The sequence below is a fragment of the Neofelis nebulosa genome, chromosome X (assembly GCF_028018385.1).
Source record: "Neofelis nebulosa isolate mNeoNeb1 chromosome X, mNeoNeb1.pri, whole genome shotgun sequence".
NCBI classification, from domain to species: Eukaryota; Metazoa; Chordata; class Mammalia; order Carnivora; family Felidae; genus Neofelis; species Neofelis nebulosa.
In genome coordinates this window covers 23,621,340-23,693,428 of record NC_080800.1, presented here as the reverse complement: position 1 = coordinate 23,693,428, position 72,089 = coordinate 23,621,340, and the positions used below count along the sequence as shown (strand labels likewise).

At 35.7% G+C, this 72,089-nt stretch overlaps 1 protein-coding gene across 1 annotated transcript; it reads right to left on the bottom strand.

The window, feature by feature from the left end:
• Nucleotides 1-50,276: 50,276 nt before the first annotated feature.
• LOC131502778 (melanoma-associated antigen B10-like) lies at nucleotides 50,277-52,645 on the bottom strand. The gene is made up of 2 exons (XM_058713752.1): nucleotides 52,499-52,645; nucleotides 50,277-51,865 (listed from the first exon to the last, which is right to left on the bottom strand). The coding sequence occupies exon 2, from the start codon at nucleotides 51,802-51,804 to the stop codon at nucleotides 50,851-50,853; it is 954 nt and encodes a 317-aa protein (XP_058569735.1). The 5' UTR covers nucleotides 51,805-51,865; nucleotides 52,499-52,645; the 3' UTR covers nucleotides 50,277-50,850.
• Nucleotides 52,646-72,089: the final 19,444 nt, after the last annotated feature.

Here is a 72,089-nt window from a genome sequence, read left to right as displayed (position 1 = left end):
TTTTTCCATTTAATTTAGTTTTTCTGTTATTGTTGACTTTTGTTTATTCTTTCACAATTCACGGATCTGTGTATTTAAAACTATCCCCAAGTGAGTGTGCCCATTGTTCAGATGTAATTACTTCTGTGGGGAATGATTCCCAACTGAGTGTTTAGCATTATTTCTTTGCCAGTTCAGGTCACATATTTATCTGAAATTAGATATAAAATATTATAAATATTTAAATATTATAAAAAATTATATTAAGTCTTCAGCATGGAAGGAAGATCTCTGTATGTGTGACTAGGAAAACTTCATTATCGTTGGGGTTATCCTGGTACTGTTGTTTTTCACTATTAATTGATACCAATATTGCACAAACCATAAATATATACATAAACTTTTCAGTAGGGTTTAAACATGAAACACTTTGGTCTTTCTCTTTAGAATAAGTCCCCTAAAAGGAACTGCTCATTTCTGTTATTCCATCCCTGCAAAGATTGCTAAAGCCTAATCGGAGTGTTACAACCCACTTGGCTTTTGACTGTATATCTTAGCTTTACCTCACAAAGTTACCAGATTTTATGGAGAGTAGACGATGTCTATATTCCCAAGGTAACAGGATAACTTCTTGGAAAGACAAGAGATATTGAAAGTTCAAGATCCTAATCTATAATAGTGTTCCTCTAAAGCAGTGTTTAGCAAATTTGCCTCACCATAAGATTTACCTTGGATATTATTATTAAAAATTATTTGAAATGCAAGGTCTGAGCTACTCTCCTGGAGATCCCTAAAGATTTTGGTTCAGTAGGTTCTGGATGGGCCCCTAAACGTGTTTTTTTTTTATTATGAAATTTATTGTCAAATTGGTTTCCATACAACACCCCGTGCTCATCCCAACAGGTGCCCTCCTCAATACCCATCACCCACCCACCCCTTCCTCCCACCCCCCATAAACCCTCAGTTTGTTCTCAGTTTTTAGGAGTCTCTTATGTTTTGGCTCCCTCCCTCTCTAACCTAAACATGTTTTTAACAAGCTCCTCAGATGATTCTCATGAGAACCCGCCTTTGAGAAACACTGCTCTAAATTAATGCATTTCAGTTTAACTAGTATGGAACATGCAGGCATCTTTTTACTGCCACCAGTGAGCTATGGTCCTGGGAGGTGGCTTGTGCACAAAGTCTACAAAATATCTAACTGCAAAGAAATAGCTAGAATCCTTATATTGCTGCTTAGGTTTGTGCATCATGACAGACTCAGGTTTTAGTAGTTTTCAACTCTTCATATTACAATCACCTGGGAAGCTTAAAAATACCAGTGCAGAAGGCCAAGCCCTAGAGGGCATGTAACAGGACCTAGGTTTTGTTTTATTTTATTTTATTTTATTTTATTTTATTTTATTTTATTTTATTTTATTTTTTAAGGCTTCCTCTGTGGTTCTAAAATTAAAACAGATTTGAGAAATACTAAGGTTGAGTTGTGTAACAGGCCATTGCAATTTTAGCAAATATTACTTTCTTAAAGAGAATGGGGTTAGCAGGATCTGTCTGTCCCATAAGATCTGAAAGAGAATAGATCAGATTTCTGTGAACCTTTGTAAAACCTTTGGGCATTAAGAGACTCCATTTTATGACTGAGATAACATCCCGTTTTAAAACAGGAACAGCAATGAATCATTGAACTAAGTAAGGACATACAAGTGAGCACCTGACTTCTATGTGCATTTTAAACAAAAGTTGGACAGTCTGCAAAAGAGACTCTCCTAGCAACTAACATGATATACCTAGAAAACCAATGAACTGTAATTTGTACTATTATCTCCCAATCATAATTCTTAGTAGACAACTGATGTGAGGGATCTTATACTTTTTCTTTTTCCCAACAAAAACCCCTAACGTTTTTCCTCTGACAGGACATAGTTTGGGTTGCCTCCCTAATCTGTGCTACCCCAATTGCAATTCTAAGACCCCAAATGAATGCTTATGTTTTCAGTTCTCTTTTCTCAGTTGACATTTCAATCCCATCCTTCTCTCGATGTTATGTACATTTTTATTTGTGTTGCATGGGGGTGGATGGGGTGGTTTGGACTTAATTTCTTCTTGGTCACCTTTGACTATAATTTTCCCTTTGCTAATATTTTTGTTCTCTATGCTCAGCCTTAAAATTTGCTTTTCTGTGTGTCTAGGCATCTAAATTAAATGTTTAGACTCATTCCTCACTTCTCTCAATAAAACTTTATTACACTGAAACAGACTATACTAAGAGGAGGTCAAAGGACTGGTCTGATGCCTAACGACATAGAAAAATCTTTAACTGAATGGTCTTAAAACAGATATTCTCTAGCATTATTCATGTATCTCAACTCTTCTTTGATCTTGAGAGTGGAAGACCAAGCAAGCATAGGAAACCAAACCTGGAATTTCCCTGTTCCTTTAAATATAATGAAGATTAACTCAAAACACCATTCCATAGTATGTAGAAGGTCTAACTTCTATTTCAGTGAAACAGCTCAAGTTCAATGTTCTCATGTTCAGTTCTGACCCTAAACTCCATTTCCCTACATTGGTCCAGGTGATGATGATCTAAAGTCACACTAGATGCACCCAAAGGATACAGAAATACTGATTTGAAGGAGCACATGAACCTTTATAGCAGCATTTATCAACAATAGCCAAATTATGGAAGGAGCCCAAATGTCCATCAACTGATGAATGGATAAAAAAGGTGTGGTATATATATACAATGGAATATTACTCAGTCATCAAAAAGAATGAAATCTTGCCATTTGCAATGATATAGATGGAGCAAGAGTGTATTATATTAAGTGAAATAAATCAGAGAAAGACAAATACCATATTATTTTACTCATATGTGGGATTTAAGAAACAAAACAGATGAACATAGGAGAAGGGGAAAAATAGAGGGAAGCAATCCATGAGAGACTCTTAACTGTAGAGAACAAACTGACGGTTGCTGGAGGGGAGGTGGGCAGAGAATGGGCTAAATGGGTGAATGGTATTAAGGAGGCACTTGCCATGTTAAGCACTGGGTGTTATATGTAAGTGATGAATCACTAAATTCTACTCCTGAAGCCAGTGTTACACTATATATTAACGAACTAGAATTAAAGTAAAAATAAAAAAATAAAGTTATTCAGGCTTTCCCTATTCTTCACCATGTTTGCTTAGATATAGAACCTAGTTTATTTCCTTCATCCACACAAAAGACTGTTATGTATCAAAATTTATTGAAATGTGGGGCATATAGGGGATTTCCAGAGATGCAATGTAAAATTAAAAGCAAATAATGGAATATCTGTTCTTTGGAAATTTTCTCCATTATTTATACAACTCAAGCTTCAGCCTCCCAACATTTTGTTTTCAATAGAATACTGTACACATTGGCCCTGTGGTGAATAAGTTGTAACCATATATACTTTATAAAATCTCTATCATCTGTCTATCTAAATTGAAAAAATGTGCTCTGTAGAAAGTTTACTTTAAAATTTTAAAACTCTTAAGGAGGACACTTGTTATGATGAGCCCTGTATGTTACCTAACTAGAATTTAAATAATAATTTTAAAAAAGAAAAGAAATAAATTTTAAAACTCCAAACACTTTCTAAAATCTACAGATTCTAAAGACTAGAATGCCTTTTGTCTACTGAATACTTGGGTGTGTATATATATATATATATATATATATATATATATATATTATTCGAGAATGTTATACAAAAATTCATGTATATGAACAATATGAGAAAAAATTCTTCAGTGTTAAAAAATGTACAAAAATTGCATAGACAAAATTAAGTACAGACCACAAGATGGGAGAGTTCACACAGTGGAAACTCAAAGAGAGAATAAACATGAAAAGGTATGCAAACTCACTAGTTACTGAGGAAATGTGAAATAAACTCCAATAAGATGAAAAAAGCACAGTGAAATACTATTTCAATGCCCATTATGCTTAGAAAAAAATAATATTACTAAGTTCCATCAAAGATGTGAAAAGCATAATTGAGTTGACATTAACTTCTCTTTAAACTAAGGACCTCAAAAATCTCTCCATTGATTAATTCCAAGTCAGAGTAAGGAGACTCCTGGATTCAGTAGGCTCTATAAACTTTATTTACTACATAGAAATGATCATATTTCATAATTGTCTTGGGTTTTTGTCCTCTTAATTATTGTCAGTCTTCCTCTCAAGAATATAAACTCCCTGAAGTTAAGAATTGTATCTATTTTGATCACAAAGGTGTTCCTATCACTTAGCAGAGAAACTTTAGCAGACAAAACACTTATCAGAGAAAATGTTACTGATCAATAATATTTTTAATACATAAGTGACTTGTGTGTGTGTTATTTTTTAAATTTTATTTGCTTAAATTCAACTTAAATACAGTGTACTGTTGGTTTCAGGAGTAGAACCCAGTGATTCATCTCTTACATATGACACTCAGTGCTCATCCCACCCATTGCCCTTCTTAATGCCCATCACCCATTTGGCCCATCCCCCACCCACTTCCCCTCTAGCAACCCTAATTTTGTTTTCTGTATTTAAGAGTCTCTTAAAGTTTGCCTGCCTCTCCATTTTTATCTTATTTTTCCTTCCCTTCCCCTATGTACATCTGTTTTGTTTGTTAAATTCTACATACGAATGAAATCATATGTTATTTGTCTTTCTCTGACTGACTTATTTCACTTTAGCATAATACACTCTAGTTCCATCCATGTTGTGAATGACAAGATTTCATTCTTTTTCATCCCCAAATAGTATTCCACTGTATCCGTATGTTTGTGTGTGTGTGTGTGTGTGTGTGTGTGTGTGTGTGTGTATGCCACATCTTCTTTATCCATTCATCAGTTGTTGGACCTTTGGGGTCTTTCCATACTTTGGCTATTGTTCATAGTGCTGCTATAAACATTGGGTGCATGTGCCCGTTCGAATCAGCATTTTTGTATCCTTAGGATATTTACCTAGTGGTACAATTGCTGGGTTGTAGGATAGTTCTATTTTTTTATTTTTTAAGGAAACTCCATGTTGTTTTCTAGAGTGGCTATGCTAGTTTACACATTTTTAATACATAAATAATTAATAATTTTGACCTGAGTGTATTATTTGAAGGGAAAAGAGAATATGTTGAGGTCTGAGGAAATAGCATTACATTTATCTTTTAACAGGTAGACTACAGTTTTTAACCAACAATTTTGCTCAATACAGTTCAGTTCAATTAGTCAAATCTCTGATTTTTTCAACACCATAACTTTTTAACTGTTTGAGTAACCACATATCTCACTCCTAAAAATTCTTTCTGACCTCATATAAGAAACCACCAACTTTAGGTCTCCCAGTAAAAATGTGTTTTGCATTCATTGGCAACCAGGAGTCTTCCCTCCACCCCCATGACTTGTTAGCCTCATTTGGAGACAAAATGAAAAAGAGCATCTAACACGTGTACCTTGTATACATTACTCTTGCTAACTTGATTAGCTAATCTGGACACCCACTAAGTGTTGTATTCTTGGCCTTATTACCCTTGTGATCCCTTCAAGCTTTACTCCTGCACCATGCCTGAAAAGAAAAGATGAGTCTTCAGAAAGTATTCTCTTTAAGGCCTTTGCTATTAGCTGTGTTTTTACATCACTACATCCCAGGAGCAGTACCTGGGTCATTTCAAGTGTTTAATAAATGTTTTTTGAATGAATGAATGCATTAATTTAACACATCAAGAACTGAGTAGTCTCTGAAGCATTCCAAGACCAAGTCATACTTGGATATAGTTGTTTCTCTAGCACCTTTCTTTTTTTTTTATTTTTTTTTATTTTTTTTTCAACGTTTTTTATTTATTTTTGGGACAGAGAGAGACAGAGCATGAATGGGGGAGGGGCAGAGAGAGAGGGAGACACAGAATCGGAAACAGGCTCCAGGCTCCGAGCCATCAGCCCAGAGCCTGACGCGGGGCTCGAACTCACGGACGGAGAGATCATGACCTGGCTGAAGTCGGACGCTTAACCGACTGCGCCACCCAGGCGCCCCATCTAGCACCTTTCTTTTTATACTTAAAATAACATATACCAATCCAAAGTCCCATCAGGGTCATGTCATGTCATTGTAAAACGACAATTTAATGTTTAATTTATAGTTTCTTTTTCTTAGAGTCAATTAACACCATCTAGAATACCTGGTTGTCTTTCATCAGGGCTTTGCAGCTTCCCTCTTGGAATTTGTTAAACTAATATTTTGAATGGTGAATTTTGATGGTTTTCTTTTCTCACAGGCGATTTATTCATGTTTTGCATTTGATTAGGAGTCTCATTTTGAATGATTTTCCCCTTCTTTTTCTCTGTATCTTTCTAGAGTGTTTGCAGTTGCCATCTCAGAGCCTCATCAGCAAGCTTCCATTATATTGATGATTTCAGTGTTCCTGCCTCAACAGAAATGGTGGGTAACACAGATCTAGTCACAGAACCAAAGAAAATGTTGCCACTTTCTAGTGTTAAATTTGTATACATATAACTTGAAGTTTTTATTTCAGTTTATTTTATTTTATTTTATTTTGAGGGAAAGAGAGTACTGGCATGAGTGGGGGAGAGGGGCAGAGGGGGAGAGAGAGAATCTTAAGCAGGCACAGAGTTTGACATGGGGCTCAATCCCATGACCTGGGATCATGATCTGAGCTGAAATCAAGAGTCAGACATTCAACTGACTGAGCCACCCAGGCGACCCACATAAAACTTTCAAAGCCTTAGACTCACAGCTTACTACCTAACATAAAATATCTCCAGCATGCAGAAAATTGGAAAGAATTTTACATTGAGTATTTACATACCCAGTACCAACATTTGACAGTTAACATTTGCTACACTTGTTTTATCACCCATCTCTTTATTCATACTTCTACCCATCCATCAAGTTATCTTATTTTTCGTAGGCATTTATATCATAAATTACACATATCAGTATACTTCAGTCCTAAACATTTTAGCATACAAATTATAAGCTAGAGTTCACTATTTATTTACAGGTTTTTTTTAATTGAAGTAAAATTTACTTACAATGATATGTACACACTTTAAGCATGCAGTTTGATGAGTTTTAACAGATAACTTAAACTCCTATCACAATACAGCATTATCATCACCCGAGAAATGTTTCCATATGCCCCTTTCCAGTCATTCTCCACCTGTATCCCTCCTTTCATAGGTAACCACCATTGTGACTTTTTTCTACCATAAATTAGTTTGTATCTGCTTGTTCCAGCACTTCCTTTGAATTCTATCCTATGCTATGTACTCTTGTGTAAGGCTTCTTTCACTCAGCATCATGTTTTTGACAGTCATCCACGTTAGTCTGTGCAAGAAACTTAGTACTTTGTAATACTAAATAGTATTTCATTATATGATTTTACCACACTTTATTCGATCTCTTATTGATAGAACTTTGATCAGCACTTGAGCTATGTTTCTAGTTTTGGCTTTTATGAATAGAGCTCTATATATATTCTTGTGTAAGGCTTTGTGTAAACATATATGCTTGCATATAACTTAGGTAAAAATCTAGGAGTATAGTTCTTGGTTGCAGCATAATATATCTTTAGTTTCATATAAAACTGCCTGACCTTTTAACCCAATGTACTAGTATAATTTTATGACCCTACCCAACAATATATGAGAGTTCCAATTGTTCCATATCTTTGACAAATTAGTTGTGATCAGTATTAATGTAAAGAGTCTGGTGGGTTTAGCGGTACCACATTGTCATGTTAATTTCATTTCCCAGATGACAAATGATTTTGAGCTTTTTTCATTTGCTTTTTGGTCATTCCTGGGATAAATACTATTTGTTAGGAATTCTTTTTTTAAGGAGTTGATTTCAACTTGGTAATATATTTCTGCTGATTCCCATAACAATATTCATTAAGGATATACATATATATACATATATATACATATATATATATGTATATATATGTATATATGGCCTTTGTTAGGTTATTATTCATCTAGGTAGAGCATATTTTGACACAATTATCTCATGAAATATGAATGCATAATCACCAGTGCTTGCCTCCAAGCCTATAGACTAGCAGGTACATGGCTTAAATATTTCTGTTTTGTCTTTGGTTCATGAAGATACTTATTTTAAGCCTGCTATTTTTTTCTTTCTATTATTGTATTATCTATTTTTCTATGCATTTGGAGTATTGCAGATGCATTAAATATTTTCTTTCTGTGATGTCTTGACCAGAATTGACATCTTTACCATTGTATCATCAGTTTTTCACCCTACTTTTTCTTGATCTGTTTCTTATAAGATTTAAGGGTTCTTTTAATGGCAGGGCACAGCACAAAGACACTTGGATAATTCTAATCGGCAGAACTTTTTGTTACTTAGAGTTGTAAATGAGAGAAGACTGTCAGGCAGGGCTACACAGAGCATTGCCCCAAGGGACAGGGTAACAACAGCAAAGTGGAGCTGTAGGGGGTAGTTTATGTCTAGCAAGTGGGTGAGGTTAGTGAGATTTCTCAGGCTGCCTATGGATTGGCTAATTTGAATAATTTCACAGTTTCTGGGGTATAGGGGTTTCCCCTAGTTGTCAGGTACCTTGGCTATAAGGTGACTGGGGCCTGTACATAGTGATCTAAAGTTCGAGAACCAAAAAGAGAAGTGGTTGGTGTGTGGCTTTAGTCAGCTGCTCAGGAAGGAAGGAGAACTGACTGGCCTCTAGCCAGGGCCCCAAAACTGACTATAGTTACCATTAAAAAACAAAACCAAAACTGTATTAACAGGCAAATTAGATATGCATATGCCAGTACACCATTCTTGGTTGATTTCCTAAACCCTTTTATGACATAATTTGAAGACTAAGTGTGCAAGTCAATGAACTTAGATTTGAGATATAAAATAAAAACTGAAAGTAGGCAAATTGGACTCCCTCAATATTTAAAACTTCTGTCCATCAAAGGACACAATCAGTACAGTGAAAAGTCAACCTGCAGAAGAGGAGAAAATATTTGCAAATTATGTCTGCTAAGGGGTTAATACTCAGAATGTATAATGAGCTGTAAGTCAAGAACAAAAAACAAACAACCTGATTAAAAATGGCAAAGGAGTTGAATAAACATTTCTCTAAAAGAAGGTATGCAAATAGCCAACAAACACATGAAACCATGCTCAACATCACTAATTATTAGGCAAATGCAAAACAAAATCACAATGAGATATCATTTCATACCTATAAGTAAGTAAGTAAATAAGTAAATAAGTAAATAAATAAATAAATAAATAAAAATTGTTGAAGATGTGGAGAAATTATAATCTTTGTACACTGTTGGTAGGAATATAAAATGGTGTATCTGCTATGGAAAGTAGTAAATAATAAAGTAATAAAAATAATACTGTTATATGATAAGCAGTCCTACTTCTGGGTATATACCCCAAATAATTGAAAGGTATATCTCAATACCCATGTTCATAGAGACACAGTAGCCAAAAGGTGAAAGCAACTCAAATGTCCCTTGATGGATGAATGGATAAACGATGGAAGAATTATTTAGACTTAAAAAGTAAGGAAATTCTGATACATGCTACAATGTGGAAGAATTTTGAGGAATTATGATAAGTGAAGTAAGCCAGTCCAAAAAGACAAATACTGTATGATTTTTTTTATATAAATATCTAGTGTAGTCAAATTTATAGAGACAAAAAGTAGAATGGGAGTCGCTGGGGTAAGGGGTAAATTGTTATTTGCTGTGTATGTAGTTTCACTTTTTCAAGATGAAAAGAGTCCTGGAGGTCTGTTGCACAGCAATGTACATATAGTTAACACTGCTGTAGAGTATACTTAAGATGGTTAAGATGATACATTTTATTTTACCAGAATTTAAAAATTATTTAAAACCTGGCATCATCTTTATTGTCAGGAATGAATTATCATTAAGATAGTTATATGGTAACTATTATATATTATATACAACTATACCATTACTGGTTATACAACATACTATAAAAGAATGAATTTGATAAAACGTTAATAGTTGTATTAAATATTTGTGCTCCTGTTATTGGGAGTTATTAAGGAAAAATCTTAATTAAAGGTTAAATAATTTTAAAGCATAATGTAAAGATAAAATTAGCTGCTCCTTTACTGTAAGCATTCTCTGATACCAGTGATTCTGAAAAAAAAAAAAAATCCTCGTAAAAAATTATCCAGTGAAACAGCTCTGAAGACTGTTGCCAATTAAATGTTAAGTGTCTTCCTAAATTTATTTTGTTTAGGATTGGAATAATCTTTGGGAAGGAAGTGAGATATTTATTATTTTTAGAAAGTTCTAATGTGAAAATGCATGCTTGTTATATTGCAGAAAAAGCATACTCCCTGGTAAAAGGCTTGTTTTACTAAAAGCCTTCTGTCATCAGTAAGAAATGACAATATGTATATGGGAAATTAAAAGAAAGCAGAAGAGAAATGTTAAGGTGATATTCATAAATCTCAGTCTTAAAAAGAAGTCCAACATTTCCTCTCAGCCATAAAAAAGAATGAATTCTTGCCATTTGCAACAATACGGATGAATCCAGAGAGTATAATGCTAAGCAAAATAAGTCAGTCAGAGAAAGACAGATACCATATGATTTCACTCATATGTGGAATTTAAGAAATAAAACAAATGAACAAAGAAATAAAGAGACAAACAAAAAAACAGACTGAACTATAGAGAACAAACTGAATGTTACCAGAGGGGAGGTGGGTGGGAATGCATGAAATACGTGAAGGAGATTCAGAGTACACTTACCATGATAAACACTGAGTGATGTATAGAATTGTTGAATCATTATATTACACAACTGAAACTAATATAGCACTGTATGTTAATTATACTGGAATTAAATGTTTTAAAAAATACCAACATTCCTAAAAGGTTAACTAGTTTTCAAAATCACATTGAGATTGGTAACTTTTAAATGGCTTTTGTTCTACCTCAGTTTAAATTGTGATGGTTGCATATGTAATAACACAATTTCTTTACACATGGCCAGTGCTGTTACCTTGGTCCTACTCCGTTTGCTTATATCTTCCTCTCGAGACAAGGGGGTTTTGATTAAATTTGGTATCCATGGAATTCTTACTTACATTTTTGCCAAATTTGGATAAAGAATTATTATGTAAATAGAGAATAAAAACATTTGTAAATATCAATATTATAAAATATATTAGGTAATTTAAAGAATGAGTTGATTCAGTGAAAAAAAGAAAACATAGCCATTCGAATATATTTACCAATAAAATTCTAGAACAGTGGTTCGCATCTGGGGTCAATTTTGCTCCCAGAGGACGTTGAGAAATGTCTGGAGACATTTTTGGCTGTCATAACTGGCATCTAGTGGGCAGAAACTAGGTTGTTGCTAAACATCCTACAGTGCACAAGACAGTCTCCCAACAACAAATAATTATCCAGCCCAAATAGTGCCTTGTTCTAGAGGAGCTTCCCATTACCATGTTAAAAGACCAACATTTGTAGTTCACATTAAAGCTACTATAACATAACTTGGAAACTAACTTCGGAGCCTATGGAGCTGCTTGTGGATGAGTTCAACCTGTAGACTCAAAATAAGAAATAATGTACAATTTCTTTCACTGGCGAAATCACAAGGAGGCCCAGTTTGTGATCTGGACCATTACCAACACAGTGGACCTGCCAGAACAAGTCATTATGAACCCATGTTTAGCTCACTGAGTCTTCCAGAGATGTCCTTCCAATGTCATACTCAACAGCCAAATGCAGCAGATTTCAGAGAACTGACTCAAATATTTAAAAGCCTTTGAAGATGGTGCCATCTGCTTGGTAGCCAGCAAGATAAGTATCTCTCTCTGGAGATCCATGATGGCTGCCTGAGTATTTATAGGCTTGCCATAAAGATCTGTGGGTTTTCCCTCCAGAAGACCAAGTCTCCTAGCCTGGTCATTATAGCCAGTGGAAACTGTGGATGAGATATTTTCATCTTCATACATCATTGCTATTAAAAAAAAAAGCCCTTGGTTCTGGAACAGGGCTTACTCATGACTATTCTCACAGCGTTCTGTGGATCAGGCCTGGAGGTAGCAACATTTCAACAGATATACAGTCAACCTGTGACTCTATGCAGAATAGAGAGACTGTTTTATGCTACCATGTCAAGACCATGGCAGTGTGCTCATGCCTGGGCTTCGGTCACCTCCCCCTTGTGAAGTCTAGCAGTAACAACCTACTTTGTTGGGTGCAGCCCAGCATCAGCCAGGATGCAGCGCAGCATCAGCTGTATGCACTGAAAGAAAAGTGAGGGGCTTTGACATGGAAAGACAGTGACCTGTGGTTTTTAAAGTTTTTTTGTTTATTTGTTTTGTTTTGTTTTTTGAGAGAAAAAGAGGTGGGGAGGACCAGAGAGAAAGGGAGAGAGAGAATCCCAAGCAGGCTCAGCACTGTCAGCACAGAGCCTGACACGGAGCTCAATCTCACAAACCAGGAGATGATGACCTGAGCTGAAATCAAGACTTGGACGTTTAACTGACTGAGCCACCCAGGTGCCCTAGTGACCTGTACTTTTTAAAGAGCTTGACTTCCATTTACTAAGCATGTGGAATTATTGTAGCAAGATATATAGAATGGAAATGAATGTGTCATGTGTTTTGAATCTTCCATTAAATAATATGTCTTTTCCAGGAAAGAGCAATTAAATGATTTCTCTATGTCAACATGCACCTCTTTGGCACATAGTTAATCCTGAGACTATCTCCTAAACCTGAATTTTTAGACCCTAAAACATTCATTTGTTTACCAAAGAACTGTGTATTTAAACACGAACCATTTCCATGATCTTGGGAAGGTCAAGATCAGCTCTCTGGGTTTCAGTTTTATCATGTCTAAAGTGGGGAAAAGGAAGGAAGATAAGAATCCTGTGCTCTTATTATGTATTTTTTTTTTACTTATCTCACTGTAATTCCCATAGCAAATGATAGTGATTTTTAAGCATATTTTATTATGTAGATTATAAACTCTCAAAGAACTGGGATTGACATCTGGTAATTTTTGCTTTCTTCAACATCTGTCACAGTGTCTGGCACAAATATGGCAAAGCCAAGTAAACAACATCACCTCACAATGAGACTTCCAGGATATTTGCATAATTATCAAAAGCTTTAAAAAAACCAAAGAGTGAATGAAATGAAAAGTGGAATTTCCATCTTAGCCAAGTGTTGGTTTAAGAGTAGGCAGAGCAGGACATAGGAGAGCTAGCCTGGAATGACTGCACGTTGCTGCAAATGTTTTGTTTCCTCATTTCAGTGATTTACTTCCTTGGATCTGTGACTCCAATATTGATTCCTATTCTTCTTCCATTGCTTCTCCAGTTCTGGATATGTCTGTTAAACACTGAACATTTTTAATAATCGTCCCTGCACCCACTGTTCTACGTATGACATCCTATTCAGTTGTTGTTTCATCCTTACCATTATTCTGTCTGGATCTGTCCTGGAGCTACACACTAAATCCAGCTATCTGCAGGCACCTTAAAAATAACATATATGAATACTGTACTGTTCTCTCCCCAACAAAATTTTTGTTTCCTTCTAGATAATTTTATGTCTTATTTAGTTGTACCACCAGCCACCTAATTATTCCAGGTAGATATCAGAGATTCATCTTTAAATCTCTTTTTCTTTCAACCCTGACATCAAATTTGTTATAATAGTCTTTCAGTATTACTCTCTAAGTATTTTTGCTAAGCTCCCTTCTATTAATTCTCATAACAACATCATCATTTCAAGTTTTAACCTAACACCTCAGTAATAGAACAACTTCCTAAGTATGCTTGTTGGGCCAGTAATCAGTCAGCAGTGGCTCCCCAGTCAAACTGTTTAAACCTTCCCTGCAAAATGCCGCCAACATGATTCATTGAAAAAGCAATACTTCAAATATTAGAATGATTAAAATGCTTCCATGGGTCCTAGTTACTCGCAGAATGGATTCCACATTTTCTAAAAGACTTATACAAGGATCTCTGTGACCTGACTTTATTTCCTATAGCTGATCATTTCCTGCCTCAAATTTCAAGCTGCAGTAACCCAGAATGGCACTTGTTTCCTTCATATACTACATATTTTTGCTTTTCAAAAACTTTTCCTATAATTCACTAATGGCCAAGACTATCTTCTGATTTCTAGCAAGTCTCTTTCCTGTTTCCATTCCCATAGCCAATTTGTACTCATACCATGAGTGTCCAATAATACCATGTAAACATTTTTATTATTAGATTTACTATATTTTTATTATTTATCTTTCTATCATCAGTGCTTATTGGAATGAAATATAATTTCTATTCAGTGCTTCTTGATTACATAAATATTTAATAAATGGAAGGAAGGAAGGAAGGAAGGAAGGAAGGAAGGAAGGAAGGAAGGAAGGAAGGAAGTTTTTTCATAGGCCATTTTGACATTTAAAAATGTTTTTCATTCTGGAATTCTACCATTTGGAAGAGGTTGGAAGATATTCTAACAATGGATTGATATTTCACTTTTTGTACCACAAATATCTCATGCCTTGATATTCCAGATTTCCTCATCCATCAAACCAGATAGTTTGATACAAGCATCATATATGGCACTTCTCTCTCCACTTTTAATAATTTGTAATTCAAAGTGCTGAGTTCTAAGATCAGGACTTTCCCAACTATTGATTTCCTCTGGTCTCTTGATCGAAAAGGAGTAATGCCTTTTATGGCAGGTAGATTTGCTTCTTAAATTTATTGTCTAGCTGTATTCTACTTTAACTTATAAATTGGGCACCATGCTTTCAAAAAGAGATTTTTCTAGTCCTCACAGCTCATAGCGAGGTCTTCTGTTATTCAAGAAGTAATGCAGCGGTCCTCAACAGCCAGAGAGAGGAAAAGTTTAACACTCCGAGCTTCTATTTCATGTTCCAAGCTTCCATTGTTACAAAATATGCAGTCTCACAGCTTATTTATTGCCAACTACATCCTTTATTATGCATTCTTCTATCTTCATAGATGAGTATAAGTAAAACAGCAGGGAAAAAGAATGTAAAACAGTATGACAAAGATAATTTAAATGGAAAAATGAAATAAGGAATTCTGAGAGTAGAAATGAGACATAAATATCATTTCAATATTTTGATGAATCCAATTATACATTCTATTTTTATACTAGGTATATTAAAATATAATATAAACCTGCTTTAAATCTATAAAAGCAATAAAATTTAAACATCAAGGTTAACAATCTCATTATATACTATATTTACCTATCCTCAAGATTGCTTCATAGATGACCAAAGGAAATGAATTCCTATCAACCATGAAAATTTCTGGTCTTCAGCCACTTCTGAGAGATTCCACAGTCTAGTAACTATTTATTTGAGACACCCAAGAAATTAAGTTTCACTAACTGAAGAAACTACACTTTCTCCTTCTCTGAATTTCTGCTGCATAATTTCCATTAAACTTGTTTTAAAGATTTTTTTTTATTTGAGTATATTTGACACACAATGTTATATTAGTTTCAGGTATACAACATAGTGATTCACCTTCTCTATATATTATGCTATGCTCACCACATGTGTACCTACCTTCTGTCTCCATTAAACTTATTATTCAAATGATTTCTCATTTATCCGTATTTCAAAAGACTATAATATAATGCTGATAATTAAAAATCCTGAGTATTGCAAACTCTTCTACTTAAATTTTTTTATAGCAGCCTTTAGAAATAAATTCATTAAGACGGTTTGTTTTGTTTTGACTAGTTAACAGTTCCACAGAGAAGGTAGAAGTAGCGATGAAATTACAAGATAAAGAGCATAATGGGTATGCTCTTAAATTAGGTAATGAAAATTTCTTGTGAAAATTTCTTAAATTAGGTAATGGTGAACTCTACCACATTTAATGATCTTACTGACCATCTGGTTTTTGAGAATTAAGGGGAATCAGAAATTAATACACTCTTCTGATTTGAAATTAAGTATTCTTTACAACAGTCAAGAATGAAATCTTTTAGTTCACATCACCATCTTGTCTCAATACTTGTTGTTTTTATGAAGACATGCATTCTCCTTTGTCTCTAAACATAATAAAACCCACTTGTACTCTAGAAATCAATTTGGATCTCAACATTCCAAATGAAGTGAAGTGGTTTCTTCTTACATAAAGCCTGCATCTCTATCATTTGCCATTCATCCATCTATCCATTTATTAATGTAGTTAACATGTGAGTATTATTTGGCCCCTTCCGTATAACAGGCAATGGACAGGAGAGGGCAAATTTTTGTTTCAAAGGGCCAGATAGTAAATACCTAGGCTCTGCAAGTCATGTAATGTTCGTCACAGCTATGTCACAGCTACTCAACTTTGTCATTGTAGTATAAAATCAGCCAAAGATAATATACCAGTGAATGGGAATGGCTGTGTGCCAGTAAAATTTTACTACCCAAGGCAGGTGGTGGGGTGGATTTGTCCAATGGGAGATAGTTTGCTGAGCCCTGGATGATATGAAATACACTTAATGATATATAGTAAGCAAATATAATGCTAGTAATCAAACTGATAAAAGGAAAATTTTAGAGAATAAGGAAAATGCAAAGCTTTTAGAAGTTAGTTAAAATTCCTAGACATCTGGTGGGTGCCTCGGTGGCTCAATCTGTTAAGTGTCTGACTCTTGATTTCAGTTCAGGTCATGATCCTGGGGTTGTGGGACCCAGCCCTGCACTGGGCTTCATGGTGAGTGTGGAGCCTGCTTAAGATTCTCTCTCTCTCTCTCTCTCTCTCTCTCTCTCTCTCTCTCTCTCCCCCACTCTAACCTTTCCACCTCCTTGCTCTCTCTCTAAAATAAAAAAAAAAAATCCTAGACATCTGGATATAGGGCTATTAAGACAATATATTAATATTTCAGCCAGAATCAAAGACAGGGAGAGAGATGGAAAAAGGGAGGAAGGGAGGGAGAAGGGAAGAAGGTAGAGACAGAGATAGGGATAGTTGGTTAATATAAGAATATCATGGTTTTCTTCAAAACTTCAAATTTGCATATTATTTACTTTATTAAGAACAAAATGTTATTTATCTTTGTCTTAGAAAAAATTAACATACAATACAGTATTCAGTAATAAGTATTATTTAGCCAAAATAGTACTTCTCAGAAAGAATATATATGTGTGTATACGTGTATATGTGTGTGTGTATATATAGTTATAGTTATATTTATATATGAATGATTGGAAAAGTAATTGACCATCTAAAATAATTTTTAAAATGGTAATTTTGTGAGGGGAAGAATGTGTTAACTAACTTTATTGTGGTCATCATATTGAAATATGTAAATTAAAAAGATATATATATATATATATGTGTATATATATATATATATATATATATAAAATCATTACATTATAGAACTTAAGCTTACACAATGTTATATGTAAATTATATCTCAATAAAGCTGGAAAATGTAATTTTGGAGGTAGTATTTTCTGTATGAGAAATAGTTTGTTCTTAAATCACTTTTTATATGAGGGTTTTCAGGAATACTTTTTAGATCAAAAGCCTCCGACTGTATATCAGAAAATAAATACATAAAATTTTATTTGAAATAGTTTTTAAAAATATTCAAGTAACTCCAAAACCTTTACAGATGAACAACACAGAATTATAAGGTTTGATGCATATTTAAACATTGTGATAATATAATATGCTTATTGGGAATAGAAAAGAGCAAAGTTAAAATATCCTTCATTTTTTCTATCATCATTGTGAACAAATGTTGGTCATCAGTGAACTACTTAAAAATATGAAAGTGATGTTATGAAACATCACATACTGTAGAATTTCCAAAGAGCATCTCTTGTTGAATGTGAAAATTAATTAGAAACAGTCAGGTCATGCTTACTAAATACCTGAAGAATCTCATTTGGGAAAATCATCAACTTCAAACTTAAATACTAGGGTTAGGTTTTAGGGGTAAGATTGGAATGGTCATTTTTCCATTCTTCCAGTAATTGTTAATATTTGCTAGCTATCCTTCTTAGGTAATATTTCCTCAACACATAATTTCCTTTTACTTTATTAAATACAATATATAAAGTGTCTAAAATATATTAGGCATGCAGTCCACTTTAGTTATATTTAAATAGGATAATCTCGTTTTCCTTATTGTGTTTCATTTGAATTCTTTGTTTTCCACAATTATGGCATATTTTTTTATTTAAAAGTTGCTTCAGAACATCAATGGAAACACACACCAACTCTATTGGCCATGTACTTTTTGAACACTCTTTAAAACTGATATGATGTGTTTAGATTATGCCACCTTTATCTGTAAAACATTTTGTTTTGAAGTATATGGGGGATTTCTATAATAACATATATATCATGACATATATGAAGAAAAATTCATGCTCACAACTTATAAAATGATCCACTGTGCTATGGCTTAAATTTAATAAGTTATATATTTTAAAGCAGCAAATAATACCTTTTAGAAAATTTTTTCAGGAATATGTTGAGGAGGAAAAGGAATTTACCTATAAGTAAGTACATAAGAAACAAAGCTGACCATGGAGTACTTAATCTTGGTCATGTGCTAAGCTAGAGACTAGAGGCACAGCAATGGAGTAGAAAGCTGTGAGCATCCATGCTCTTGTGGAGTTCACAGGCTACTACTAGAGCAGGTAGTTTTTTAAATAGATAATTATGCAAATAATTAAATAGCTGCAATTGTGATAAATGCTTTTAAATGCAGAGTGTTATGAGCAAGTAAAACTAAGAGATTTGTCTTTTTCTAGAGATGAAGGAGAATTTTAGAATTTATACTGGTGGGTGTAAGAGAACAGTATGAGGTTAAGATGAAATTGTTCAGAGACAAGGAAACTCTGCATATCTCCTCCATGCAAATTCTCTTTGAGATGACCAGCTTGTATAGGAACTCATCTGTCCTACTCTGTGAGCTTCTGATTCAAAACTTTAGTAATGTACTCTATGCATTATATTATATTCCATGCCAAAAAAAAGAAAAGAAAAGAAAGAAAAGAAAAGAAAAGGAAAAGAAAGGAAAGGAAAAGAAAAGAAAAGAAAAGAAAAAAGAAAAAGAAAAAGAAAAAGAAAAAAAATCATTCAGTTTTTGGTTATAGATGTTGCCATTCTTTAACTTTTAGTGTGGTGCAGAGTTCTCTGCAATTTTACTTACCTCCCCAAGTTTATTGTGAGCTTCTGAATTTGATTCACTACAATATACCTATGCACTCAGAAAGTGTTCTTAGAACATCTGAAAATGAATAAGTCTTGTCCTAATTTGGTGGAGTTGACAGTTAAATGCAATTACCCTTACTGCTTCCCACTTTCTTCTTTCCATTAATCACCATTTGGTTTCTTGAAGTTGTGAACCTTAAAACAAAACACAATGTAACTAAAAGGCACACTATTCTAAACCTCAGAGTGATAAAATGTATAATTGGATTATTTGATGGAAGCATGATATTGCTTAATGGAATAGTCCTTTTTTTTTTTTTTTTTTTTTTACTGGAATTCAAATCAGAAATGATTCTTCCTAGCATTTTAGGCTTTAGTCCACTGGTATGGACCAAGATAACTTTAATGTTCTCCTCACCTTGACTAAGCTTTCCACAGCCTTCTTCTTTATTATAGGCCCCTGATTTCCTTTTTGTAGAGCTTTTACTTGAGGAAACTTGCAATCATAATTTTTTTTTCTCTGCTTCTTTGAGATGTATATCTTTTATAACCCAGGAATGTCTTTCTTAAGGACCTGGGAACCTTCCCTTTGAAATGTAATCATCAAAAAAGCACCCCTGTGTCCCAGACTCTCTGTGACAGTTGGAAACTAACATAGATAACCACCAGTTAGCAAATACAGATTGCCTAATCACATTGACCCACTTCCTTCAACTGTCCTCCAGGTTGGTTTTTTTTTAGTTGCTCACTCCAGTCTTTAAAATCTTGCCTTTTGTTTCAGTGTAGCTGAGTTCAGTCTCTCTCCCCTATTGCAATAGTCTCTCTCTCATATTACAATAGTCTTGAATACACACACACACACACACACACACACACACACACACACACACACACATATATCCTATTCAACTACTCTCATGCGCTTTTCCTTTTACAGCACAGTGAATGCTATTTCTCCCTAATTTTACATGGAATAGGATCAGATATCACAGCTATGCCAAAGACCACAGTTAGGGTTAAACCAAACATGTCAGAGGGATGCAATAATTTTTTAGAGGGAAATTGCACAGACTTTATAATTAGTCTATTCTTAGAAAGCCCAGTAAGGTTTATACCATCAGAACTATGAAATAGAGATATATCCTAGTGCAAATTGCATGAAGTGAGCCCAAAGGGCTTCTGACACTCAGAAGAGGAAACCAACTGCTTAACTATTATCCTAATTCATTGAGAAAGAAGTAGAAATTGATGTTCAAAACCTATAACACATCTGTTACAGGCACATATATAATATATATGTGCATATTAAATTGTATACAGTTTAAATTCTAGAATTTGTCATCAGTCATCTCAAGAAAACTTTATTCTTATTTTATTTATGGTTATTCTGAATTTCTTAACCTCTCTAGATGTTGTGGTAGGTACATGATTGATCATTAAAAGTAAAAATATACTTCAGTATAGATAACATTTCCCACCTCCACTTCCCCCCACATGTGAGCTATCACTCTTTCTACTACATATTTCACTTTCATTGTGGTTCATACGTTGAGTCTCTGGCAACAGAATTTTCTACAGTGATTGAAATGCTCCAGTAAAGTAACCTCTAGCCACATTTGGTTGTTGAGCACTCAGAATCTGACAAGTTTGACCAAGGAGCTGAATTTTTAACTTTATTCTGTGACAAATTTAATTTCAATGTGAACAGTTACATGTGGCTAGTAACTACCATATTGAACAGTGCACCAGATCATATCAATCATAAATCTATATCTCATTGCCAATGGGTGAGAGCTTGCTAGAAGGTTATTCGTACAAAGTTTTTTACAAGATTTTCATGGTGGAAAATGAGATCCATGCCTACCTAGGTCAGAGTTTCTCAATCTCTGTGCTATTAACACTTTGAATCAGATAATTCTTTGTTGTATGTACACTGTATGGGGAGTGTCTTGTGCATACAGAGGATGTTTAGCAACAAGCCTGGCCTCTACTGCTAAATGGCAGAAGCACCTCTACTCTAGTTATGACCACCAAAAGTATCTTCAGATGATGTACATTGCCCAATGACTTCTGGGGCTTTGAGGAGCATCCAGATAAGTACTGTCTTTAAGCCTGATCATTCCTGATGGAATTCTGGCCACTTCTTCAGGCAATCTGCCTCCAAGATCACCTGGCTCAATTAAGGAGGCTCATTGACATGTCCCTTGGGCTGGATATCTGAATATATGGCTGTGAAATAAAAGATGGAGAGAAAATAGTACAGGAAAAAAAGGAAGAGAACTAATTCTATTACAGACACAAAAAGATTAATTTTTAAATTATATACTTTGAGTTCTCACACTTTTGCCTTTGCAAAATGACCTCACCAGTATTTCCTAGTGTTTGATTACTTGAAATTACCTAATGTGTTTGATTACTTGAAACTTAAAGAGTTTTTAACTTCATATTATTTTAAGAAGTATTTAAGAAGTATTTAAATAGCATTCTTAAATCTCACCTCTGCGAAACAAGAATAGAAATAAAGATCTCTTTTAAATCTATCAAGGGTCAAAATTATACTTCCTAACTCAAATGAAAGCATATTAGCTCAGTACAGGTGAAGAGGTGACGTATATGGCAGCAACTAGCGAAGAGAAAGAGGACATCATGTATGGATACAGATATCCTAGAAGCAGTAGGTACATATAAACAGTCTTAGAAAGAAGAGTCTGGACCCAGAAGATGTGAGTTCTAGTTTCTAGTTCAGCATATTCAAACTGTGTGAACTTCAGCAGTAATATTGCTTCATCCTGAATGTTCTCGTTTAATTGTACTGAGGCATACCTATCCAGGTACTTCATCTTTGATTTAGCATTGAGAATAGAATGAAATGCTATCAGTGATTGTTTGTGGCAGTATTGTGAACACAGCTAGATAAATATCTCTTTATAATCTTGCCCATGTGGTCTGGACTATAGTAACTTATATTTATGATGAAGGCCTACAACAATATAATAACTACTTTCCAGAATACATAGTACGTATTAATTTTTAGTTCGATATTTCTCACTTATCTGAATATTTCTACTCTAGTTTACCAAATCAGAATTGAGTGCATAGACTGCCATTTATCAATGTGCTAGTGTCTTTATTTTTATTTTAAACTAAAATATAAAGTATCTTCAGTAGTTTTTCTTAATACAGCATTTGACAGTTTTTTTAAAACAAATCAGCATGTGTTTACTAGTCACTCAAACAAATATTTCGTTGCATTTATTCCCACTGAATGTACCAAGAGGCCTCTGTAGTCTGTTAGGGGCTCATCTTAGATGTATAGCTACATATGATAATAAGGAGAATTTAATTCAATTTAACAATTACCAAAATGCCTTTTATTTGCAAGTGATTATTAATAAAACAGTATAAAACATGCCACAATTCTATTTAAAAACTTTAAATTCTTTTTTTTTTTTTGAGAGAGAGAGAGATAGAGAGAGAGAACAGGGGAGAGGGGCAGAGAGAATCTTAAGCAGGCTCCACACTCAGCATGGCACCCAAAGTGGGGCTTGATCTCATGACCCTGAGATCATTAACTGAGCCGAAATCAAGCATCAGATGCTCAACTGACAGAACCATCCAGGTGCCCTGACTTTTAAATTATTTATATAATATTCATAAATATGTTTTATATTTGAAATTAGTTGTTCCTCCATTTCTGGAACAAAATATGAGGGAGTAAAATACCTGTAACTTAAGCCAAAAGAAGGTTTTTATTCTATGGCAAGTTGAGGGATACCATTTTGAAAATTGTAATGCTCTTAAATAGAAACAAGAACGCTCAATATGTTAAGAGGCTTGATTGTAGTGATCATTTCACTATATTATGTGCATCAAAACAACATGTTGTATACCTTAAATATACACATTTTTTATTTAAACAAACTCAAAAGACTAAGAATACTGATTCTTGGAGAGGGGGTAAAGATTGTGAAAAATATGATGAGTTGAAATAAAATCAAGAATTCAAGTTTTGAGGGAGGAGGTAAGGATTTGTACATTATAGAGCAAATTGTTAAAGTAGTAAAACATGCTATTTGAAATAAAAGACATTTCTTGAATCTTTAAAGGGAAGACTACTTTTAAGAAAATGTGGAAAAATGTTTATATAAATATCATTTCAAAAATAGTACTAATTTTTTCATTGATAATGTTGGCCTCATATATAAGGTGGGAATCACCATGAATCATTTTTTGAAATGAGTGGACATTTACTGAGCCAAAGAGTTGGCCTAATTATTTTCCCCATTTATTTCAATAGAAAATTTTGGCTTCGTTAAGTACACTGCTATGATGCACATAGACTACTGAGGCTGTTAATAAACGTTGTAAGAAAATAAATTATTTCCCACAATGTTAACATTTATTAGTGTTACAAGAATTTAGACATCCTTATATGTAAATATTTTGAAAATTAGATTATTCATATTCAATAAAGTACTTCTATAATGGGATATAATCCCCAAACTCCGGGTTTTATTTAATTAAGATTAATTTTATTTCAGTGCTGTTAGAAGACCCAAATATTTGTATCAATAGATGTTGATCAGCTGCAGGACGTCATTGCATATGTTGTAGGGACAGAAAATAGCCCTAAGATACAAATTTGCTTGAATTCTAGCCATTTTATTGAAGAGCTATAATCATAATGGTAAGGGGACTTGTCAGAGTTGGAGGGGGGATCAATTGGGAGTTTGTGCTTTTCAGTGACTAAAAGCCCAAAGGAAATCTTCAAATTCCAATCAAACAAATGACACAGATTCTATTTTGTTCCCCTCTTGTGGATGGAGGAGGAATTGTAGGATAAATAAATGACTGAGTTGCCACTTTCTGTCAGAGACTTTAGAGGTACTTTACATGCACTGCTTTATTTCAAGTTTATGTAGCAGGTGTGACCTGCTTCTTAAACTTCAAATCAAATCAAATCAAATGCTCAAGTCCCCAAATGTTTGTGTCAGCAGGAACTTAATTTCTGTTTCTTGAGTTGAGCAGCCCTTCTAATAAGTCTGTATCTTCAACTCCTTTACCCCTTTTTACATGGCACATATGACCTTGTGCTTGGTGGCCGTTCCTGCCAGTAAATTTTATCTAGAACAATCACAGAACATCACTGAGTTTCTCATAATGTTTGACCTTGAAAAGGAGGTTGAAAAAGTTTCAACCCTTTCCTCTTATGCAGCTCATTGGCTCTAAGGCACATTCATTTATCTCCTCCCCAATAAACAGGATCTACAACTAAAGAATATTGAGAGGAACCTTCTTTACTAGGCTAATTATACCGCAGCTATGTGTATCTCCGAAGGGTATGGGTGCCTTCTTTCTTCACGTTTGTATAACTGAGATGGGACATATAAGAAGAGAGGGGCAGTGAAGATGAAGACAAAGAAGAGAAGAAGAAAAAGGACAGAGAACTCAAAGATGAATTGTTTTATAGAAGAATTCTGAAGTTTTTTTTTTTTTAAATAAAGAATTGGGTACACTTTAAATGTAATATCCCTGCGAGGTCATTCAAGTTTTCTCCTACTTTCCAGTATTATTAAGGCTACTTAAAAAGGTATACAGTGAGGAAAACTGTTATGTCCCATGGCATTAGGTACTGTGTCATTTTAGTAACAATATGAGTGATATCTAGTGAATTCTTCTCAAAATCATTTTATTTCTACGTCTCTAAAGTATATGCTGTTTTTGTTTGTATGTTATCAATTTAAAAATAGATGACAAATGATGTACAAGAGAGAGATAAAGGAAATGGAAATTTATTTTTTCTGTAATAATGGAAATACACAGAGCCACATCATAGCTAGAGCAAGAGTGAGATACTATATGAAAGTTTAGAAAACAAATATTGCAAGAAAATGTGTATCAGTCATAATTAGAAAAAAAAAATGCCCTTCTATTAAGGAGAAATTAGAGACCAATCCAGCAATTGGAATGGCTGATACAGTAAAGATGAGGAGGCAGAAAATTTAGAATTACTACCCCGGAGGGACCATAGTCAATTACACCATGCTCACTTGACTGATTTCCAAAAGAACACTTGGTCAAATGATTTGGAGGCTATTTGACAAATGCAAAGTCTCTTCACAGGAATACCCAGATTAGTGTTTTATTGAGTAACTGGGAAAAGGTATACCAGGGAATGTGAATCTTGGGGAGACATCTTAGTATTCTATCACAATGCCTACAGCCTAAAGGTCAAAATTTTTTTCTCCTAGAGGAACTCTTACAAATATGCCCAAAAAGAAATGCAGAAAAATCTGTATAAAAATGAACAAAATGAAAACAATCTTAATGTAAATATCAACAAAGTAATGGATATATAACATGTGTTCTTTTTATAAAATGTGAAAGGTGAAATTAAGCCACATGATCCAATATGGATGAGTCTCAGAAATACAATGTTGAAATAATTCCCAGTTATAGCAGAATTTTTGAAGTATGGTATCATATACAATGGATACTATCTGCAAAACATATCATATATGTGTTAAGTATACCAAAGCAAATAACTCCTATGAGTCACTAATAAAAACCTAATACAAGTAAAATGTGGACAGGAATTTCACAGAACAGGAAACTTGAATATGACATAAAAACATATTCTCACTAGAAATTTATTTACTTTTTGTAAAGTTTACTTATTTATTTTGAGAGAAAGAGAGACAGTGAGCACGTTCAGGGCAGGGGCAGAGAGAGAGAGATTCCCAAGCGGGCTCTGAGCCCGATGCGAGGCTCAAACTCACAAACCATGAGATCGTGACCTGAGCCGAAGTCAGATGCTTAACTGACTGAGCCACCAAGGCATCCATATATTCTCACTAAAAAATTTAGAAAATGAAAATTAATACAACTAAATACTACTTCACTCCTCTCTGCGGGCCCAAAACTATAAAATATGGAAGTCCTAGTATTGGTTAAGAACATTAATGAGTATGTATATCGATACAACTATTTTGGTTCAACATTTGAAAATCAGTGTAATCCACCATCTGAACAGGCTAAAGAATAAATATCATATCATCCTATAAAATGACACATAAAAAGGATATGGTAAAATCCAACATCTATTCTTGACAAAAACTCTCAGCAGCCTGAAAATAAAGTGGAACTTCTTCAATTTGATAAAGAACATCTACACAGAACCTACAGCTAACATCATATTTATCATTGAAAGACAGTGTTTCCGCCCTCCTCATATCAGGAACAAGACAAGGATGCCCACTCTCACCAGTTTTATTCACCTTGTTACTGGGGATTCTGGTCACTGAAATAAGGCATGGCGATCATAATGATGATGAAAGACAAAAATGAAAGGTGTAAGATTGGTTGGAAAGGAAGAAATAAAGCTGTCACTATTTGCAGATGACATGCTTGTCTATATAGAAAATACCAAAGAATCTAAAAGAAAAAAAAAAAACGTAGAACTAATAAATGAGATTGACAATGTTGTAGGATACAAAATTAACACAAAAATCAATTGCATATCTATATATTAACCATGATGATGTGGAAAATTAAATTAAAAACACAATACCATTTATAATTACAAAGAAAATGAAATATTTAGGTAAAATTCTAACAAATATGTGTGCTGAAAATTCCTGTGAGAAGTCTGCATCCATCCTGGTCAACAGCCTCTAGATGCCAGGACAGACAAAACACCAGTTTCATTGTCACCTCTCTGATCTGTCCTTGTCACAGTCTTCTTCCCTCTGAGAATGTTACCGACCCCTGAATCTCTCTTCTCATTTCCTTTTAGTTATTTTCTCTCATTTTCCTTTTTGATGGTAGAGGTGGGCTATCGGTGAGCACCTGTATACAATAGGGCTCACATTTGCGTTTACCTAGAATTTGAAGGGATTTCTGATGCTCAAGAGACTCACGTTTTCATCCTTTTTTTTTTTCCTGCTCAGCCTGCTAGATAAAAATATGTCTTGACTGTTGTCCACAAATCTCCAGTATTTTCTCCACTTCATTTTTCAAAAAGAGCAACAGATAGTTAATACTCTTCCATCTGGGCTTCGTGGCTCCTGGCTTCCCAGTACAGCCTCACTTCCTCTACCCCTCCTCCTGCCTTTCTCAACTGTCCTAAGGAAGGAAGTGTGTGTCTCCTTTTGCTTCCTGTGCATGCTTTAAAGGATTGAGATGTAGTGTGTTCATGAAAATCTAGCAGACTCAGCTGAATGAAGGGAAGAGTATTTGTTTCATAATGGCCACAATCCCCTTGATAGGTGTTTGAATATTTCTTAGTGTAGTGTGTGTGTGTACTGTGTGTGTGTGTGTGTGTGTGTGTGTGTGTAACTTTATGAAACCTGTTCTCTTTTTGAGTTTTAGCAGTAACCACTTGTAATAGGTGCTGCTACAGTTTTTATTTAGCATGATGGTGGCCAAGTGATCAGCATAGAAGACATTGAGGTGGTTCAGATGAGACAGAGTGGAGCAATGATCATTGTCTTTGCAAACACTTGCAATACCTTACAAAATACTGATGAGATAAATCAAGGAAGACTATAATAAATGGGGATACATTCTGTTTTCATGGACTGGAAGACTCAATGTAGTAAAGATGTCAATTCTCCCCAAATGGATCTATAGTTTTAATGTAATGACTATAAAAATCCCAGCAAGGTTTTTGTGTAAACTTAGAAAATCTTATTCTAAAATTTATGTGAGTAGGAGAAATCCTTAGAATAGCTAAAAAAAATGTAAAAGAATAAAGTGAGAAAAATCTTTCTACTTAATATTAAGGCCTACTATATAACTATAGTAATCAAGACACTACTGTATTAGAAGAGGAAAGGAATAGAAAATGCAGATGTAGGCCTAAATAATATGCCCAAATGGTTTTTACAAAGGTACAAAGTAATTCAATGGAGGAACCATGATCTTTTCAAAGACAAAACAACAACAAAGAATCTTGACCTAAACATTACACCTTATAGAAAAATTAACTTAAAAACATTACATACTTAAATATTTAATGAAAACTATAAAACTTTTTGTAAAAAAAGAGAGAGAAATAGAAAATCTTTGGAATGTAGGGCTAGACAAATAGTTTTCAGACTTTAGACCAAAACCATGAGACCTAAAAGGAAAGGTTGATAAATTGGATGTTATCAATCTTTGCTCTGTGAAAGAGCCTATTAAGAGAATGAAAAGACAAGCTATCCAACAAAGGATTATATCTGGAATATATAAGAACTGTCAAATTTTAACAGTAAAAAACAATTGATCCAATAAGAAAATAGGCAAAACATATGAAGTGACATTTCACTGAGGAGGGTATATGAATGACATATTATCACATAAAAGATATTCCACCTCATTAACTATTAAGGGAATAAAAGTTAAAACCACAATGAGATCACTACATAAATCTCAGAATGGCTAAAATAAAAAATAATAACACCACCAAATGCTGACGAGCATGTAGACAAACTAGATCACTCACACATTACTGGGGTAGATGTAAAATGTTGCATGCATTCTGGAAAACAGTTTGACAGTTTCTTATAAAACTAAACATGCAATTACTATACAACCCAGCAACTACACTCTTGGAAATATATCCCAGAGGAATGAAAACTTATGTTTACACCAAAACCTGTACACTAATTATCTGCTCATAGAGACTTTATTTGTAATAGCCAAAACCAGATGTCCTTTAATGGGTGAACGGTTAAACAAACTGGCAATCCATAATATAGAATATTATTAAGCATAAAAAGAATTAAATATTGATACGTAAAACAAGTGGATGATCTCCAGGGAATTAAGCTGATTGACAAAAACCAATTCCCAAAAGATTACAAACTCTGTGATTCCATTTATATGACATTCATGTGATGACAAAAGTATAGAAATGAAAATAAGACTGTTGTTTTCCATGAGGCGTGGAAAGAGGGTGGTAGCTATAAAGGATGACACAAGGAATCCTTGTGGTGGTGAGATTATTCAGTATTTTGACTGTATTAATCTCAATATCCTGTTCGACGGAGAGTAAGTAATGTTCTACAAATGCTACCATTGGGAAAAACTCGGTAAAAGATACACAGGATCTCTCTGTATTGTTTTTTAGCTGCATGTGAACCTGTAATTATCTCAAAATAAAAATTTTTAATTTAAAAAATTAATGTAATTAATGCTTCAAATTCCAGGCTATAGAGACAGACCATCGGGTTCAAATCCTGTGTGTATTTCGTGTCATCTTCTTAGGTAAGTTTATTTTCCCTGTACCTTAATTTTCTCATCTTTAAAATGGTAGTAATAGAATTCATCTCAAGAGGAGTTACTTATACTCCTTCAATAAATTAATGCTTTTAAAGTACATAGAACAGTGATTCTCACAGATTTATGTTCAAAAACTGTTGGTTTTATTATGACTATTGTAGTTATATGTATATACATGCTTATGAAAAATTTTCAAATTCGCTTGGGATGGGTACATACCAATGCAATATAAGGGCTACCTTTGGAGGCAGAAATGAGAATGAGATGAAAGGTGAAACTTTAGTTGTGCATATTTTATATATTTAAAAAATAATAGATGTAAAACAAATATGGCAGCTATCCAGTAGAAAAATGTGTTTTTGTTATTCTTTATCTTGATACAAGGTTATGTGGTTGACATATTTAAATTTTATTTGTAAAACAGGTGAAAATATTTTATCTTTGTCTTATGTATTTTATATTATATATTTTAAACTATTTAATATATTTTGTATTTGTTTTATTTATTTATTTTTAATATAATTTATTTTTAAATTGGCTAACATATAGTGTGTAAAGTGTGCTCTTAACCAAGAGCACGGGGTAGATTCCCGTGGTTCATTGCCCACATACAACACCCAGTGCTCATCCCAACAAGTGCCCTCCTCAATGCCCATCACCCATTTTCCCCTCTCTCCCACCCCCACAGCCACCCTCAGTTTGTTCTCTGTATTTAAGACTCTCTTCTGGGGGCACTTGGGTGGCTCAGTTGGTTGAGCGTCAGACTTTGGATCAGGTCATGATCTCACGGTTCGTAAGTTTGAGCCCCACATCAGGCTCTGTGCTGACAGCTCAGAGACTGGAGTCTGCTTCAGATTCTGTATCCCGATCTCTCTCTTCCCCTCCTCCACTCATGCTCTGTCTCTCTCTGTCTCTCAAAAGTGAATAAAGATTTAAAAAAAAAAAATTTTATAAAGGCTCTCTTCTGGTTTGCCTCCCTCCGTCTCTATTTGTAACTATTTTTTCCCCTTCCCTTCCCCCATGGTCTTCTGTTAAGTTTCTCAAGATCCACATATGAGTGAAAACATATGATATCTGTCTTTCTCTGACTGACTTATTTCACTCAGCATAATGCCTTCCAGTTCCATTCATGTTGCTGCAAGTGACATGATTTCATTCTTTCTCATTGCCAAGTAGTATTCGATTGTATATTTTATATTTGTTTTAGAATGACATAATGTGGGGCGCCTGGGTGGCTCAGTAGGTTGAGCGTGCAACTTCGGCTCAGGTTATGATCTCACGGTTAGTGAATATGAGCCCCGTATCGGGCTCTTTGCTGACAGGTGGGAGCCTGGAGCCTGCTTTGGATTCTGTGTTCTCCTCTCTCTCTGCCCCTCCCCTGCTTGTGCTTCCTTTCTCTCTCTGTCTCTCTCTGTCTCTCTCTCTCTCTCTTTCTCTCTCTCTCTCTCAAACACTAAAAAAATTAATTAGAAAAGAGAAAGACAATGTAATTGGGAAATAACACATTTTTGATGAACTCATCACATAATTAAGTCTTCAGCATTTTCTAGAAATAAGCTCTTTTCAGTGCACTGTTGATTTTTGATTACCTTATAACATGGAGTACACTAATCCATTTTTTAATTATTATTCTCAAATTAGTTAACATACAGTGTAGTCTTGGCTTCAGGAGTAGAACCCAGTGATTCATCTCTTACATATGATGCCCAGCGCTCATCCCACGTGCCCTCCTTAATGCCCATCACCCATTTAATCCACCCCCCCCCATCCCCTATCCCCATCAACACAGTTTGTTCTCTGTATTTAAGAGTCTCTTATTATCTTAGTTTTCCTTCCCTTCCCCTATGTTCAGGTTAAGCTTCTCAAATTCCACATATGAGTGAAAGCATATTATATCTATCTGAGTACACAAACCTAATTTTACTTTTTATTGGTGACCAAAGAAAATATTATAAGATTGATTTATTTTATTGTGCTATAAATCAATAATATTCCCTGACATTATTAAATTTTTCAGAGTTTACATTACATTCTGAATTCTCCCAATTGTAATGTTTTGTTGACATAGTTGTTGACATCTCTGGTTTCTCCATTCTTACTCTCAGTTGGAGGCTTCTTTCATTTCTCTTTCATCGATACCTATAATGTTTTCCTTATTATAGAAGGATAGTTCGATAGAAAATAAATAGATCAACAATCCAGTTTAATATTTTTAGACATCATTCTAGGTGAATGGCCTCATTTTCCCTGCGTATATCTTCCCCACCCTGGAAAAGTATTTCACAGGATTAGTTACACTTTTTCTCTCACCTTGTAGACATTGATGCCACTAACCACCATGTTTAGGACCCTGATCAACATTATTAAAATTTGTTGCAAATCTGAGTTACCGTGTCCCATTTATTAAAATATATTTTTGTCTTTGATGTTTATTTTTTCAGATAATTGGATTAGAATTCAAACCTTAAATGAATGATAATATACTCATATTAGCTCATATCTAGTATGTTAATATATTAGTGATATCACTGTCCTTTTTGATACAATTCTTTATTGTTCAAACAATATTTATGGAGTGTCTCATATAGGCTGGGCAATTTCTGCATAATGAATGCACAGAGTAATTGGCGGAAATCCTGAAATTCAAACGGGTATCATTTTGGACATTAAATATTGTAAGCTTTGCTTATTTTAAGCTGATAACTAAAGAAATGGGAAATTACAGGTATATTTATTGTTTGACTTAAAATGCTATAATTGTTACTGCATATCTCCTTAAAGATAAGGAAGTAAATTTTAGGTAATTATGTTCTGTTTAATGCAGAATACTATGAAGAAAGACTATGTGACAACACTCTATTTAAGATCAAATCTATTTAATATCTCTTGTCTGGGGTGCCTGGGTGGCTCAGTTGGATAAGTGTCCAACTTCGGCTCAGGTCATGATTTCACAGTTTGTGGGTTCAAGCCCTTATGTCGGGCTCTGTGCTGTCCACTCAGAACCTGTAGCCTGCTTTGGATTCTGTCTCTCTCTCTCTCTCTGCCCCTCCCCCACTTGTGCGCACTCTCTCTCTCTCTCAAAATAAATAAACATTTAAAAAAAGATCTTGTCTTAGTTACAAGAATCTCTCCTTTTGTTTATTAATAAGTAGTAAAAAGAAGCAAGATTTATAAATGTAACTGTATCCACAGAAATACTGCTTGTTTATTACGTTATTAAACATTTCTTGTAGAATTGTAAATGATCACTTAGCATATAAAATAACCCACTGGACTTGTATTAATTTGATCCAAAACTATTTCTATTTCTGTCTAAATCTGTCTATTCTATCTCTCAACTTCTGCTATTCAAAAAGCCACATTTCCCTGAGTCTTTTGTTCCATTTGCAATCTTGGACTACAAGTAAATAAAGCATGCAACAAATAGATTTCTATTCAAAACCAATGTGAAGATTTGTTCTTACACACTGTCTTAGTCAGTGTGGGCTGCTTTAACAAAAATACCATCAACTGAGTTTCTTAAACAACAAACATTTGTTTCTCACAGTCCTAGGGAATAGAAGTCTGAGTTTGAGGTGCAAGCATCGTCAGGGTCTGGTGAAGGCCCTCTTCCAAGTTGCAGACTCCTGACTTCTCCTTTTATCATCACATGGTAGAAAGAGAGCTAGAGAGTTCACTGTGATCGCTTTCAAGGGGACTAGACCTGTTCATGAATGTTCCACCCTCCCAACCTAATTATCTACTGAAGGGCTCCACCTCTTAATACCATTACATTGGAGGTTAGGATTTCAACACATGAATTTTAGGGGAATGCAAACGTGAAGTGCACTGTACATCCACAGTAGTGGGGGAAACACATGCTAAACATATTTTATTAGGATATGCTAAATATTATAATAGAGGGATTTAAATAGTCACTTAAGTTAACAAAAGTAGTGCAGTTAATCAGACCTCCAAGAGGTATGGAAACTTACCTGGAGGAAGTGATTCTTGAGTTAGGTCTCAAAAGCTGATAATGAATTAGTCAGGAAAAAGGTCACAGAAGGGTTTGTAAGAAGACAAATCTTGGGAGAAATGATACAGAGGTATGTAGTTGCTGGGTGTCAAGGTCTAAAAATTGTTCAGTGTTTATATTGTACGAAATGAGTTCTGAGAAGTAGTAAGAAATACAGCTGGAAAACAAAATAAGAGATTTCAGGTTCCCTAAGACTTTTGTATGTCATGGCAAGTACTTTACTTTTATATTAACGAAGAAGAAGCGACATTGGAGTTTTTTAATAAAGTATAAAAGTGGAATGGTTAATTTGAATTCTGTGTAAATCATTTGGAAAGTGGGCTGGGGAATGGATTTGAAGACCACCATACTAGAAGAAGAGATCATTGTAAGAACTAAATGCAAGCCAGAGTTAAGGAGGCCCCAACTAGAACAATAGTATTTAAAGATGCAGGGGTGGATTCCATAAATACTTGGGCAATTATATTGACAGAACTTGGTGATTAAATGAAGGTTTTTTTTTTTTTTAATTTTTTTTTTCCCAACGGTTTTTATTTATTTTTGGGACAGAGAGAGACAGACAGAACATGAACGGGGGAGGGGCAGAGAGAGGGAGACACAGAATCGGAAACAGGCTCCAGGCTCCGAGCCATCAGCCCAGAGCCCGACGCGGGGCTCAAACTCACGGACCGCGAGATCGTGACCTGGCTGAAGTCGGACGCTTAACCGACTGCGCCACCCAGGCGCCCCAAATGAAGGTATTTTTTAATGTTTATTTATTTATTTTTTGGAGAGAGAGAGAGAGTGAGAGAGAAATAGAGCACAAGTGGGGAAGGGGCACAGAGAGAGGGAGAGACAGAATACAAAGCAGGCTCCAGGCTCTGAGCTGTCAGCACAGAGCCTGATGTGGGGCTAGAGCTCATAAGCCGTGAGATCTTGGCCTCAGCCGAAGTTGGACGCTTAACCAACTGAGCCACCCAGGCACCCCAGAACTTGGTGATTAGTAAAGAGTAAGAGAGAGAAGTTACATTGGTTATTCATTGCCAAATAGCAAACTGCCCCCAAAACTTAGTGACTAGAAACAACAATATACATTTATTATTCCACACAGTTTCGGTGGCTCAGGATTCTGGAGCAGCTTACCTTGGTGGTTCTGGCTCAGGTCTTCCCATGTGGTTGCAGTCATGATGTCAGCTAGTGCCGCACGTCCTCTGGCCTGACTGTTGTTGAAGGATCTGCTTCTAAGATAGCTCACTCACATGGTTGTTTGCAGGAGGCCTAGTCCTTCCTGGCCAATGCAGAAAGACTAATTTCCTTGCCAGTGAACATCTCTATAGGGCCATAGGGTTACTTGAGTGTCCCCATGAAATGGCTGCTGGCTTTCCCTGCAATCAGTTGTCCAAGAAATAGGAAAAGGTATCAGCTTCAAACCTCTTTATGATCTAGCCTGGAAGTCAAATAGTCATTTTGGAAATATTCTATTGGTTACATAGGTAGGAAATGGGCATGAATAACATGAAGCAAGACTCATTGCAGACAGAGTGGCCAATAATCCCACATTTTTGTCATCAGTATTTAGTTGGATTATGGTGACACCTACCAGATATAAAGTTAAAGAGGAGTAGTGTTATTGTGGTTTATTTGGTGTGTGTGTGTTTCCAGAAAGTAGAAGGTAATAAGTTCAATTTTGGAAATTTTCCAGCAAATGCTAGATAATATGCTTCTGCAGTCCAATTTTATGTTTAGTGATGGAGAAATAGATTTGAAAACTGTCAGCATATAAATGGTATTTTAAATCTTAAGATTACGAAGGTTTCTCCAGGTAAAGCATAAAAATAAGATGAAAGGAAATAACATTGTTTTAAAAAAATGAGCAAAGGGGTGGAAGGTCATGGAAGAGATAAAGCAAGATGATCAGAGAGGTAGAAATAATAGAGATTAGCACTGTAGAGACGAAGGAAATAAATAGTTTAAGAAAGTGAATAGTCAGCAGTGTCACAGCAGAAGTATATAATGAACTAAAATATGTCCATTGAGTGTAGCAGTATTTATGCCGCTAATAATGTTGCTAGAACGATTTCGAGTGTGGAAGCATGGGAGCAAGACAGTTAAGTTCAGGTAAATTAAATGAAACTGTGTCTAATTATGAACCAGTTATATTCCGTTCTGGAAACAGAAACCCTTCAAAATATTTAAGACTGAGGGAATTTAATATTAGGAATGATTACATAGGTGATGGAATTGCTAAAAAGCCAAACAGGAGATGATGAGGCAACTCAGAGATTAGCAGTTTCAAAAACTGCTGTGGTGCCTTTTGCTGAAGAGATGTATTGAGGAGATGGGGTCACTGAAGCCCAGAGTTCAGGGTCTCTTGGAGGAAGTTGGAATTAATCCTTGTAAGAACTAGAGCCAGAGAGCAGAAGCAGCTACTGCTGCAAATGCCCCATTAGCAGGCAGAGTGAGAAATACCCTTTATTCTCCCTCTTTCTGATAATGCCTCCCATCAGCAGACTACAGTTGAAGCCAGCTGACCCAGGAATCTGGGAGAAATATTTCTCCTGGGGTCAGCCCTGATGTGATAGAAATGAAAAAAGGAGAGAAATGTATTTGAGAACAAACAGAGGAACAACTGACACATTTTTTTTAAACTTTCCAACCTTGTAAAGACAAACCAAATTAGAAGCCCCGCATGAGAAACTTTGTAGAACTTTAATGCATAATGGAAAATGAACTTCACTTAAAATATTTCAAAGACTGAGGCCTATGCTCTAGGTAAAATACCCGTAAATTGAAGAGCTTTCATCTCAGCACTTTTAATGTAGAAAGATTCAGCCTGACTTGAAATAATTGGGCTTGACATTATCTCTCATAATGCAGGAAATCATCAAGAATTCCCCGCACAGAATACACTCATAAAAGATTTAGAATCCATTTTATTTCTAATTAAATATTTCCTTTTTTTGATTTAGTGAATTTTTAAAGGATATGGAATAGTAGTAAAATGAGATGTATTTAGAAATTCACCATAGCCATGAGATAGAATAGCATTTAAAATGTAATTTTAGTACTTAGGCTATTACAGATACTTGTCCTTCAAAATGTTAAATATTGTCAATTAAAACATATAGCAGTATACAATTGTAGTGGGCGTTGTTGAAGTTCTCGCAACATCCATTCTCCTCTCTGAATCCTAACAGAATCTTGATTTACATCAAACATTCAATACTCTCGTTCCATGTGCCTCAGAGGAATTTGACCCCACAAATCTTGGTGTGAGAACCTGATTGGCTTAAGCTAATTAGCATGTATGAAACTGGACAGAAGTGAACAGTGACATAAATGGGTATTTGGGGGGGGGAGGTGGAGATAAAAAGATCTCTTCAGAGTGCTGAAACACAAGAGTTCTTTCTTATCCTATGCAAATTGTCATATGCTGCTGTGGAGCCCAGAACTGCAGCTACCAGGCTACTTGTCTGAAGAGGAAGAAGAGGGTTGACTAATGTCCAGATTATTTTAGGAAAATGAAGCAAAAGTTATTGGCATGAACCAAACCTGAAGCCTGGCATAATTTCACTTCAGGCTACATGGGGAAATAAAACTATTTTTTAGGCCACGTTTAGTTGTGTTTTCTTTTAGTGGCTGCCAAAACCATCCAAAGTCAATGTAAAAAGTGTGTGTGTGTGTGTGTGTGTGTGTGTGTGTGTGTGTGTATAAATATGTATATATAAATATCAATACATATTAGTTTCTAACTTTACAATATTTACACTTCATTCTTACATACATTCTATGTACATATATATGTATACATAATTTTAAGCATTTCAAATAATAATTAATAGATATTTTAAAAATCCCACACAATAACCTATATGCTACATCTATTTATCATCTCATGTAACCATTATATCTGACATATCAATTTGGGGGGAATAATTTTAACTCAATAAAGTATTTTTAGTCTTTCATTTCACATTGTGATATCCAAAATCAAATGTTTCTTTACACTTGAATTGATCATTTCTGCCTCTTTGTTTATTGTCCTAACCATATACAAATGAGTCATCTTCTGCTTGCAGAACCATTAACAAAATAAAATTAATAAACCTTAGAATTTAACTTAAAATTTCAGTAAAATTCCAGTAGGATGATAGAAACTAAGGAAGAATTTCTCAATGCTTTTGGAATCACTAACTCTTTTTAAAAATATAATGCAAGACACTGAACCTCTCCCATGGAGAAAAACTTTACAATGCATTAATACATACAAAAACTTGTATACACTATACTGGATTCCCAGACTGAGTGATAGTAATCCCTTCAGTAGAGTATCATTTATTCAGTAGAGAGATACAATTTAATAAATGGATATCAAAATAAAGCTAGAGTAGCAATACTTACATTAGACAAGGTAGATTTTAAACCAAAGACTGTAACAAGACATGAGGAAGGGCACTATATCATAATAAAAGGGGCAATCCAACAAGTAGATCTAACAATGGGTAAATATGCCCTCAACATGGGATACCCAAATATATAAAATAATTAATAACAAACATAAAGGAACTCATTGATAATAGTAGAGTAATACGAGGTGCCTGAGTGGCTCAGTCGGGTTAAACATATGACTCTTGATTTCAGATCAAGTTGTGATCTCACTCACGGTCATGGGATCAAGCCCCCACCTCAGGCTCCATGCTGGGTGTGAGGCCTGCTTGGGGTTCTCTCTCTCCCTCTCCCTCTGCCCCTCCACTCCTCAGACTCTCTTGCTGAAAAATCTGCTATAAGGGTAGATCTTATGTTGTGTTCTTATCAGAAAATAATTAATTAATTAATTAATTAATTAAAGGGTGGTAGGAAACTTTTGAAGGTGTTGGACAGGTTATGGCATAAGTCATAGTGATGATTTCATAGGCATATAAATATCTCTAAACTTATCAAATGATATACATTAAATATGTACAGCTTTTTATATGTCAACTATACCACAATAAGGTGATTTTTAAAAAAAACAATTCTTGGTTTAAGACATTGGCTTGGAAAAATTAAATGTTGGCTCAGAGATGAGTATAGGCCCATTCATTCTACTGTGCCTCATTGTGTGACTTGAGTGTGTTTTGTTACTGGTCTTAATATTGGATTTATTTTATTTTTGGATATTCAAGGTTGGAACTTTTCTAAGATATTCATCTCATATATATTAATATGTGATTTCTTTAAAGAATGTGCGCTTAAATACCATGAGGGAAGGGAGAGTTAATTTGCATTCGTCACACCTACAATAAATAGTTCAGATTACTTTAGGATATACTGCATCATGTATTTGTTCAAGTATTTGGTAATAAAATAGGACATTGTACTTAACTGCCTTTGTAGAGAGGATGGAGAAGGGAGGAATTTATATATTCCTGGGAAAGGCTATATGAATAAAGATGTTATTACTTTTTAATACATAGAAATATTAAAAAAAATTTTTTTAACGTTTATTTATTTTTGAGACAGTAGGAGACAAAGCATGAACAGGGGAGGGTCAGAGAGAGGGAGATACAGAATCTGAAACAGGCTCCAGGCTCTGAGCTGTCAGCACAGAGCCCGACGCGGGGCTTGAACTCACGGACCGCGAGATCATGACCTGAGCCGAAGTCGGCTGCTTAACCGACTGAGCCACCCAGGCGCCCCAAAAATATTTAAAGGTGAATGTATACTTTAAATGTTTTTTAAATGTTTATTTATTTTTGAGAGAAAGAGAGACAGAGTGTGAGCAGGGGAGGGGCAGAGACAGAGGGAGACACAGAAACCAAATTAGGCCCCATGCTCTGAGCTGTCAGCACATAGCCCGATGCATGAACCGTGAGATCATGACCCAAGCTGAAGTCTGGCGTTTAATACCAATGAATACCAATGAATGTGTGTTTTAAAGAGGATATCAGGGATGCCTGGGTGGCTCAGTCGGTTAAGTAACCCACTTCCGCTCAGGTCATGATCTCATGGTTCAGTTCGTGAGTTCAAGCCCCATGTCATGCTCTGAACTGACAGCTCAGCGTCTGGAGCCTTCTTCGGATTCTGTCTCCCTCTCTCTTTGCTCCTCCCCTGCTTGCGCTCTCTCTCTGTCTCTCAAAACTGAATAAACGTTAAAAAAATAAAAAGAAATATTTAAAGATCAACACATCAGTTTTGCTGTGAATCTTAAATCACTGTAGTTTTGTTTATAATGTAGTAAAACATACATCAAATGGTTCATTCAACAATAGAACACGATGATCTGTAACTGTCCATAGAATGCAAGTCATGAAGAGAAATCTAAAAAGCATGGATTTTCTACATTTCCATGTTATATGAAAAAATTATTTCTTACTTATAATAAGGGATTAAATGTGAGATGAAAGCTTAAGTCAGTAATTTTATTCTTGGAGGAATAACTGTGGAAGCTAAGAAGATATGTTTTGAGTTTAGTTTCCGCGGTTCTATGGACTTCCATTTTTAAAGGCTATTTGTCATGGAGTGGAGCAATTGATACTATTTTACTACTTGACTTTTTTTGACATTCATGGGACAAATATTTCAAATGGGACATTATATCTTGAGAGGATAGATAGCTAAAAAAAAAAAAAAAAGAATGCAATCCTCTTCTCTTCTTTTCACAATAATCACCACTTGGCCCTTGATCTGACTTGAGACTCTTTATCCTTCTGTACAACACAGTGGGAGGAGGCTTATTCTACTGGAATTAAGTAGGCCAAGATGTCATGTGATAGTAATAATCACTTCTACCTCTCCTAATGTGGAGTTTTTAGATACCAACTATTTGGTAAAGACAGATGTGTAATACATTTTCTGGATTTTTTCCCTCCATTTTTCTGCCAGTTAATGTATTATTTTTTCTTTAAAAGCTCTAAAATTTTCATGTCAGTGAACAGGAACAGAATTTTTACAGCAAAATTTCAAAGAGGTTTTTTTGTAAAGATGCACCCCTAGTGATGAAGTGTTTGTGCCGGGAATGATAAGGGTAGTTTCCCTATTGTTCACACAGCAGGCTGTCATCTTTTTCTTCTTAATAGGGAAAGGTCTTATCCTCCGCAATGCTGCATGAGTTTTTCAGTTACTTGGCAACAATAATAAAAAAAGACACAAGCAGTAAAGGACCCATCATCAACATCATGACAAATAGTGATGCCTCAGCTGGTTTTAATGGCCATATGGAGGCATTAAATTCTTTGCCTTCAAGAATTAAACCCAATGGATATGATCAGGTTGAGCCATGATATGGGCAGAAATGTGAAATATTTTAGCTATTGTGTGTGAATTAGTATATAGAAAAAAGTGAATAAATATGAGACATTCACTTGAATAAACAAAGTACCCCTGGAATGCACAAGACAGACATGGTGTTTTCTAATTTAAATATCAGGATACATATTTTTTTGGCACATCCTTATGATCACTATGATTTAGCTGATACTACAAAGCTATCTACTATGTATGATGATGTCTGTTGGTAAAGAATAAATAGAAATAAATACTCAATTAAGAAATACTGCCATTAATAAACAAATAATAAAAACTAATTAGGATGTGGAGGAAACCCAACATAGGATACAAATAATAACAAATGAAACTACCTATAGTTAAAATCAATAGCATAACCATACTGAACATAAGGGGAAAAGAACTAACCTAAATAACTTTAGAAAACAATCACTTGACTTGACTGGATGCAAAAAGATAAAACCAAAAGAACTACGTACAAATGCTGTCACATAGCCAGTAAATGTGTTTCTCACAGAAGTATTGATAAGATATTCTGAAACTAGTTTAAATATATACTGGAATTGAACAAATAAGTAAATAGGTAATAATAAAACTAAGATTTATTACTGTTGGAAAAAGAAATTACAAGTAAAGAAAGTGGGAAAATTAAAATGATTCCTATTGTGTTGAATTGGAATCTGATATATCAGTATAAACTCATTACGCACACAAACACATATACACACACACAGATAAAAAGAGATATGTGTGTATACATGGGTTAATATACAAATATTTCCCAGCCCTGTCACTGAGAGAGCCTGGAAGCAATGACATTCCAGTAGACCTTAGCATACCTAGTACCAAGATCTTGGTTTCTAAGCATCATTCTTCTGTAAAAGGAACCAAGGATCCATGTCTGCAAGAATCTTTTAGGGCTTAGAGAAAATTAAGTTGAACTTGGAACATTTTGCAGAATCAGAGAAAAAAAGAAAGTTCTCAAAAGATATGTGGGCGGAAGCGTTGCTGATAGAATACAACATTAGGAGATGGAGCTCCTTATGGCCAAAACTTTGAGAAAGAAAAAAACAAAAGAAATAATGCTAAGTATTCACTTATAACCCAAAGAATGAAAACATTCAGGAGTCTATAATGGTATAAATAAATACTTGATTAAATACAAAGATAGAAGAGATATGAAAGTTACTCCTTTTAATGGAATTGCAATTAATAACTCTGTAAAGACAGGAAATACAATCACTGTTAGGCAGATACCATGGTGGTGATTATTGCATACTTGATCTACTAATGGGTAGAATCAGTGGGTTTGTGGAGAAAACATATTTTATAAAATATATTTTCACTATATTTCTTTTTTTTTTTTTTTTTTTTTTTTTTTTTTTTTTATTTTATTTTTGGGACAGAGAGACAGAGCATGAACGGGGGAGGGGCAGAGAGAGAGGGAGACACAGAATCGGAAACAGGCTCCAGCCTCCGAGCCATCAGCCCAGAGCCTGACGCGGGGCTCGAACTCACGGACCGCGAGATCGTGACCTGGCTGAAGTCGGACGCTTAACCGACTGCGCCACCCAGGCGCCCCGATTTTCACTATATTTCTTAACTACAGGGGAAAGTAGAGTAATTTGACAATGGAAATTCTCATCAGAGACCACCTTGACTAGATGATCAAGGTCAGTGTCACCAGTAATGCTGTAATAGGAACCCTGTGATATGGTGTGCTGAGAAAAACATGTCACGATTTCTACCATTTCTCTTTCCAAGGAAGTATTGCCATACTCTGATATTGAGAAGATACCAGATATGCCCAAATTGATGGACATTCAGCAAAATAACTGATCAATACTCTTTGGGACTGTCAATGTCATGAAAAACAAGGAAAGACTGAGGAACTATTGTGTTAGGACTTAAGGGAGAAATAACAGCTAAAGGCCATGTGGGACACTGATTAGGATCCTTAAAAAGGATAGTAATGGCAAAAATGGTGAAGTTTGAATGAAGGAGTTATTTGGTTAATGTTATTAGGACCGTGTCGATTTCCTGATTCTGGCAGTTGTGTGATGGTTATCTAAGATGTTAACATTGGAGGAGGCTGAGTGAGGGATGTATTGAAACTCTCTGTACTATGTAGCAGCTTTTCTATAAATCTAAAAGTAGTTTTAAATGAAATTTCTTTTTTTAATTATTGTTATAGGGGTCCCAGGGTGGCTCAGTCATTTAAGCACTGAGTCCAGCTCGGATCACGACCGCATGGTTCATGTGTTCGAGCCCCACATTGGGCTCTGCACTGACAGCTCAGAGCCTAGAGCCTGCAGCCTGCTTCAGATTCTGTGTCTCCCTCTCTCTGTCTCTGCCCCTCTCCCTCTTGTGCTCTCTCTCTTACATACAAAAATAAACATTTATTTAAAAATAAATAAATAATAAAAATTACCATTATAAGAAAATTCAGGAGAACTTCCATTTGCAGTTGCTGTAAACAACTTTTAAAATAGCAGAATATATAAAGGGACTGGAAAACATTCAGCACAAGATTACAATCTTCAAAAGTAGTAAAATGAGTGAGCTAGGCTTCCCCAATCATCCTGTATCTCTGCTCAGAGGTGATGTCTAGACCGTGGTGCCAGGATGATAAGCCAAACAGAGCACCATGATATCATTGAACTGAGGACATAGTAATCAGGGTTTGGGAATAGTAAGGATGCTAAAATTTGCGGGGCAAGTTGTTGGAGAGATAAAAGCTTGGTCAATGCTCCAGAAATCTGTGGAAGGGTACCCTTGGGTGTTTTACTGAACACTGAGTTGATCATGTGAAGGGCAGGATTCTGTGAGGCTGGGCAAAGAGCAGCTACAAGGGGAACTTTAATAATACTGAAGAGTAGTGAGCTGAACAACTGTTGGAAGGCAAACATGGCTGGAAGACTTTTAAATATTGAATAGTCAGAGGTGAGAGTCCTCTTTGAACATTCAAAGTGATTCAGTAGTCTTAGACAAGTGTAAGCTGTAGAAATAGGACTAATGTAGTTCAAGAATAATGGCTAACATAGACCATCCTAACAAAGTTTGAAGATAGGCCTCAAAAGGTACAATATGATGGATAAATGAAATAAGTTCTTGCTTGAACTTTTGTTTTATTTATTTTAGAGAGAGAGAGAGGGAGGAAGAGAGGGTCAGAGATAGAGGGAGAGAGAGAATTCCAAGCATGCTCTGCGGTGTCAGTGCAGAGCCCGAGATAGGACTCATCCTCACGAACTGTGGAATCATGACCTTAGCCGAAATCAAGGGTCTGATGCTTGACCAAGTGATTCACTCAGGCACCCCTTGCCTGAGTTTTTTATTGAGGAAAATAACAAAATCTACGCCTTCAGAATTCAGCATCCATAATGCCCAGAGTACCATTAAAAACTACTACGCATGTGATGAAGCAGGCAAATATGATCCATAAAGGAGAAAATGTAACTTATAATCAGGAGAAAAATCAGAGATCAATAAAATAGCAGACAAGGACTTTAAAACACCTATTTTAAATGTGTCCAGGATTTAAAGGAAACATAAGCATATCAACTAAATATTTGAATAGAGAAATTGGAACTAAAAGAAGAAGAAACAAGATCATTCCATAGATTCAAAATAATTCTCATTAAAATTACAGCTGACTTTCCTTATAAAAATCAACAAGCTGATTCCACAATTTATATGGAAAGTAAAAGTTAATACGTTAGCCAATTAATCTTGAAAAAGGAAAACAAAGTTAGTGTACCTATACTGTTTGGCTTCAATATTTATGATAAAGATCCAGTAGGCAACTCTGTGATTGTACTAAAGACAGGCAAATAGATTTGTGAAACAGAATAGAGGATGCAGAACTAGAATCATATTTGTCAAGTAATGTTCAACAAAAGTAGCAAATACATTTAATGGGGAAATGAAAACCTTTTCAACAAATGGTGTTGCGACAACAGGGTGAACATGAACGTTGGTCACAACCTAACTCCATACAAAAAATTAACTTGTATTGGATAATAAACCTAAAACCTCTAGCTAAAATTAAACGATTTTAATAAAAATTAATACCAAAGGGGAGAACCAAGAAACAGACAAACTGAGTACGAACTCTTAACTATATAGAACAAATTGATGACTACTAGAGGGAAGGTTGGGGAGAGGATGGGAGAAATAGATGACAGAGATTAAGGAGGGCACTTGTTGGGATGAGCACAGGGTGATGTATGAAAGTATTAAATTACTATATTGTACACCCGAAACTAATATAACACTGTATGTTAACTAACTTTTAAGAAGTTTAAAAACTTTAAGAAAGCTTCTAGAAGACCACATAAGAGAATATCTTTATGATTTGGAAGTAGTCAAAAATTTTTTAGACAACAGTCAGAAAATATTAACAATGAGAGAAAAACAATGATATAAAAAATTCAACAAAAGTAAAAAATCTGCTAAGCAAAAGATATCATTAAGAAAATCAATATGTAAGCAAGCCAGCAACTTATTTAAGTTATGGACAATACATATATCTGACAAAGGACTGATATCCAGAATATGTAAACAACTTCAACAACTCAATAATAAAAACAACTAATAGAAATGGGTAAAAAACTTGTACAGGCACTTCACAAAGGAAGATAATTAAAGGGCCAATAAGCCCTTGAAAAATTATTCAAGCACATCAGGAACATTGAAATTAAAACCACAATAAGACAAAATCATCTACCCACTAGGATGGCTAAAAATAAAAGGATTGTTGCTGTAAAATGTTAGTGAAGATGTGAAGCACCCTAAACACATATGCATTGTTTGTTTGAGTGAAAAATATTGCAACCACTTTGGAAATTGTTCTAGTAGTCTCTCATAAAATTAAACATATACCCATGTTATGGCCCAGAAATTCCACTTCTAAAAATTTACTCAAGATAAATGCAAACATATCTAAAAAACAGACTTGTATGTGAATGTTCATAGAGCATCTGTTCCATCACGAAACTCAAAACAACCCAAATAACTATCTTCATAAATGTGCCTACAAATTTTGGAATACTATATACCATGGAAGACGACTCAGTAAAGACAAATTACTCAATAAGGAAAGGAAAAAAACCCTCTTTTACATGATACAACGTGGATGAAGCTCAAAAACATACTAAGTGAAAGGAGTCAGACACAAAAGAGAACGTATTGTATAGTTCCACCTATATGAAAATTTTAAAGGGTCAAGTTCTGTTTCCCATCAAAATTAGCAGCAAGGACTTTATTTACCCTCATGCTAGAAACAACAACAAAAACAACAAAAACAAAAGAGATGAAAAACATATGGAACAGTGGTTTGCAAGACCCTGCGCACCAGGTAATGAAGAAGAATGATCACTGAGATTTGGGAAACATAAGAAGTGAGCCCTATGGTTGTCCCAGCTTACTGCCTTAAAAGAATTTCCAGGAGTTAGTGCAAGGTGAGGAAACACAGGCAGAGCTTGCCATTTCCGTGAGTTGAAGAGATAGAGTTTGGAATTAGGGGAGGCCAAAGTGTCTAGAATTCACCATACAAAATATCCGGTAGAGGAGAGCTTCTGGAATTCTGGAGCTCGCACAAGACTGGCAGTAGTTCCTGTTCCCATCAGTCAACGTGGAAAACCACAGAATTCAAGGGCCATCAGAGCCCTCAGAAGTGTTTTGCCTCAATAGTGAGGCAAGATTAGCTAGACACTAAATGCTACTTTGGTCCCAACTTACAAAGTTTCCAAGTAGGACCCACAAGAATCAGAAGAATCATAACACCAAGATTTCCTATCAGTGCTTAGGGAACTCCAGAATTGTTTGAGTTTCAGGGCCCACAGCCCTGAGAAGGATGAAAGGGTGCTGAGTGGGTGGGACAATGGGCTTAATTACAATCCCTTCTTCACCCACATTTTTCTGCCTTCAAATCATGGATTGGGTTTCTGGGGAAGGCTTAAATTAGATCAGAGGTCCTATGTCTAAAATGTTTACAACCACTATATAACAGTTAGATACAGATTATGTCATGGAATCCTGGCCTTTAGGGACCCGTGTGTGCTCTCTTAACTTCATGGTCCCTCTCATATACTCTAGTCATTGCACTGTCCCCAAGTGCTCCTGATGTTCCTCACTAGATGAGGTTGTTCTGTCTGGACCCATTGCCTGGCACCTGATTATTCTGATCAAATCCTTCTTCCTTAAAGTAAAGGGAAAAGGCTTATTGACATTTCAGAATTTTAAAGCATGCCCAGAGAAATTCTGGTACTCAAAGCATCACTGAAGAAATCCCGCTTTCTATGGATGAGAGATTAAGTTAATTTTCTGCTCAACCTACTTAGAAAACAGGGAAATTAAAATAACTGTGAGACAATATATTTTCATCCAAAAGTTTGGCCAAAATTTTAAAAGTTGGTAAAATAAATGTCTGTGAGAGTATAAATCATTTACATGCATTAAACGCGAGAGTATGAGTCAGCACTGCTTTATTAGAATAGAATTTCAGCAATATTTATAAAAATTTACAATCACCACATTTTTCTACTTTAATCCAATTTACACTTTGCTATGTTTTTCCTACAAGAAAACATGCATATTCGCCCAAGAATTCATGCTCACTGATGTGGATATCTGTTCTACTAATCATAGCAGTGTATGGGAAACAGTTTATGTGTCCATCAGGAGCAGAATGGTTAAGTTAAATATGGCACATATGCACTTTAGAATACTTGGAGGAATTAAAAGAGTGAGGTGGATCTATATCTGTTCTCATGGAAAGATCCTGCATTCGTTTTAGCAAGTGACAATGGCAGAAGGCAAAATAATATGTACACTGTTATCTATCCATATTAAAAACTCACAATTTGTGTTTATGACACATCAATACAAGGGAAAATCTAGAATAAATTTTAAAATAACACACAAATTGTGGGCTTTTGTTACTTCTGAAAAGAGGGATGAATTTTGCAGGGATGTAGTAAGGAAGGGGAATTATTATTTATCCATGCTGTTAGAATTTGGGGACAATAAAAGTACGTGCACTGTTACCTAAGGCCAGCAACAGCAACAAAAACAAATTAAAGTAAAATTTTCCTCATAGGAAAACATAGAGGAGACAGTGGAACAATGTTTACTTTTTCTTATTAAGGATAGCCCAACTGCCATAGAACCATTTTCCACCTCCTAGAAGGACTCCTGGGTTTTAGGAATTCTATGTACATGTGTGTTTATACAGTGATTTCCACGAGCCTTTTCTCATCTACTACTGAAGGTGGAGGCTTTGGTTTTGACCAACAAGGTAAATTCATTTATTGTTGTATGTGATCAGTGACCAATCTCAAATAATTCAGCTCATTAAAGCTCTATTGCAAATATCAGGGTGGTTTCCAAAACCTCCTCTCTAACTTAAGGGATATATCCCAAGAAACAAACAGTAGGCTGTGTGCCAAATCAGACTTTAGTCACCAGCAGACTTGAAAATACTTTGTGAATGTGGTGAAGCACCTGGGCGGGGTGGGGGTGGGGGAGTGGTGAAGGCAAGGAGGTGTCTAAAACCACACTGTCAGAATTACATGGAAGGGAAGTTGCTGTCAGAGGGGAGCCAGGGGGCCTGATGGGAGCTGCAGGGAGTTGGAATGCTCTAAATCAGGGGAGGGTGCGGCCTGAGAGCTGTCTGTTCCCCCAGGAGCAGGGTTCAGCCTGCAGGGGAGGACCCAGAGGAGAGCTGGCCTGAAGGTCAGGTCCAGGTATGGACATGAGGGCCCAATGGGGAAGTCCCAGGGGAGGGAGCAGTCATGCAGGAAAGTGCCGGGAATGGATATTTGTGCTGAGACCAGGGCAGAGCCAGCTGTCGGGGGACCCTGGGGCGAGGGGCCAGGAGATCCTAGGGACATGAACCCCGGGGACAATCCCCAAATTGTGCCTGTTTCTCATTTTTAGCTTCCTTCTTTTGGGCTGCTTTTAGTAGTTTGGCCAAAGGGTCCTTCTTTCATTGCCTGAGAGACATCATGGGATAGTGAGAAGAGAAATTACAGGACAGAAGGTTGGCCTCAGGCTGGGAGGAGTGGCACTGTGTGGGCTCCAGAGTAATCAGACCAGAGCTTGAGTCCCAGCTCTGTCACTCATTGTGTGAACTGAACACATTACCGAACCCTATGAGTCTTAGATTCTTCATCAAAGAAATGAGTTTTATAAGCGGTATCTTCTAGAACTGTTAGAATGTGTACAGTGTATGTGAAGCACATGGCACAGTGACTGGTGTACATTGAAACTTTAAAGAATGGCAATTATTGCTATGGCTTTTTTGATCCCAGATAATACCAAAGTTCCTGCTGAGAATTTTGTTTTTTTGTTTTGTTGCTTTAAACTAGGAGATGTCTGAGAATATGCAGTGCTGTAGGATACTGTGCACCAAGTCAGCCAAGAATTCTTAGAAAGAAAAATTACCCTAGTAAATCATCCCACTTAGAGGATATGCTATTGAATTTGGATGTTGGGGAATCTTCCCCATCTGGATGCAACTCAAAGCTCCTAAAATGTATGTTAAGAACCAACTCTTCCCCTCCCTCCCAGCTCCTCTTTGATCCAAATCACCCCTATTTTTATTCATTTAATCCCTACCAAAGTCAAACCCTCCTTTATAAGTGATTTGCTAAATTTTACTCAAGATAACCTAGTTAAATGCCCTTTGAATGGAACAGGCTCTGTTTCTCCCAGCCCATGGCAAAGAGGGACAGCATAGTGGCTTCTGGGCATCTAGTCTCAAGGAAGTATTACCCTTATTTATCATAAACTCTCTGGTGATGATATGGATAAAATACCTAGTTTGTGTACTATGTTCACCTGCATTGGATCCAGAGCACAGGGCACCTTCCATCACTACCTGGGTAAAGATTTGTGTCTGGTTTATCCAGGATCCCAAAACAACTGCTAAAAGCAGTTACCCATTGGAGGCCTAGTTTCTCAACTCTGACACACACCACCCAAGGGTCTGGTCGCTGCTCACCACCCTCACATGCTTTTCCGACCCACCACCTTCACACCCTCCCCCACGGCCCACCACCCTCACATCTCCCACCCCACCACTTCAAACCCTCTGCCATCTCGTACCCTCCCCCCAAGACCCACCACTCTTGCACCCCCCCAACCGACCACCTTGCAACCTCTACCACCTCACACCCTCCCTCACCACCACCCTCATACCCTCCCCCAACCTGCCACCCTCGAACCCTCCCCTAACCCTGACCATCCTTGCACCCTCCTTTGACCTACCACCCATCTTATCTTACAATTACCTCCCATTGAAGGGTTTCAAGTTTCCCAAGGCCTCAAATTGTCTTGCTTCAGGATGTTTACATTTGACTGCTCTTATCTGGACCTCCCCTTCCTGTCCCACCTCATCCTTTTTTGTCTATCTCACCATCTTCCTTTTATGGGCAATGACTCCATCTTCTTTTTCTTACCACCCCCCACACTACTATGGAGACTTCCAAAGAGCAGATGCTCATTTAATGTTAGAAGAATAAAAAAAAAGACAGTGAGCAATTTATTATGTTTTATTTTCTCGTACATTCTTGAATGAAGAAATTTCAGGCATGTAACTTTTATTTTACAGAAGAGCAGAGTACATGGAATAAAGAAAACCAAAAATTGACCATCTTACTTTTTTCTCAATTTTTTGACTCCAGCTACTTTGTTGCTAATTTTTTTCACATTTCCAAAAAAATGGCAATTGCAGTGCTATGTTTTCTTGTTCCAGATCACTAAATAAGATGGAAGGTTACCAATTTGTTTTAGAAAATAGCGAAACTCATACTCTTAAACCTCATAAACAGCATCAAATGTGTAATATATTGTGAAGCTAATTAAACTTTTCAAAAGCAGAAACATTTGATAACTTTCAACGAGATAAATTTGTAAGTTATTTATGTAGAATGTACGATATGCACTATGTCCCCTCTAGCTAGCACCACCTAAGCCCTCACACTACTTCAAACACAAAGTGAGGAAAGTGCTTCAGGTTTCACTACAGGTGGGAGAAGCTGCCAAAATTGGCCATGGAAGGCCCAGTGGCCAGGGCACCAGTATGAACCAGAGCTGTAAATCTGGCTCGGGCTCACTCTTCCTCATCTTGCAAAGCCTCTTCATACCAGGATGGGAAGGCACTGGGGACGGTATCATGGACCTTGGCCAAGAATTCAAGGACTTTCATCTTGCTGGTCTCGGCGTAGGCTCTTGGACCCCACAGGAACTCACGGCATGGAGGATTGCTGTTGGACACCTGGCGGTACAGGAGGTACCTTTCCTGCACCCAATCTTCAGTGATGAGCTTCTTGGGATCCCCATAGATGAAGTGCTTCTTATCAGCATATATCCCCATCACATTAAGCACTTCCCACATATCCTTTTCAGTGGCACAGTTGCCCTTCATGAAGATCACACAGAGGACGGTCATCAAGAGGCCGGTCTGGGGCATGATTTCCTCACCCCTCAGCCTGTCATCATTGGTGCGCTGCAATTTGCTGATAAGGGCATAGCGGTGCCTGGTAGGGTCGACTTCCTTCAGATCAATGCCAAAGGCCAGCACCATTAGCTCAGAGGCTTTCCTGAGGATCTCACGGAAATGCACCTTGTGCTTTTTGATGACATGCTTAATCATGTCTTCCTTTGTTATGGGCTCCCTCATGTTATACTTGCGCAGCAGGAATTGCACCAATAGAATCGCGGTGTCATCTAGAGGGGTTCTATGGTAACGACCAGTGTTGGGTTGTGCCTGAGAGGTGCTTGGTTTTTCCTCATCTTGGCTCTTGGCACTTTTATCAGATCTTGTATGTGAAACACCTGCAGAAGTAGTAGTAGTGGATGGGGCTTTCCGAAACCCCTGGGTTTTTCTACCTGACCCAGCAGCTGAGGAGCTCTGGGCACTACCACCAGAAGGAGAAAAGGAGGAAGTGGAGGGCTGTTCTTCCTCTGCTGCAGTGGCCTGAGCATCCTGGGCACGCTGAGCCTCGCTCCGGGCCTGATGGCGTTTCTCACGGGCAGGAAGCTTACTCTTTTGCCCCCGAGGCATGGTGACACTGGTCAGGGACAGTAGGCATTAATGTGGGCAGGAGGGCAGGCAATGAGGGCACCTAGAGGAGGGAGAATGAGATAGTGTGTGTGCCTTCAGCAGGGACATTTCACCTTGGCTTTAACCAAAGCCACTTCTGCAGGCTTCCCTGACAACACTGCTCTAAGACCACACAGGGCTCCTTTTCTAATCACTGTGTCCCCTGAGAACCCTGAAGAGGAAGTTAGAGTGTGCCTTAGACTGCAGCTGCCGGCCCTGCCGGGATCAACTTGGTGGCCGAGAGCAAGGGCTGGCAGGTTATAGTTTCTGTACGGTCCCCTCTGTTCTGAGGTGGAGAATTCTCAGTTCACATTTAGGATCATCCTGTCAACTGTTGGCAGGGCCCAGGGCCTCCTCCCCTCTACAGCTCTGAAGCTAAACTCTTTACACCGATGACCTTACCGCCCTGAGATTCTTGGGGAGCAAATGAGAAAGAGCCACTCATGCTGCAGCCTTCCAGAGCTGACAACAGGAGCAGAGTTTTGTGGGATCCCCACAGTCTTGGATGATTAGGGTTTTCAGTGCTCAGCCGTGTACCCACTCCCATCAGACCAAACCCCCCATCTCCCGGAGGTGACAGCCCCACCTGGGGCCTCCCAGGGTAGATTGCAAGGGCAGGGCCCTCTGCGGGGTTGGGAATACCCTCAGTCCTCACTCAGACTCCTCTCCTTGACTCCGGAATAGAGCCTGGGATTCTTCACTCTTTTGATCTCAGTCCACCAGCCTCAGATCAAAGTCTTCATTCTCTGAGACCCTGAAACGGAATTGAAGGGGCGTTAACAGCCAGGCCTCGGGCCTCTGCGCGTGGAAGGGGGGGCGGGGTTCTGTGAGGTTTCCTTTGTTCTACGTATTCCCACAGTTCTAAGGAAGGATAGTCACCTTGACCCTAAGCATTGCCTATTTCCTCTGCAGACCTGAGGCTGCCCTCCTCAGACCTGCGACCCTGGAGGTGGAAGTCAGTCAGTACCTCATGCTGACAAGCTCTGCTCTCTGCTTTCCAGGAGTGAAAGCAGGGGTAGGGCTGTGTGCAGGCTTCTCAGCTCTGGGGTGTGTTGTCCAGTCTATCCTGAGGGTGGAGGCAGGGAGTAGGGTGTCCTCTTGAGAAATACCAACTCTCTGAAAGGTCTGAGCAGCTCCCCTACTGCAAACCTTGCAGAAAATTGCCAAGTCCCCAGCCAGATCTGAGCTGGGGAAACTGCAGTGTAAGACAGGGTCGTAGGACGGGTGGTGGGCTGTAAGAGGAGAAATACAGAGGCCCATAGTGGTTTTTTGCCACCCAGACTTAGACTTGGGAACCTTGTACTCTAAAAGATCTACTTTCAAAGGAAGAGACTGAGCTGCATGATTTTGTGAGACTCAGATCTGTTGACATTGTCTAACATTGCTCAGTCCAGTGCAGTAACTTTTATTTTATTTTTGAGCCTCATCTGTAGTAAGAAATACATTTACATCTTTAACAAGTCTGTGTGTATCTATGTGGTTTTTTTTCATGAAAGATTACCTACCCTTCTTAAGTGGGATTCCTTCTTTCGATTCCTTTTTATTTGATTATAATATTAAAAAACAAAAAGTCTGGTACCTACCCTCTAAAGAGGTTTCAGGTGGTTATTGCACAGTCTCCGAACTCATACGGTTTCAAACAACCCCAAACGTTGATGCTGTCCTGATATTACTCCCATGGTCCTGGCCATTCAGCCTCTGAGGAACAGCCTGAGCTCCCTTCACTAAAGCAGTAGAAATTCATTGTCCCAAGGCACTGTGAAAGAATCAAAGGCTGCACTTAAAACCTGTCCTCTGACCAATCCTGTTTTGTAGGCTACAGGACAGTTCCAACTTCAGGGCCTGACCCCACCTGCCCACATACAGCTTCTGGTTCAACACAGACTTAGTCTCTTTCAGGGATTTCTCATCTATGGTGTTTTGCTCTTGCTAATACTGTTCTTTCATTCTCCCTTTTATAGTTTCTCTAGGGTTGATTTTAGGAAACAGCAGCCTGAGTCTCGTATTATTTTGGAAGCTGTATGTGAGGCAGTGTATTAGCATGCTCCAGCCGCGGTAATGGAATACCACAGGCTGGGTGTCTTAATAACAAAATTTATTTTCTCAAAGTTCTAAAGGCTAGTAGCCCCAGATACAGGTGAGGGCAGGTTCAGTTTCTGGTAAGAGCTCACTTCCTGGCTTTGCATTTGGGCACCTTCTTGCTGTGTCCTCACATGGACTCTTCTCTAAATGCACAGAGAGTGATCACTTGTGTCTCTTCCTCTTCTAATATCAGCCCTATTAGATTAGTGCCTCACCTTTTTAAAGCTTTTTTAACCTTATTAGCCTCCCTAAAGTATCTCCAAAGATAGTCACCTTGGGGATTAAGGCTTCAATATCTGAATTAGAGGTTGAGGAAATGGCACAACTCAGTATATAGCAGTCCATATTTAAATCTGTAATTAATTTTAGGAGAATGACATCTTTACAAAATTATTTTTCCCATGAATAAACATAGTGTATTCCTCTATTTATTTGTGACTTCTTTCTCTAAGTATATCACTAAATATTTATAGTTGCCTCCAAAAAGATTGTGTACATTTTTATTAGGTGTATTTTTGGATAAATTTTGGATATTGCTGCTGTTGTTATTGGGATATTTTCTATTAATTATCCTAATTAGTTATTGGTTTTATGTGGCTAGGCTGCCAATTTTGGTAATCTTATTCAATTTCAAAATCTTAATCAATTTTGGTAAGCAACAGCTTTGGAGTATCTTATTCATTTGAATATTTTGTACACTGGTTCCTTTGGATTTTCCAATTAAGGATCATATTGTCACCATTTATTATCTCAATCATATCAATATTCCTTTTTCTTGTTTATTTTGCTACTCTCATTCCTGTAGTTATATATTCCCATCCACCTTTAAATAGAAGGTATGGTACCATAACATCTGTGTCTTTGTCCTATCTTTGATGGGAATGCTTCCAACGTTTCACATTTATGTAAGTTGGCTGTTGATTTTAGGAAGTGGAAATTCTTTTCAAATGTTATTTTGCTAAAACTTTCTTTACCATCAATTGGTGCTAAATATTTTTTAAAAGGCTTTTTATCCACCTCTAGACATGATCAAATGTGTTTTGTTCTCTAATCTATTAATGTAGAGAAATTCCAGCTGGAAATTTTTTCTAATATTTTAATATCTTTATAGTTACTGAACTTAGCCTGTTTATTCACTGCTATATTGGATATGCTATAAATTTATTTAGGATAGATGCCTCTCTGTGACAGAGCTTGGCTCAAGAGGTTTTTTCTTTGGGTATCCCTATGTGGTCTTTGTATCAAGATCAGCAAACCTGTTAAAATGAGTTTAGTAATTTCCTGTATTTTTGTATGATTTGGAAGAGTTTATGTAAGATGGCATTAGTTTTTCCCTAACTATTTGGTGCAACTAGATTCCAAATCTGACTGGTCCTGGAATATTTTGAGGGGGCTGGAATGTAGACTACAGTTTCAGTTTGTGTTATTTGACTGAAGTTCTCTGTTTCTGCTTGGAAAAATTTAGTTAATTATGTTTCTCCAGGAACGAATCCATTTAACTTGGATTTTAAAGTTTAAAAACATGTTTTATTTATTGTGGTAAAAAAAAGAACATATAACATTTGATCTACTGTCTTAACAAAATTTAAGTGTGTGTAATCCCACTCTTGGATATTTATGCAGAGGAATTGAATTCAAGATCTTGAAGAGTTATTTGCACCCCCATATTCATTGCAGTATTATTCATGATAGCCAAAAAGGGAAGCAACCTAAGGGTTTATCAGCAGATGAATTGGTAAAGAAAATGTGGTATAAATACATATTTATAATAAACATTTTCACTAAAGAAATTATTAAGGGTATAAAACAGTACAGAGAAGAGTACAATGAACAATTGTATATTCCATAAATTTTTTTGAAGAACTGGCTTTAGTTGGCTTTACTATTTTCTATTTACTTATTTCTGCATTTATGCATATTAATTTTTACCTTCTACTTCTTTAGCATTTTTTATTAAATAATATTGACATACATGATTGTATGTCTTTCAGGTGTACAACATAGTGACTTGCTATTTATACACATTACAGAATGGTCATCACAATAAATCTAGTTATCATCTGTCACCGTACACAGTTGTTACAATATTATTGACTATATTCCTTGGCCATACATTAAATCCCCATGGCTTATTTGTTTTGTCACTGGAAGACTGTACCTCTTAATCACCTTCACCTACTTTACCCATCCCATCCACCCCTCTCCCCTCTGACAACCATCAGTTTATCTGTATCTATGGATCTGTTTGAGTTTTGCTTGTTTTTTTTTTTTTTGCTTGTTTGTTTTGTTTTTTAAGCCCCACATATAATTGGAATCATATGATATTTGTCTTTATCTGACTTATTTCACTTAGAGTAATACCCTCTAGGTCCATCCATGTGTCACAAATGGCAAGATTCTATTCTTTTTTATGGATATGTATATATCACATCTTCCTTACCCATTCATTTATCAATGGACACTTAGGTTTCTTCTATATCTTGGCTATTGTAAATAATGCTGTGATGAACATAGGAATGCATGTTTTTTTCAATTAGGGTAGTCATTTTCTTTGGATAAATACCTAGAAGTGGGATTGCTGGATCATATGGTAGTTTAATTTTTGGACAAACCTCGATACTGTTTTTCATAGTGGCTGCACCATTTTATTTTCCCATCAACAGTGCATGAGGGTTCTCTCTTCTCCACATTGTCACCAACAGTTGTTATTCCTTGTCTTTTTGATTCTAGCTATTCTCACAGGTGTAAACTGATATTTCATTGTGGTTTTGATTTATGTTCCCCTAATGATTAATGCTGTTGAATGCCTTTTGGCAGTCTTTATGTCTTCTTTGGAAAAATGTCTATTCAGGTATCCTGCCCTTTTTTAATAGGATTGTTTTCTTTTTTTTATTTTGTTTTGTTTTGTTTTTGCCATTGAGTTATAGGTGTTCTTTATATATTTTTGATGTTGACCCCTTATGAGAGAGATCATTTGCAAATATCTTCTCCTATCCAGTAGGTTGCCTTTTCATTTCTTTTTGCTGTGCATACACTTTTGATTCAATGTTGTCCCATTTGTTTATTTTTGTTTTTGTTGTCCTTGCCTAAGGAAACAGATCCAAAAAAAATAACCCAAGACTATGGTTAAAGAGCTTATTGCCTATGTTTTCTTTTAGGAATTTTTTGGTTTCACTTCTTACATTTGAGTCTTTAATCCATTTTACATTTATTTTTCTATATGGGGTGAGAAAGTGGTCCAGTTTCATTCTTTTGCATGTCCAGTTTTACAACACCATTTATTGAAGAGACTTTCCTTTCCCCATGGTATATTCTTGACTCCTTTGTCATAGATTCATTGACCACATGAATGTGGATTTATTTCTGGGCTCTCTATTCTGTTCCATTGATCTATGTGTCTGGTTTTTTTGTTTTTGTTTTGTTTTTTTTTTTTGTCAGTTCCATACTGTTTTAATTACTACAGCCTTGAAGTATAAGTTGAAATCTAGGCATGTATTACTTACAGGTTTGCTCTTCTTTCTCAAGATTGTTGGATATTTGGGGTCTTCTATGGTTCCATACAAATTTTAGATTTATTTGTTCTAGTTCTCTGAAAAATGCTATCGGTATTGGTATAAAGATTGCATTGAATCTGTAGATTGCTTTGAGTAATATGGACATTTTAACAATATTAATTCTTATAATCCATAATCACAGTATATCTTTCCATTTATTCATATCAGCTTCAGTTTTCTTCATCAATGTATTATAGTTTTCAGAATACAGGTCTTTCACCTCTTTGGTTAAATATAGTCCTATGTATTTTATTCTTTCTGATGCAATTATAAATGGGATTGTTTTCTTGATTTCTCTAGTTTATTGTTGGTGCATGGAAATTCAAAAATTTCTTTATATTGATTTTGTATCCTACAACTTTACTGAATTAATTTATTCATTCTGAAGTTTTTTGCCTGAGTTTTCAGGGTTTTCTATATGTAGCATCATGTCATCTATAAATAGTGACAGTTTTACTTCTTCCTTTCCAAGTCGGATGCCTTTTTTCCCCTAGCTGCTATGATTAAGACTTATAATACTATGTTACATAAAAGCAATGAGAGTGAGCATCTTTGTCTTGTTCCTGATCTTACAGAAGTTTTCAGTTTTTCACCACTTGAGTATGGTGTTACCTGTGAATTTGTTACATATGGCCTTTATTATGTTAAGGTACATTCCCTCTATACCTACTTTGTTGAGAGTTTTTACCATAAATGGTTATTGAATTTTGTCAAATGCATTTTTTTGCGTCTATCAAGATGATCATATGATTTTTATCTTTCATTTTGTTAATATGGCATATTCTTTAGGTTTAATATGCTATTTATTCTCTATATTTTTGAATTGCTTAGGTGTTATGAGTATTTCTTACTTCCCAATAGATCTATTTAAGACTATAATCATCCCTCTTAATGCCATCTGGGTTTATCTCACAGGTATTGTTACAGAGTTTTATGTGTATTCTTTAAAAATTTGCAACTTGAATATATTTTTCTGTGCCATGTGCTAGAAAAGTAATTATAATTGGCCACATACAACATTCAAGCCTTGTCCAGAGACACAGAAAATGCTCTATATATTTAACCTAGAAGGAATTTAATGTGATATATTGGTTACTCAAAAGATGAAAAAGTCACATAAGGAAGGGACACAAAACCTAATATTCAGCAATTTGAGAATGCCACTCCCAACTTTAGGCTCCTGGAGCTTAGGAGTTTGTATCAACAGAATCTATAACTATAGTGGGCCAATATGATGGGGACTAGAGCCAAGGAGAAGATGCAGTTATTGAAGGAGAAGCCACCTGATACAGAAAAGGAGAAAGAAAAAAACTCTAATTGCTCCTGCCCTTCAGGGCTGAAACCTCTTTTTAGTTTTGTTTTTGTTTTTTGTTTTTTGTGTTTTTTTGGCCTGAAATGTGATGGCAGCCAAATACTGGAGAGGCTAGGATTTACAGAATCAACCCTTGTATAATAGAGAATAGAGCAGAGGAAGGGTGAGGTACAGTTCTGAGGGCAAATATACCTAGGACTACCATACCACATTGGCATTAACAGATTAAATGAGAAAAATCCTATCTAAATTGATACAGAAAAATGTTTTATTAAAGTCAGCATTCATTTGTGATAAAGAAGGTATGTTATCAGGTTAGATAAAGGATATCTACAACAAACAAAACACAAAACACAAACAGAAAATGACATACATAATGTAGAAATGTTAATAGCTTTTATTTAGAAACTGAAAAGTAGGGATACCTGCTATCACCATTTCTATCCAACATTTTAATAAACATTTTTCATAATATAGCAATTGGAATCATAAGATATAAAGGGGATAGGGATTGTAAGATAGGAAACACAGCTTTTATAATTGGCACATAATTAGACTGTGTATTATGAAAATCCAGAAGAATTAAAGATAAGATATTCAGTCACCTAAGAAACTTTGTCATTACAAGAAATGCTAAAGTCAATCAGGCTGAAATTAAAGGACACTGTACAGTAATTAGAAGCCATATGAAAAAATAAAGATCACCAGTAAACACAGGTAAATATAAAAACCATCATTATTGTATTCTTGGTATTATATATATGGTAATTACTCTTTTTGTTTCCTATATAATTTAAAAGACAAGCACATAAAATAAAATAAAAATTATAAATCTTTCTTAATGAGCACACAAATATAATCAATATCCCGTATGAATATAGATGCAAAAATCTTGAACAAAATAATAGTAAATGAAAACAAACAGCACATGAAAAGGATTGACTGGGTTTTATCCTGGAAATTCAAGTCTAGTTCAACATAAGAAGATAAGTCAATGTAATATGCCACATTATAAGAACAAAGGGAAAATAATGGTCATCTCACCAGCAAAAGCATTTGACAGAATTTAATACCCTTTCATAATAAAAACACTCAGCAAACTAGGAATATAAGGGAACTTCTTTAACATTATAAATGGAATTTATGAACCCCCATAGTTAACATCACATTCAATGGAGAAACAATGAAGGATTTACCACTAAATAAGGAACAAGGCAAAGATGTTGGCTTTATCAGTGATATTCAACATTGTACTAGAAGTCCTGGCCAGAGCAATTAGGAAAGAAAAAGAAAAGAAATAAAAGGCATCTAAATTGGGAAAGAGTTAGCAAAAATATCTCTATTTGAAGATAACATTATTCAATATATGTAGAAAACCCCCAAATTTCAAAAAAAACAAAAGAAAGAAAACTCACTAGAGCTAACACATGAATTCAGCAAAGTTTCAAATCAACACACAAAAATAAGTTCACAAGCAATAAAGCTGAAAAAGAAATTAGGGAAATGATTCCATTTACAATAGCATCAGTAAGAACATAATACAGGAATAAGCTTAACCAGATAGGAAAGAATCTACACTGAAAAATATGAACTATCCTAAAAAAAAAAAATAAAAGAGGACCTAAATAAGTAGAAAAACACTCCATGTTCATGGATTGGAAGCCTTAAATATTGTTGAGATAGTAATACTTCCCAAAGTGATGTATACATTCAATGCAATTTTTGCAGAAATGTAAAAGCCAGCCATCACATTTATGTGGAACTGCAAGGGATACCAACCAGTCAATACAACATTTGAAAAGTAAAACAAAACTGGATAACTCACATTTCTTTATTTGAAAACGTATTAGAAAGCTACAGTAATCAAAACAGTGTGTACAGTCATAAGGATAGACATAGAGAACAGTGTAATAGAATTGCGATCCTGGAAATTAATACAAGTATCTTTTTATAGTTTATTTTCCATAAGGGTGTCAAAAATATTGAATGTGGAAAAAATAGTGTTTTTTTTCAACAAATGGTGCCAAGACAACTGTGTAACTACATGGAAAAAATAAAATGGGACCCGTACCTTATTTTTATATAAAAATTAACTCAAAACGGATCAATGACCTATATGTAAGATTTAAAACTATAAAACTATTAGAAAAAACATAGTGTTAAATAATCATGATGTCAGATTGGCAGTGGAGTCTGAGATTTGACACTAAAGTATAAGAACTGAAAGAAGAAAATACATCAAATAGACTCATAAAAATTAAAAAAAAAGAAAGAAAACTTCTATGCAGATAATGTCATAGAACAGTATCAAGAATGTGAAAAGGTAACCTGCAGAATGAAAGAAAACATTTGTAAATCATATATCTGATAAGGGTTTACTATCTGAAGTATGTAAAGAGCTCTTTAAACTCAACAACAAAAAGAGAAACAACCCAATTAAAATATGGGCAACAGATTTGAATGGACAGTTCTCCAAAGAGGATGTACAAAAGGCTAGCAAGCCCATTATTGGTATTTAAAACCACAATGAGTACCATTTCGTACTCACTAGAATGGCTTTGATATTTTAAAAAGGAAAATAAAATAACAAGTGTTGAACAGGATGAGAAAAAATAGGATTCCTAATACATTTCTGGTGGGAATTTAAAATATATAACTGGTGTGAAAAACAGTTTGGCACTTCTTTGAACAGTTAAACTTAGAAATACCACATGACCCAGCAATTCCACTCTTAGGTATATATTCAAGAGAGATGATGACATATGTCTGCATGGAAACTTATACACAAATACTGATAACACCATTCTTCATATTAGCTAAAAGGTAGAAATAAATGAAATATCCATCAATGGATGAACAGATTATGATATATACATACAATGGAAAATTATTCACCCATAAAAAAGGAACAAAGTATTGATACATGCCACAATGTGGATGAACCTCAAAAACATTATGTTAAGTGAAAGAAGTCAGACACAAAAGATCACATATTGTGTGAATTCTATTATATGATGTATCCAGAATAGATAAATTCATAAAGACAAAAAGCATGTTAGCAGCTACCAAGGGGTAAGGAAGGGAACAGTGGGAAGTTCTTATTTAATGGCTACAGAGTATTTTACTGGGGTAAGGAAAATTTTGAAACTAAAAAGTGGTGGTGGTTACACAACATTTTGAATACACTAAATTCCACTGAGTTTTATACTTTAAAATGGCTAATTATGTGATGTAAATTTTATCTCAATTAAAAATACAGTGTGATCCAGGCTAAAAAAAATATAATATTGTCCAGTGTGTTTCTCCATGTATTTATTGGAAATAAGTAAGCCAACTGTCTCATAAGATGGGGAGGATTAAAGGACCTATTAGTAGTAAAGTTTCTATATCCCACATGAAGTGATTAAAGGTTGATACTAGAAGAATGAGGTATTACATATTAATATTGTAATCCTTTAAGTATCCATTGAAAACTTTAAAAGAAATATACCTAAACCACTATTTAATTTAAATTAATTTTAATATTTACATTAAAAGCATTTAAATTGATAAGTGATCCACAGAATGGCAGGAAAAAGGAAACAGAAGAGTGTAAAACAGAGAAAATAAACAGAAAACAAAGATAAAATGGCAGATATATCAATAATTATATTAAATCTAAATGATCAAATCACACCAACTAAAAGATTTGGTTAGTAGAATGGATAAAAAAATATATGACCTAGTCACATGCTGTCTGCAAAAATCTCACTTCAAATTTTATGATACACATAAGTTAAAAGTAAAAGGATGGGAAAAAGATATGTTATTCAAACCGAAATCAAACCAAAACAGAATTGGCTACATTAATAGCAGAAATGAAGAATTAAGAATAAAGAAATTGCCAGGGGGATATTAAATAATAATAAAAGAGACAATTCACCAAGAAGACATAATAATCTTAAATGTGCATGTACCTAAAAGTATAATTTCAAAATATCTAAAAAGCTGACAGAACTGAAAGGAGAAATAGCCATGATTATAGTTAGGGTCTTCAATGCCTCTATCAATAATCAAAAGAACCACTAGAAGAAAATCATCAAGGGTATGGAACTGAACAGCACTATCAGACAATAGGATACAGTTAACATTTATAAAAAATTTGACCTCACTACAGCAGAATACATATGGTTTTTTATGAATACGTGGAATGTTCACCAGGAACAACCAAGTGCTGAGTTATGAAGCATGCCCTAAAATGTAAAATAACTTAAATTGTATAAATTATGTTCTCTGCACTCATTGGAATTACTCTAGAAATCAATACCAGAAACATAACAGGAAAACTTCCAAACAATGCAAAATTAAGCAATATACTTCTAAATCATATGTAAGCCCATGAGGATTTCTCAATAAAAATTTTAAAATATATAATTGAATGGAAATGGAAATAAATCATCTTAAAATCAATAGAATGCAGATAAATGAATGCTTTAAGGAAAATGTGTATCAGTAAATATTTGTGTTAGAAAAAAATGTATCTCAAAACCATAATCCAAGCTTCCCTCTCAGGAAACAGGAAAAGGAGGCAGATGTTAGGAAATATGTCATAGTAAGGTCAGAAATCAATGCAAATGAAAACAGAAGAACAATAGAGAAAATTAATAAAAATCAAACACTGGTTCTTTCTTTTTTAAAAAGTTTATTTTCTTAGAGAGAGAGCATGCGCGTGAGCTGGGGAAGGGCAGAGAGAGAGGTAGAGAGAGAATCCCAAGCAGTCTCTATGCTGTAGGTGCAGAGCCGGACGTGGTACTCAATCTTATAAAACTGAAATCATGACCTGAGCTGAAATCCAGAGTTAGACACTTAACTGACTGAGCCTCCCAGGTGCCCCAGACACTGGTTCTTTCAAAAGACAACATAAAAATGATAAACATCTGGGCGCCTGGGTGGCGCAGTCGGTTAAGCGTCCGACTTCAGCCAGGTCACGATCTCGCGGTCCGTGAGTTCGAGTCCTGCGTCGGGCTCTGGGCTGATGGCTCGGAGCCTGGAGCCTGTTTCCGATTCTGTGTCTCCCTCTCTCTGTGCCCCTCCCCCGTTCATGCTCTGTCTCTCTCTGTCCCAAAAATAAATAAAAAACGTTGAAAAAAAAAATTAAAAAAAAAATGATAAACATCTAACATGACTGACAAGGAAAAGGCTATGAGTAAACAAACAATATCAGAAAATAAAGGGGGGATTTTACCACAAACCCGAGACATTAAAAGGATTATAAAATAATATTATAAACCTCTCTTCAAACATAAATTTAATAACTCAGAAAGAAATGATCTAATTCCTTGAAAGCTACAAACTGTCTGAACTCTTCCAAGTTAAAATAGCCTGAAAAATACTTTAAATATTAAATAAATAGAATTCAAGATCACCTACTTGTATCATTTGAAGCAAAAAAAAAAAATTGACAAAATTCAGCACTCACTCATCATAAAACCTTACAACATACTAAGAATAGAAAGGAACTTTCTCAGGGTGACTCTCTCAAGGTGGTGAAGAGGGTCTATTAAAAAAAAAAAAACACCTTACAGTTCATATTAGACTTAATGGTGGAAAATGCTTTTCCATTAAGTTTGGGAATAAAGCAAGTATGTCCACCCTCATCACTTCTGTTTGACATAGTGCTGGGAGTCCTAGCCAGTGCAATAATACAGGAAAAAGAAATAAAAATCATGCACCTTTTAAACAGTGAAATAAAATGTTCCTATTTGCAGATTACTGATTTTTTTAAAAGTAATACCAAGGAATCTAAGGGTAAGAAAAGAAAGCAAATAATCCTCCCAAATCCCTTAATAAGTTATCTTAGCAAGGTTTCAGGACACAAGCAAGATCACAGAATAAAATCATATTTTTACATACTAGCAATAAATAATTGGAACCCGAAATTAAAAAAAAACAGTACATTTACAATAGCTGAAAAATGCAAAAGGCTAATGGAAGAAATCAAAGATTTAAAGAAATAGAAGTAGTATATCCATATATCAAAAGAATCAACACAGTAAAGATGGCAATTCTCTTCAAAGTGATCTGCAAGTTTAACAAATCTATAAAAATCTCCACTGGCTGTTTTATCGATACACATAACCTGATTCTAAAATTTATATGGAAAAACAAAGGAACTAGAATAGCTAAAACTTTGGATAAATAAGGGGTGTGTGTGTGTGTGTGTGTGTGTGTGTGTATACATACATATACACAAAATGGAATATTAACCATCAAAAAGAATGAAGTCTTTTCATTTGCAATGATGTGGATGGAGCTAGAGTATATTATGCTAAGTGAAATAAGTCAGAGAAAGACAAATACTAGATGATTTCACTAATACATGGTATTTCAGAAATAAAACAGATGAACATAGGGGGAAAAAGAGAGAGAGGCAAACCAGGAAATAGACTCTTAAGTATAGAGAACAAACTGAAGGTTGTTGGAGGGGAAGGAGCAGGGGATGGGCTAAATGTGTGATGGGCATTAAGGAGGGAACTTGTTTTGAGCACTGGGTGTTATATGTAAGTGATGAATTACTAAATTCTACTCCTAAAAGCAGTATTACACTATATGTTAAGTAATTAGAATTTACATAAAAATTTGAAGAAAATAAAATAAAGTTCATATGGAAAAACAAAGGAACTAGAATAGCTAAAACAATTTTTAAAAAGGTTAATAGAGTTGTAGGAATTATACCACTGGATGGTAAGGCTAAATGTATAACTACATTAATCAAGACTGTAGTATTGACAGAGGGATAGACACATAGATAAATTGAACAAAATACAGTCTGGGAATAGAACCATACCGTAATAGCCAACTGATTTTGGTAACATAGCAAAAGCAGTTCAGTAAAGAAGTGGTTGTTTATTCAACAAATGATGTTAGAACAATTAGACTTCTATAGGATTAAAAAAAAAGTGAACTTTGGCCTAAACCTCATACCTTATTCAAAAATTATTTAAAATGGGTCATAGTTCTAAATATAAAACTTAGACAAAACACAGGAGACTATCTTGCTGACCTAGAAGACCTGTCCCCCAAATCAGGATATATAAGAACAATAATGGATAAATTGAACTCGATCAAAATTTAAAAGTTTGGTCTGGGAATGGCATTGCTAAGGGAATAAGACAAGCCACAGTCTAGAAGAAAATATTTGCAAGTCACATATCCAACAAAGGATTTGTACAGGCAAAAACTCCTTAAACTCAACATTAAGCAAGAAAAAGTCAAATTTTTAAAAAAGGCATAGAATTTGAACACAAGCATCACCAAAGAGGCAAATAAGCAGATTAAAAGATAGATGTTCAACATCCACTGCGTGTTACATATAAGTGATGAATCACTAAATTCTACTCCTGAAACTAGTATTACACTATATGTTAACTAATTGGAATTTAAATAAAAATTTGAAAAAAGGTATCCAACATCATTAACCTTTAGGTAAATGTAAATTAGTGGGAATGTAAAATGTTGCAGGCTCGCTGGAAAACAAACTAGCAGTTTTCCATAAAATTAAACATGTATATGATTCACCAGGCTCTTCCTGAGTACTTACCCTAGAAAAATGAAAACTGTTCATAGCAGCTTCATCTGTAATAGGTACAAAACTGGAAACAACCCAAATATCCTTCAACAGGTGAATGGATAAACAGACTGGGATATACACTCATACAGTAGAATACAACTCAGCAATAAAAAGGAATAGATTATTGATACAAGCAACAACTTGAATGGGCATCAAGGGCATGTTGCTGAGTGAAAAATAGCAATATTCAAAGGTTACTGAATAAATCAATTTACATAAACTTCTCAAAATGATAAAATTATGTAATGGAGAAAAAAAGTCAGTGGTTTCCAGCCCTAGGGTTGCGGGGAGGGCATGATTATAAACAGGCATACCAGGGCATTTCTTTGGAGTTTTGGAACAGTCTGTATTGTGACTGTGATCATGGTTAGAGAAATTTATACATATGGCAAAATTTCCTAAACTATACACCAAACAAAACAAAACAACAAAACAATGCAATAACCACAAAATCACTCATTTCATGTTAAAACTGGTTAAATGCAAATTAGATTTTAGATTAGTCAATATTGTACTGATAACACTTCCCAATTTCTGGTAATTTTACTATCGTTACATAACTTGATATATTCAGAGGAATAAGAGAGATAGCCCACAGGAACTCTCTGTATTATGTTTGCAATTCCTATATGAGTCTAAAATAATTTCAAAATAAAGGGCTTAAAGACTTCTGGTTTCAGCTCCAACATATAAAGAGCTTAGAAGTCATCACTTCTGTCATATTTACAATAAGAAATAGCTGGAAAAATGGAAAATCAACAACTTTCCAACAGGGAACTGAGGTCACAGAGGTCACAGGACAGCCACATTCATAGAGATACAGTGAAATGCTTACCTAGAACAGAAGCTGCTACAAGCTATACAGGTAGAACCAATTACTTCACTAGTAATGTTGACAAATAGCTGGAGGCTGAATGCCCACTAGTGTGAGATTACAAAACTCCCGGAGGCTGCAATCGTAAAGGGGTCTCCAAATTTACAGGCTTTCCCTCCAGGCACTACACCAAATGGGCACAGTGAGGATCCCAGAAAATCAGCTAGTGGCTCTGGCAGGGAGAGGGGAGGAACAACCACAGCCTTTCTGTCTCAACAAAGGAAAACAAAACAAAACAAAACATAATCAGCAAGAGATAGGTCTCCAAAGAAATAGACTGGGAATGATGCACCCAGGTAAGGAAGTGGAGGGGGCTAGGGTGCTATATTCCTGGAAGAGGGACAGAAATATTTGTGATGGCTACACTCCCTTGAAACAGGCAAACTAAAATACTTGGATTTAATCAGAAGATTATAGAACAATTCTCTTAACCACCCCCTCCCCCCAGTACTACCACAGCAACATATACCTCCAGTATACTAACAATGGATTACAGCTGAAAGAGGTGAAAAACACAGATGCTCCCTGAGGACCAATGCAAAGAGAAGCCCTAAAGCAAAGACAGGAGACAGAAATTAGACACTACAGGTATTATAGCTGCAATAAACATTAAATATAGGCCAACTCCTAGCCATGTTAATATACATACTTGTACTAAAAGCATACTGCCTTCAGTACCTACATATCTGTCTTTCAAAAACAATTATAAGACATACAATAAAGCAAGAAAGAACGTAGTCTGAAAAGACAAAGCATCAGAACCAGACAGACCTGATACAGATTTTGAAATTATTAGACAAGGAGTTTAAATAAACATGATTAGTATTTTAAGGGTTCTAATTGGACAAATAGGCAACATGCAAGGGCAAATAGGTAGTTTCATCAGAGAGATGGAATCTATAAGTAAGAACCAAAACTAAATGCTAGAGAGGCACCTAGTGACTCAGTCAGTTGAACATCTGACTTGATTTTGGCTCAGGTCATGATCTCACAGTTGTGGGATCAAGCCCTGCATCGGGCTCCACACTGGGCAGGGAGCCTGATTGAGATTCTCTCCCTCTCTCTCTCTGTCTCTCTCTCTCAAAAAATAAAAAAATAAAATAAATAAATGCTAAAAATAAAAAATACAGTAAGAGAAATGAAAAGTGCCTTTAACAGGCTCATAGGAGATGTGACACAGTTATGGAAACAATCAGTAAACCTGAAGATAGGTGGAAAGCAACCTCCCCAAGTGAATCAAAAAAAGAAGCAAAGAACAAAAATTAACAAAAGACCCAAGAACTATGGGACATTATCAAAACGTGTAATATATAAATCATTGTAATACTAAAAGAAGAAAGAATGAGGGTAGAAAATATATTTGAAGAAATAAATCAACAACTTTCTAACATTAGGGACAGACAGCAAATCATAGATCCAAGCAGCTCAGAGAACACCAAGATAAATACTAAAACACCTAAGCATATCATATTTAGACTGCAGAAAACCAAAGACAAGAATAAAATTGTGAAGAAAGCCAGAGGGGTCAAAAACAGCTTCCAATAGAAGAAGAAAAATAAAAATTATAGCAAACTTCTCATCAGAAACATGGAAACAAGAAAGGAGTGAAATGAAATCCTTTAAGTATTGAAAGAAGAATGCTAATCTAGAATTCTACATCCAACAAAATAATCCTTTAAAGGTGATAGAGAAATAAAAAATTTCTCAGAAAAAAATGAGTCAATTCATTGTCTCAACAATTAAATTGTTTCTATATAAGAAATGTTAAAATAAATTCATTATGCAGAAGGAACATGATATAGGGCAGAAACTTGAATGCCCATAAAAAAAAAAAGGAAAATCATCAGAGAAGGAATAAATGGAGGTAAAATAAAAACTGTAACTTTTCTCAGTTCTAATTTTTAAAGAATGCTTGTTTTAAGCAACAATAGTAACAATGGATTAGATGATTAGAGCATATGAATAAGTGAAATGAATGAGAGCAGTGTCACAAAAGACAAGGAATTGGAAATACTCTGTTATAAGGAATCTGCACTACATGTGAAACAGTATAGTGCTTTCTGAAGTGTACTAAGATTATTTTAAAATGTATGTTATAAACCCTAAGAAAACTGTTCAGAATGCTTAAAAAGAGTATAAATGATATGAGAGAAGAGATCAAAGGGAATCATATAAAATGCTCAATTAATACCAGAGAGCACAAAAAAAGTGACAAAAAAGAACAAATGCACCAGATGGAAAAAAGTTACACAAATAGTAGAGTTTAGTACAACTATATCGATAATTGCTTTAAATGTAAATACCAGTTAAAAGCAGAATTTGTCAGATTGAATAAAAAATTTCAAAAAGACTCAACTATATGCTGTCTACAAGAAACCAATTTTGTGTATCAAGATTCCTGACAGTTTAAAAGTGAAAGAATGATGGATTTGGGGGCAGTGAAACTCTTCTGTATGACATTATAATGGTGGATACCTGGTATTATGCATCTGTCAAAATCTATAGGGGTCCGTCCATACGATAGAGAAAATGGATTTTAATATAAACTATGGACTTTAATTAATAATAATGTATTAATATTAGCTCATTAATCGTAAAAAATGTACCACACTATTGCAATATGTCAATAATGGGCAAATCTGTGGGTATGTACTAGGGTGGGAGCATATGGGAACTAGAACTTTAGGCTCAATTTTTCTGCAAACCTAAAACTACTCTAAAAAATAAAGTCTATTTAAAAAAAAATCAAATAAAATCCATATATATGGTGGATGTTTAACAAGCTAACTGTAATTGAACTAAATCTGTACTGTAATTGAACTAAAGCACTGTTGAATCCACTGCTAATTCTTTAATGTGTCTTATTTTTTTGCACGTTAATTCCCATATTCTGGCTATTGCCCACAACCCAACTCAGCAACTCTAGGCTGTCTGCCAACACACACTCCTGTTCAACTTCCAGGGGTTACCTTAAAACATCCAAGATCAGGCCAGTCACTTGGTGATGGTGGGTAACATCTAGTCAGTGTTCCATAATGGTGTCTTTTTAAAGGAAGTATCTGATGGCCTCTTCACTTCGAGCAATGGTCGCCTGCAGAAAATGAAAGAGTCCTTAGATGATGTGATGGATTAACTTGTTAGCAGCATACCTCTTAACCATCTGGTAGATTTCCTTTATCCTTAGCTGACCAAGTCTCAGAATGCTCAGAATCAAAGTGCGGGGAAGGACAGGACCAGCTGTGAAGCCTAGCAACCTAAGCACAAAACGCATTAAACTTGTCCCTTTCATTAGTGCATAGTGCAGACCAGCAGATGACACCTTCTGTTATATTGAAATGAACCTGCTAGGCAAATCTGAATTGAGGAAGCAGGTAGCTATAATATGTGACCTCAACTGTGCTCATTTTCAGGTGAATAAAGAATTTTAAAGTGTCTGCCATTAACAGATAAATTCTGTTGTTTACTTGGCTGATAAGAAAAGAAAGGCAGGGGGCGCCTGGGTGGCGCAGTCGGTTAAGCGTCCGACTTCAGCCAGGTCACGATCTCGCGGTCCGTGAGTTCGAGCCCCGCGTCAGGCTCTGGGCTGATGGCTCGGAGCCTGGAGCCTGTTTCCGATTCTGTGTCTCCCTCTCTCTCTGCCCCTCCCCCGTTCATGCTCTGTCTCTCTCTGTCTCAAAAAATAAATAAAAAACGTTGGAAAAAAAAAAAAAAAAAAAAGAAAAGAAAGGCAGACTTGTTAGACCGTAGGCAGAAGTCACTAAAATTCAAGTACACGTATAGTCTCATTCTGTAGCCATTGTGTTAATGTATGATTTTTTAAAATAGAAACACATTCATGAGAGCTGCCTATGAACTAGTGTCTGGTCTGATTTTGTCTAAGCAGATCTCCTCACTCGTTTGTCTTATGATACATCTTGTATAACTTTATTTTAGTTTCTCATATCTCATATAGGAATGTCACCTTTGAATTTAATAGAATTCATTTCAGAGTAGGTCAGGTAAAGGATGGAGACAGATATACCGTAGTAATGATGGGGTTTTGGAGTGATGGGGGGTGGGGGATTCAGAGCTGACACCCAAGAAAGAATTCTTGAACACGTCTTTGGTGCAAAAAGGTGATTTTATTAAAACACGGGGACAGGACCCATGGGCAGAAAGAGCTGCACTGGGGTTGTGAAGAGTGACTAGTTATATACTATGGAGTTAGGAGAGATACAACCAAAAGGGAGACCTCCAAAAGGACTTTGATATGCTTAAGAAGACTCTTAAGATACCTGAGGCCTTGCTATTGTCAAGCTAAGGTTGTTTTTCCTCTAGTAAGGCATTAACATTAGGACTGGCAAGGGGTTCCTGGAGAAATGTTGTACTCTATTTGCCTCAAGTATTTGTCAATGGCTGCAGGTTATAAGGAAATTTAATGTTACCTGCCATTTCCTTCTTGCCTTTGTTCCTGGCATCACAATGGAGGGGAGGGTGATGTTGGCATTCTAGGAAACTGAGTCTATAGGTTTCTGGAGATTAGGCCATTGATAAGATTGCCTTTATCTTATAATTTACTAAGACATTTGTAAACTGATGGAGACTCCTGTAGTGCCTGTGATTTCTATCAGTTAGCCATTTATTTTCTTTCCTTTCCTTTGTTCTTCGGCAGCCAGGAGTGCCTGAGGAATATCAGACATATCCCATGGGGTAAGGGGTGGGGTGCTAGGTTGTGCTTGGCCCTCAGCTTGCCCTGTGGTCCCTCATCAGTAACACTAGTCAAAAAATGCTAAAGTAGCTATACAAATTTCAGTCAAAGCAGATTTCAGAGCAAGG

What these genes read in the sequence shown, in the direction of transcription:
- LOC131502778 (XM_058713752.1), bottom strand. Translation starts at nt 51,804, where the DNA reads ATGCCTCGGGGGCAAAAGAGTAAGCTTCCTGCCCGTGAGAAACGCCAT.